The sequence below is a fragment of the Eucalyptus grandis genome, chromosome 4, assembly GCF_016545825.1.
Source record: "Eucalyptus grandis isolate ANBG69807.140 chromosome 4, ASM1654582v1, whole genome shotgun sequence".
Lineage (NCBI taxonomy): Eukaryota > Viridiplantae > Streptophyta > Magnoliopsida > Myrtales > Myrtaceae > Eucalyptus > Eucalyptus grandis.
Window position 1 is genome coordinate 30,020,075 of NC_052615.1, and position 63,488 is coordinate 30,083,562.

The following is a 63,488-nucleotide window of genomic DNA, read 5'->3' on the forward strand; positions in this document are numbered from 1 at the left end:
TGCGATTTCAAGAAAATTATCGAAAGCAGTCTTCATTTTTCACAGCTGTATCAATTTTCATTCTTAGATTTTGAAATATATAATTCAAAAGGGAGCGTGGAGATGTAGTCACCATGCACTGACCTGCGCATGTGTCGATGCTAACTAGGGGTAGTCCGTGATGGTGGCGTGCTATGACTATAATGGTAACATGCAGCAACAATGGTGGAGTCACAAGGGTAGTTTCAAAAATAAAATGATAATATAGAAATTAAATGAATGGCATGAATGAACTATAAATGTAATATGTTGTGTAGAAGTAAAATTTACAATGAAAATTGTTGATCTTGAAAGTTGAGGACATGAACTAATATATGTGCACAATTTGACGATGGTTTTTGAATTTTATCAAATTTGATATAAAACTCTTATATATCGCCTCTCGAGTTAAGTATTGCAAATTCCTCTTATCTTGCCCTTCTAAACTAGGCTTTCACATCACCACCGCCATTGCAAACAAGGGTTCTTACACCTGAGTGAATTTGCTTTCACAATCTCGATAGAGACAAATTACATGAACATCGAGATCACAAGATTCGAAGGAAAAGCTTACCCTATCGTGGCCTCACCACGAAATTTTATCATAATTGAAACGTGAGACCGATCTCATTCTTTAGACACATAGTTCCAAAATGCTTTGTTAACCGAAATCACGAAAGTTCGAGGCTGGATAAAAGAGCAAACATAGCGTAAATGCTAAATCCTCTCATTAAAATCTATAACTCAAGCGTTTAGCTACCAAATTGCGCGTATATATCGCACATCACTCGGTCAAATATTAAACATAAACTTGTCGAGTCGCTTGACAAATGATCATCAGAGAGCGCCTTAGCGTCCTCGTGCGGAAGTTTTTTTTTTCGTCGTCATCGATCGATCCGAGGAATTCGCATGATGATTAGTGCGGTAATTGGAAAATCGCGATCGCGTGCACGTCGTCCCAAAAGTCCTCTCAGCAGAATCGAAGTTGGATTCATCAACTCCGCCGGCGCTCGCCTGTGACGGCTGATCAGACAAAGTAAAAGAAGATTCATCGCCCTTTCTCCTCCTCCTCCTCCTCCTCCTCTTCCTCCTTTTCCTTTTCGGGTGTGGTTTATAGTGAGTTGGCTCATATATGATGTCGGGCGCAGCAGCCACTAAAGTCCAAACGATGGTGTCATGTCGCGAAATAATGTCACCGCATCAATCATTTCATCCTCTTCTTTGTTTACCCCACGGAACAGTATCCATTCCCTGGTTAGCCAAAAGTCCACATTCCGACATCTTTCCTGATGCAATCCGTCCCTCGCGAGAGGACAGGACAAAGAAAGTGAGGACGTCTTGATAACTCGCGAGAGCGCTTTCGTAAGCCTAATGCTCTAGACGATGGTCGTACCTCACTACAATTCAAGAGCCCAAGCTCCGTTGTGGACCGTCTCGCCTGCCAAATAATTTTGGTGGGGAAATAGGACTATATTTCTTATTTTTACGTTTGGATACCCGTACACCCCGACTCTCAACCCCCTAATTGGGGAGGATATCTTTTTTCTCCCCCTTCCTAAAGAATATCTTCGAATTTTACACACCAAAATTCAAACGGAGCAATTTAAGAACATGCTAAAATCCAAATCTTATGGGGAGGTCCTCAGCCTCTATATTTTTCTATGAGTGGGAGCTACCTGAACCTTGGAAGTTTAAGGTCACCGGGGCACCCCAAACAAGGTCTGGCCTCACAACTTGGCTGGAACACCCAACCATAGGGTGTTCCCCTTCATTGTTGCGGGAGCTTTTTAAGGATATACTTTGGTCATCCATTTTCTTGTTAGCCAAAAAAAAACATATATTGACATCTTTACCGATGTAATCCATTACTCACAAGAGGATAAGACTAAGGCTGCAATGTCTTGATAACTCACGAGAGTGTGGTTCACAAGTCCGGTACTCCGAGATGATTAACTGCTTTAATTAGTAGATGGTCGATATGGGATAAGGTAGCCATTGTGTTGCTTTATTGACACGAACATGATTGTTGATGACTTTTAGGAGTGTTCGAATAGACATAAACCTAAAATAGGCTTACATAGGAAAAAGAATCAAGCAACAGCACGAGGAAATGTTTATATATATATTGTAATCGAGAAGAGTTGCGGAGCTTAACAATACCCATTAGGAAATAACATGCAAATTATGTTGTGGCCAAATGGGTTTTCCATGTGCAGTCATTTCGGGCTTCGATCCATCGGTTAGGTATGTTGCAAGGCACGTCTCTGTTTTCATATCTATTTTCAGCTTTATTTGGGTTTTTGCATATTTCGGCCTTCTTTTAACGGTTAACATCATTTTTGGACTTTTTCTGTGTCACTTGGGATTAGCGGGGTATTTATTCCTATCGTTTCGATGCTTCGAATAGCTTTCGAATCTTTACAGAATAATAGGAAAGAGATTTCTCTCCACAGTTAGCCTTTTGATCCAGCAAGCCTGAATGCGTGTGATGCAAGTACTTTTGAGTGTCCAAAGCCCATTTGCTCAAATATTGGGCGTTTAAGGGTTGGTCGCACTGTTCATCTTCCTCTTCATCAGATTCTTTGACGTCGGACCGGCGAGGTTGCAATGGGTCGGCGACCGGCCGGAGAGAGGCCGGCATGGTCGCGGCACCCTAGCAACCGTCGCCGACTAGTCGCGCGACCCAGATTTGGGTTGCATCGGTCACCTAGGTCGCGGCAAGGTCAGTTGGCGTGACCTCCTGCGACCCATGACCTCGCCGTGACCTAGATCTGGGTCGCAGAGATCACCTAGGTCGTGGCGAGGTCAGTTGCCGCGACCTCCGACGACCCACGACCTCGCCACGACCTAGATTTGGTTCGCAAAGGTCGCCTGGGATGGCGAGGCGGGTCGCGCGACGGCACGGCGAGGGTCATCGTGTCCTCCGCACGGTGACCCTAGCCAGATGCTGCCCTTCGACGCACTGCCTCCCCCTCGCCGGACCACCTACCCTTCGCCAACAGCGAAGCCCTTGGTCAGCAGTAACCGGCGAAACCCTTGGCCGGCCAACTCTCCTTTTTTTTTCTTTTTTTTTTAATAACAATTTTTTTTTGTAAATTTGATTTACCCAAACACTATTTTGCACAAAAATACTTCATAATGGACTTTCACAAATAGATTTACCAAACACACTTTGCATTTTGAAAAAGTCATTTCACTCAAAGGCTTTACATTTTCTCAATGACTTTTTCTAAAAGTGTTCCTAGACGCACCCATCATCACTTGGGAACCCATTGGGCTCTACATAAGAAAAAGGACAGACTTAAGTTTACTTTATAGCTCGTGTTCACAAGGATAAATGGGAACCGGATACCACGGTCATGTTCGCCACCCAAAAATTGACAAAAATCACATGTTTCGTTCCTTAATTTCGGTTGAGGTTATGCCTAATTTCATCAAAACCGAAAAGGGTCTCGTTTTCTAGCAATGATAATACCTACGACATGAGATTAAAGGTCTTATAAGACTTTATACAATCGAAATTGAATATTTATGACTAAATTAATCTGGTTTATAACTCACATTTGACCCTTCACAATATATTTTGGACTTCTCTAGAAAAGCCGTGATGATTGAAAACAATTAATGCAAGCTAAAGTTTAGCTATATTTCACCCAGAGCCATTGTTTAATATCATTATTTGATTAGCGTAAGAACATTAGGAGTGGCAAAACTTTTGTAAAGGGCATACTTGAGTGCCGAATTATTTTTTTCAATCATTTTATTACTATATTGAAGTAAAATTAATCACTTGAGTGCCAATTCTGACAAATTATCCTATATGGAATTTTTATTCATTTTTTTTTTGTTTTTTTTCTTTAGGGGTCACGAGGGTCATCAGCGACCCTCACCGACTACAAAACTCTTGTCCAGATTGGGCGAGGGCTACTTTGTCTTGGGCCATGAAAACCCTAGGTGAGGCCATTGGGGCAGTGCCAATCACTGACAAGGTTGTAAGGGCCCTTTACATACCAAACGACAACAAATGTTTTTAAATTTTTTTTAGATTTTAGGCAAACTAAAAATATATTGATGTTTTCCTGGAAAATTACTTTTTGAAAAATATTTTTCAAGGAAAAACAAAGAATAGTTTGGTTCATCTGAGATTGCTATTGCAGATCAGAGAATCCTCGATGGAGCAATAAAAATCCACTTGGGATAGGAAAACACATAGTTTATGAATCAAATTGGTAAAAGTAGTACAAGGATAGGATTGAACGAATAGAAAATGTTGTTATCTTTTATCTATAAATCTCAGTAAAATCATAAAAGATATGAAATCAACCATCAAAGTGCACGAGCCATAAATGTCATGCCGTGTTCAAGTGAATACATATGAGGTTCGCCTCTTTGATGAAATTTATGGGTATTGAGTAAACTTATCGATAATTGAAAGTTGAGATTTGAAAATTTGAGGAAAAAAGTTCAAAACCGAGAAAAAGATCCAAGATAAAGTTCGAATTGGTCCGGACTGGACTGAGAAATTTCGGTTCGAGCCTCCTTTTTGTTTTTCCGGGCCGCACTAAAGACTAGGCCGAGATAAATCAGGTCCGGTCTGTTCGGGCCGGGCCAAGAAAGCCCTCTTTGCTCGTCCAGCCGGGTGGGTCAGAATGGGCCGGAGACATGACCGAGCAGGTCCTTTGGGTCGGGTCCTAAACGGGTTTGATGACCCATTTCCTCGACCCGAACAGGTCCTTCAGCTCGGGCGCTATTATCGATCCAATCTTAGTTAATCCGAGTCCATACAACCTTAAATTTTCCACAAATTAATATCTTGTTATCATATCCACGTCGATTATGCGTGTCATTGCGTTTCCCTGTGGTTACAAAGCATTTATCAAAATAGATGAAGACGACCGTGTAAATTCATGTAAATTCATAAAGGCTCCTTCACACATGCCTTATCCTGCCGGGTGGAGTTTAGGTCCAAGTCATGTTTTCTTGTCCTCTCAAGAATTTGTCATTCTTAATAAGAAGAGACCATCGGTGTCGGAGGGAAGCTAAAAAGATTCTTGGGCGTGAAGAACCAGCTTTGATGAGATATACCAAGATCGGGATTTCGAGTTTCTCTCTCTTGTATACTATGGTTAATTCGACCTGACTTAGCCTCCAACCTCTATGGATGAACGCAAATTTACGTCTGCACGCATTGAAATTACTCTTACACATTAGAGACGTCTGTGAGTGCTAGCCGTCTGTGAGTGCTAGACGACTATGATGCAGAACCAACGTAGCTGAGACTTGCTCGGTAAAGGCCACATCACAGAGACGAATCAATTCGAACTCAGAATTTAAGCAAGGTCTCTGTGAGGTAGAGAAGATGGTCGATGGTGATTAATGTGCAATTTGTTATTGGTTTTGGTTTGAGAAGTCTGTAAAATCCAGAGAAGGGACGATCTAAAGCAACAAGCTAAAGGGCATGATTTCTTTCTCTCTTTTTTGCCTGGAAATATGACTGCATTGATTAGCTGGTGGAGTAGCGCAGGAGGAAGAGATGGTGCTGGAATGAGAAATGCTATTCTACTTGCAGAAGGAAAAAAATAAGAGTTAACTCCTTGAAATAGCCATTCTCATGGGAAGTTCCTTCCAAATTTCTGAGTGATCAGTGAAGTCATGAACTGAACGTTGGAATAGTTTCTCCAGCATAAGGAGAAGACAATAGAATAATTAGCTTCTCGATTTGTTGCATGTACGTTATATCAGGAACAAATAAACCCTACCAATTGCAAGATGCTCTGCGAAATCAAAGCAAGTCATAATAGGTCGAACCATCCAAAGTGCCAACTTCTGTCGTGAGGAGTTCACATGTTCTTGAATCAGAGCAGGTGGGTGACAAGTAGTTTAGTTTCAAATAGCTACAGAGCATTGTACATATAATAATCACAGTATAGTACATGATAACATGAAAAGTCAGTCCAATGCAGACCCCTTCTCTTTTCGATTTTCTTCCCCCTTCTTATACATGGGCTATCATGGGATTGCCATCATCAAGAATCAGAAACGTAATATATATATTTATATGTAGATTATGACTGTACATTCAATTGATGTTTACCAGAAATTATCATCGACGGTGGCCAGGGATGACTTATCTGGTTCGCTTTCTACCTCTTCCTCCATCTCCAGCTCCAGCTCCCCCGAACCGAACTCGGACATCTCAGTATCAGCAAGGTTCTTCAGATCAACCACCGAGAGCTCGTCCAAGTGCCTGACCACCAGATCTGCAGCCCCAAGTTCATACACAGGATGCTTGCTAGCAACAGCCACACACTTCATCCGTGCATCATGGGCAGCCTCGACCGACTGATTAGAGTTGCCGAACAGGATGCAGCGCTCGGGTATGAACTGAAGAAGCTGCGCCGCGTACATGAACATCTCGGGATCGGGCTTCCCCCTGTAAACGTCCTCGGCAGCTACGATGGCATTGAAATACCCTTCAATACCAATGTCTCCAATGGCATTTTCGACAACCTTTTTGGGGCGGGTGGAGACCAGTGCCATCGGTATCTTGTAATGCATCAGAACATTGACAAACTCTCTTGACCCATCTCGTAACCTGTAAACTCCTCCCTGTAAGGCCTGGTAAATCTCCTCCTTTCTTGAGGCCATTCTCCTCAGCTCAGCCGGATCTCTCGACCAGCAAAGAACTTCGGAGATAGCTTGCTCATTCTTCATGCCTTCTATCCGCCGGAGGATAAAAGCAGGAGGATGGGACTTCCCTTCTTCTTGGGAAAGAGCCAGCCAAGCTTGCTTCTCGAGATCTGGATTGTCTTCGACTAAAACACCCTCCCATTCAAAAATGGCTCCCAACCAACCACAACCCATCCGCTCCTGTCGAAGCAGTGGGTTATGCAGTGACGAATCGTCAGCCCTATTCTCGGGCGGCCACAAACCAGGCTTCCTGTCAACATCCAAGCCACTCTCATAATTCAAGTTCTGTTGAATTCTCTCTGCTTCCCTGTATGAATACGCCTCTTTCGTCAACTCCATGGCGAGGGCCTTAATTGAAGAAACTGATGCTGCATCGACTCTCACCCTGGGCAAGACAGAATTGACCATCCTTCTTCCTAAGAATGTGATTGAAGGAAACCGACACATATCAGGGGATCTCCTCCTGCAAGAGGCATCCTTGACAGGAATTCTGCCATACAATACCCGGTGCCCGAGAAGAGAAGTGGTAGCAACCGATTCCGCCATCCTAACTCGACGAAAGTCGCTAGACACAACGCAAATCCTGGTCTCTTTAACTTAAATTTCTCTCTAGCCACAAGACGATACCGCAGTCCTGTTCGAGCTGAGCAAGGGACACCAAAACAGGATCGAACTCCACACCTATCAACCCTTCCCCACAGTCGTCCCCAAATCCACAGAACCCAAGCGGATGCTCACTCAGAATCCAGCAACGCCACCCGTGTTCAACAACGAACCAATCGAAGACCCCTTACTATTATTAAAAGTCCGAACAAACCCAAAAGAGGCAAAGAACAACCCAACCTCCACACCAGGAAAAAGTCCCAACTTTACAGTCAAAGAACCATCTTTTGCCCTCCCCTCCAAGCCAAATTCAACCACAAATATACCCCCGAACGCTAAACGATCGAAAAGCCAAAACCCAGAAGTCCCGACAGCAAGAAAAGCCAAACCAACACGCAAACCTAACAACACCCCCCCGCACAGCTCCGAGGGCCTCGAATTGGCGAACCAGCCGCACTCGCGAGCAGCCAATCGGACACCGAAACTACCAGGAAACGGACAATTTACAAAAGAGATTGGGATTGCTTTCTGTACACTGTATATACACGCGGCAAGCCCGGAAGGCGAGAACAGGAAGAAGAAGAGGGAAGAAAGAGGGCGCGGAACCTGGTGAAGGGGGGGAGAGGGAGGCTAGATATGCTTCACCGGGGATGCAGGAACTCAGGGGGGGCCCGAAGAGAATGCGTGGCGGAGAGATTCCTCTTCGGATAGGAGAGGAGGAGGGTGGAACGGGTAAGGAAAAAGGATGAATCTTTCGCGTTTTCTGGTGCAGGGACAGGGGAAGGGGCAACGGGGAGTGACGCAGCTTGTGGTTTATAATAACGCGACGAGACAGCGCCGGCGGAGGAAAACGGACACGTGTCGGTGGGGGCCGGTAGAGGTCGGCCTTGTCGGTTTCCCTTCGTCTCTCGACTCTCCGGTAAAGGATGTGGCCGACGGACGGACGGACGGTCGGACGGACGGACGACGGCCAAAAAAAAAGATAATTTTTCATAATTTAGTCCTGCCCCTCCTGAATCTTCAATTCCGTGCAATCGAGTACTTTCGATCCACAAATCACGTGAAATTAAATTCTTTTGCTGCTATGCGTGCGTTGTGCAAGATAATGTTTCTAAATGGAGAAATCAAAGAACTGTAGAGCAATAGACCTTTTATTTTCATTGGATTTCTTTGGCTTTTTTGAAATTGGCTTTGTACTATGGGGTTTTTATGGTGTTCAATTCTTACCACGATATTGTGATGCCATCTACATGATTAATTACTTAAAGCGCGATTACATTTTTCAAGGTTATCTATATCGGTTGTGAAAAATCATGATTTGATTTTATGATACGGAGTATTTACACCTTTTTAGTGACTTTATCTAAAACTCCGGTTTATTGATCTTGCTTGTGTTTTAAGTTTTTCCTCGTCGCCTCAAATAATAAATAGAGGAGAAATAAGAAGGTGAGAAACGTGCAAGTCTCCTGCCAGGGGAAGGTCCACATGGGGTTCGAGATATGTGGAGTATTTCTCGAGATCTCAGCAACCTACGCCGAGTAGGAATGCTTAATTAATTTAAATAGGCAGAGATATTTTCGGTATTTATTTTCCTCCCTTTGCTTATCGTTTATTCCAAAAAAACAAAAAAAGAATGAAAGAAAAAGTCTGAATTGCAGTATCCGGTGAGATAAGGACTTCATCCAAAGGAAATACGATAACTTACATGGATTATTTTATAGTAAATCTAGATATGTTGAAACGAGTCATGGAAGGACTAAATTGTCATATGGATAGTTATATTCTATAAACTAATCATAAATTGATTTAAAATGACAAAACCCAAAATGATATAGGTGTTAAGTGGATTCTCAACTTATTTAAATTCATCCCACCTTTATAGCTTTCTCTAACCTTTATTCGATCTCCGTACGCTTAAATTAGTTTGGGTATAAATTTCCCACTTGCTCGCATTAGTTTGGGTATAAATTTCCTTAGATGGAGTTAAGTATGGAAGCTTTTTATCAATATGGGTTGCTAAATTTATATTACATAAAAATAAGTCAAAAATGGTTAAGTGGTTTGCATTAGCCTAAATCATTTTCCACCCGACCTACTCATTTGACAACTCTAAGGGCGCGCATGATAAAATTTATACTTCTATATTTCTATGTTTTTCATAACATGTTTGGAATAGAAATCCATTTGGTAATACAATTTAATTTTTCCCTTTTTTGAACAAATTTTTATTCCATAAATAGATTTGAAGAATAAATCAGAAGCTAAAATTTTTAATTTCTTAATTTCTGGCTATAAATCAATTTCTGTTTTAGAAATTTTGTCACACACACTCTAAGTAAATCTAACGAATACTTTGATCTTCTCTAATTGTGGTTGGTGTGGGGACTATATTTCGCATAAGCCCATTAATATCCATACAGATAAGTGCTAATACTATGGCTAATGACCTATATAATAATCCTCAGCAGCTTCTGAGATTCTTCCAACAGAAGGCACTACGAAAAAGTCAACGGACCGACCAATTCCCCGTTTCCACTCTGGTTGCCTAACAAGGGCAAAAAAACTAGAAGGTCGAGCAATGGTTGAAGTTTCCAAATTTGACTCCTAATATGGCAGTTCGAGACCTCTTTATCGTCGCATCTGCTACTTGAAAAGGAAATCAACTAGTTAGCAGCTTCAATATAGATTCTCTTCTTCTTCTTCTTCCTTTTTATTTTTATTTTGGATACTACCGAGGAAAGATGACATGGTCCTAAAGGTCTTAAACGGCTGCTAATTTTGGTTAGAAATCGGTGGATGTGGAACCATGCTGTCTAGATGGCTGACATTGATTGAGCTACAAAAATAGTGATATTTTGTCAAAATATTATGAGCGGGAGATATTGTGATTCGCATATGGGATCCATCGTGTCCAATAAATATTTAACTATTCGATCAATTTGCGGCGAATTAACTTAATTTTATTCTTTGTTAGGCAAGCCTTAGATTAATTTTTTTTTTTAAGTTCCACGCTATTCATACACAACACTCACTCTCAGACTTTTGCCCTATTTCCTGTAGGGCGTGGGAGTCGAAATCCATTCCTGAAACTTACACGTCCCCATCCTATCCTAAAAAGATGGGAATTTGAAACCTCACCTCCCTCTTTCATATTGGAAGAGTGGTCACTGGGGCGAATCCTAGTAGTTAGCCTTAGATGAAATTGAAAACCATTAAAGTTTTATATTCGACCTTCGCGAGTCATTTGCACAATAAAAGGCATGTGTTTGTTTTGCATATCAATGTCTAGTTGAAAATGAAAACATTTGGTCATGAATGTTTTATCCAAGCAACGCCATTTCTTACATTGCTTTTAGCACATTTTCATGCGCACCTCAACTCTTCCCCATTGGAAGTTGAAAGGTTAAAGGCACGAATATGTTAATTTGCTATGTATTTTTTTAATTTCCTTTTCTTTTGATACGGTGATATTCGAATCGCCAGTCACTTCGCAGGAATTAGATTAATATTTTTTCAATCATAATTTCGCAAAAGCACTTATTTCTTCCGCCATTTACGCCCACAACCCCAATCCTTTAGGGGATCCAATTTCTCGTCCTTCTACGACACAATTTCATTTTAATCTTCCTCCCAATTTATTAATTTTGCGGTCGATGCAGGGAACGGGGACAAGCAATGACAACCCGAAGATTCCATTCCGCACGCTGCAAATTAGCAGACAAAACACGAGTGGACCCGATCGAGAATCGTGGACGGTTCTTCCGCTACGGGCGTGCTCCGGAAGCGACGACCGCTACTTTTTTTAGGTGTTTCGGATCGTGACGCGACTTTTCAATCGCGAAAAAATTGTGTTCTACTAGAGAACAAATTTTAGAAATATTGAATCACGTTGTTCTCCAGAAAAAAAAAAACTAAACTTTTTTTGAACCCGCCTCTCTAATCACTGCGCGTTTCGTGCAATAAGGTTTTGTCCTTTTCTTTTTCTCCTTCGAATCTTGCGATTCATGCGTCTTAACTTTTTTTCACCCGAAATAGTCAAGACCTTTTGGAACGAATTAAAGGCGTCGAAAACAATGCGCATGCTTTTACTGTAATTTTTTAAAATTCAAATAATGCTTTTAATTTAAGATTAATGTTACAAAATTGTACGTAATTAAATTGTACTATTAAATTGCTGAGTTGAATGACACATCACAATTAACGCTGCATCAATTTTGGAATTTTGCCTTCCGGTTGCTATAAATTTATGTTATTAATCAAATGACAAGGGGTAAATTAGTCATAGTTGTTTTGAGTTAAATTTATTATAAATGTATTAATTTGAAACTTTTTTTGGTCAAAAAATTACTTTGGAGGTAACCTTGAGTTTTTCATGACATCAATTTTTCTAGCTTATTACGGAGAAGTTGATTAGTAACTTCCAGAAAAAATCTACATATAAAAGGGCACAAGAGTGTACGAAATAATGTGCAACGAACCAAACTCTTCTACAGGAATCCAATATCCAAGATTGCGTCCGATCGACATGAATATGGGCAGATTCGATTTCGGCCACACGATCTAAATTTACGGCGCGGGTCCGAATTTGGAATGCGAACTCGCCCTTGGACTTTCCATGGTGGGGAGCACGCCAGGCGCCAATCCGGGTCATACGGGTTTGGGTCACACGTTTGGGCCGGTTCAGTCATTTGGTGGGCCTAATTGGGCCCGTCTACAAATCTTTGTTGGACTTCCATGGAACGGGACTCGCATTCTCGAAGTTCAAAGCCCTGGCTACTTTAACTCAATCGAGTAATAAAACGTCCCTTCCGAATCCGACTCGGCTATGAAGTTGAGATCTTTGATCTTGACTCGACTCTAGTTCAACTCGGTTGTAATCAAATTATGAATAAACTAAAGCTTTAACTCGGGGTCAATTTATTTTTTGGTCAGAAAATGAAATACATTGTTCATTAAGAAAAGCGATAAATGGGCATCAATATAAAAGCGTTTCTAAAGTGCTCTGAGAGGAAATAATACCCAATTTAAATGTGGGAAATATCTCTTGTGGGCTTCGGTAATCCAATTTGTTACGAAGTTGATCTCTCTAAAATGATTAGCAATCTGGATATTAGAGAATGACAAATGAAATATCTTTTTGCGTTCAAGATTGTCCTAAGAAAAAAAAAGGATGTGTGCGTGAACTTCCCAGCTAAGCTGATCTTGACTTTACACTGAGTCCAAACTATCAAACTCAAGTACAAGGATTTCGTGTCTTTTGGGAAAGAAATGACTTAGGAGCTTCTAATGGACCAAGAGACTCGGTCATTAGCGCAAATGACGTTGCCATCGAGTTGCTTTGCCTCGTAACTTCTTGGCGGAATCATGACAAACGCAAGATAGCAAATCTGTCGAGCTAAACTATTGACAAGCTTTTTTGAACTGTAAATTGACTCATCAAGATACTTGAGTGACTTGAACTCAAATTTAGGTTGCATTTGATTATTTTTATTTTTTTGAAAATGATCAATTATATCAATTATAAAAATGAATTTTAAATTGTTATCGATATTTATATTTCGTGAAATAAAGAAAATCACGACTACAAAAATCAGGCAAGTCAACTTTCGAACAAACCATCGATTTGGGAGTTATTTCAGTGGGCCACCATTCCAAGTGGAAGACTCTTCAACAATAATTAAAAAAAAAAACTCTCGAGTAATCATCCAGCCGAACCCAAGCTCGGCATGCATGAACGATGATGATCAGAAACGACCACGACCTTAGATATTCTTCCACGTGGCAAGTCAACCGCAAACTCTTGAGTCACGGCACGCGCCCGCCTCCCTCGACTCGCGCACGCGCACGCGCCGCACAATCCGATCCCTCCCGTCCAATTCACCTCCCCTACCTTCCTCCCTCCCAGATCCTACGGCCACGCCGCCGCACGTGTTCCGGACCGTACGCGCGCGCAATCCCCAGACCTCTAACCCCGGCGCCTTTTTTTTAGAGGCCGAGCGAGGGCGGCGAGGAGAGAAGCCCCCATCCTGCAATTTCGGCGTTCGCGGAGCCCTCGACTGCAAAGATATCAGGAAACGACTTCTCCCCTACGCCCGGCGCTGCGAGGATTAAAGCCCCATTCTGCAATTTCGGAGGTCGCGGAGCCCTCGACTGCAAATGTTTCGTTAAATCCTCTCCTTCAATCGAACGATCCCCGCCGCCCGAAATTCACTCAGTGCAACAAACTGCGTCCCCCTTCTCCATCGCGAAAGCCAGGGAGGCTCTGCTTTTCATGCTCTCCTCGGGCGAAAAGGTAACGCTCGAAACCCTAGAAAAATCGCGTCGTTCCGGTTCGATTCCGCCCTCCGATCGCTTCCCGAATCGAATTCGCCGGCGGTGCGCGCCGCCGTTAGGGCTATCGGTTTCGGGCGGTGCATGTTGTCCGTTGTGGTAGTAGCCGTTGATGAGCGAGCGTCGGTGGCGGTGGTGGTGGTGTTGAATGGGGAAAGGGAGGCCCAGGGCGGTGGAGAAGGGGGTGTTGCGGCAGAGCCCCGGCGCGTCGCCGTCGCCGAATGTGCAGCCCGGGCCGGTCTTCTGCCCGACCGAGGAGGAGTTCAGGAATCCGTTGGAGTATATAGATAAGATTAGGCCCGAGGCGGAGCCCTATGGGGTTTGTAAGATCGTGCCGCCCGCGAGCTGGAAGCCGCCCTTCGCGCTGGACCTGGCTGGGTTCACGTTCCCGACGAAGACCCAGGCCATCCACCAGCTGCAGGCTCGGCCGGCCGCGTGTGACTTGGAGACGTTCGAGCTGGAGTATGGTAGGTTCGTGGAGGGGCATTGCGGGAGGAAGTTGAAGAAGAGGGCGAAGGTGGTTTTCGAAGGGGCGGATTTGGACCTGTGTCGGCTATTCAATGCGGTGAAGCGGTTCGGTGGGTATGATAAGGTCGTGAAGGATAAGAAATGGGGCGACGTCTTCTGGTTTGTGAGGCCGGTGGGAAAGGTCTCTGAGTGCGCGAAGCATGTGTTGTGCCAGTTGTATCGTGAGCATTTATACGAATATGAGGGTTATTGCTTAAATAGGAAGAAAGCCAAGATTTGTAAGAGGAGATTCCAGCCAGAGGGAAAGACTGAAATTGGGGTAGAGTGCTCGAGTTCAAAAAGGAGGCGGAGGAATGATGGTGCTGGGAAGGTTCAGCTTCGTCAGGTGAAGGATGAGGTGGTGGAGGAAGAACGTTATGATCAGATTTGTGAACTGTGCAAAAGTGGTCTGCATGGAGAAGTGATGCTTTTATGCGATAGATGCAATAAGGGTTGGCATATTTACTGTCTTTCCCCGCCCTTGAAGCAGGTTCCATCAGGGAACTGGTATTGCTTGGAATGCTTGAATTCTAATGAAGATAATTTTGGTTTTGTTCCGGGGAAGGAATTTTCTATGGAAGATTTCAAGCGCATTGCTGATCGGGCCAAGAAGAAGTGGTTTGGGTCTGGCTCTGTGTCAAGGGTTCAAGTGGAGAAGAAGTTCTGGGAAATTGTAGAGGGATCAGTGGGTAAGGTGGAGGTGATGTACGGTAGTGATTTGGACACTTCCGTATATGGGAGTGGCTTCCCACGGGTAAATGATGAGAGACCTGATTCAGTTGAGTCTAAGGTATGGGATGAATATCGTGCTAGCCCATGGAATCTTAATAACTTGCCCAAGTTGAAAGGCTCTATGCTTCATGCTGTTCATAATAGCATTGCTGGTGTAATGGTGCCCTGGCTGTATGTTGGCATGCTGTTCTCATCCTTTTGCTGGCATTTTGAAGATCACTGCTTTTACTCAATGAACTATCACCATTGGTATGCGTCTTGTCTTGGTGAAGCAATATCTTTTAATTATGTTGTTTTGTTGGCTGCCTCCAACCCTTCTCTTGACAGACACACGTGCTTGTCTATTCTGTCGAGAAGAGGCACAATACATTGTTGATGTTGATTTTTGTTGGATTAGTAACCTCTGTTGGTGTTCATGAATCCTCTTTTCTGTTTCTGGATGAGTCTTGGTACTCACGATTTAAAACAAAAATTGACTTTAAATACATATATGATCAGCATAAGCAAGAATTGTTATTTAGGTGTGTGTTTCTTCTGTAAATGCGATAGTGTTTTTTCATGTTTTATTAACATAGAAGAGATTTCAGGTCCCTTTAATATGTTCTATTGATTTATGATCAGATTAACTACTCTGCATTTTAGCTCCATGGACTTAGGAGAATTAAGAGTATGAATTGACTGGGCTTGAAATGGAAAAGGAAAAGACTAAAACCTTTGAGCAGACCAGGAAGTTTCATATCATATCCTGCTCCACTTGGTGAAATGATTTTTTTTGGAAAGGAATCTATCTAGTTCAATGTCCAACTTTACATCCCATGTGATGAGAATGGGAAGAATAATTTAGTTTCCACTTTCTCTCGAGGTTGTTGGAGCATGGATTGTGATTTAACTACACAATTGAGTATGTGGCATTGGATCTGTAGCACTAGAATCTTTATCAGAGTTATTTTAATTTGGACTGCTGGTTAGAGGTGTTAAAGAAAGCTAAGAGTCTGGAAACTTGAACTTGGCCCAGCTGTACCTGCTTAATGCTTTTTTGGAATGAACTTGAATATTTCTGCCTTTGGGGCTTGGTGAATTTTTTCATGCCGCTTTAGTCTTTGGGTTCTGTGCTTGACATGCTGTGCTGTAGATGATGGAGTGGCCCTTTGCACTTCGATTCTGGCAGTATTTGGTAGGTATAGCCCTAATACTTATGGAATTGGTCTACAATAGCCCTTTGTCTATTTTAGCGTCCATATTCTGTTAAAATCATTATTTACCAGATTGTCACTCCATATTTTGGCCTAAAATAGCACAATAGCTTGAACTGACTTAAATGGTATAATGGAGGTCTAAACAGGAGAGAGTGATTGGTAAAATAATAACTAAAAGTTATTTTAATGGTTATAGTGAAAACTCTGCTGGGAATTTGATAATCAAATTTAGGTAAAAGCTTCTAGGTTACCCTTGCCTACCCTTTATCATGTTAAGGCAGCACGGCCAACTCACGCTCTCTCTCCTCCATGTGTCTTAGTGTGTGTGGGGTTGGGTTTTTATTATTTCCTTTTTTTTTTTTTTGGGGGGAGGGGGTCGGTTTGGGTCCATTGTGCTCAACATTCTTCTTCCACCCTCAAGGCCACAGTGGCCAGTGAATTCTTCTTTTTGGGCCCTTTGGCTACTGTTGGCTGGTGGGCCCATAAATTTTGCAAAAAACTGAAAAAGAGTTTTCGGTCGGGCTGGCCCATTAGGGTCCATGGACTGGGCCAGCCAGCCCAGGACAGGCAGCATGCTGTGGCGGGCCCTGGTGAGGATACACACAGCCCTTCTCCCCCCTCTCAACTGGGTTGCAGGGCGGGGAGGGGATGGTCAGTCTGTGATCAAGATTTGTTTGACTTAGTGAATTTCTAAATAGAGATAGTCCTTTGAAAGTCTGTGGAAGATGAGTTCAGTCGCTCTCTTAAAGCAAAGTCCTAAGATATAATGCAACGGAAAAAGCCTTTGTAACTGGATTATTCTTGTGTTTTTCAGCATTGGTTTGGCTTAACTATCTATATATATTAGTACTGTCTGTTATGTATTATGCTCTTACCATGCAGCCCTCCTTTAGAGGGTTTACCCTCTGATTCTTCTTAATTCAAGTTGGCTAGGAGAGAATTGCCTGTCTTTTAAAAGACAATTAGTGATGCGATACTGAAATATATGTTTTTTATGTTGTGTATCGAACCTAATTTCAGAAATTAGTGGAGCTTTCATTTGGTATTCTCAGTTTATTGTCCTGCACAGCAATAAATAAATTGGTCAGTTAAAACTTTGTGAATATTAGAATGAGTTTGGTATTGACAATAATTTCCATGTGATTATATGACATCTTTTCTTTATGTTATTGGTGAGTATTAATCGAAAATAGGAAATTAGGGTTGACATATATGGATCCACCAAAACATTTATCTATCTGGGACCCGTGGGATAGCATTATGACACGTTCTGACTGAGAACTTTTTGAGCAACTTCTAGTGGCCTTAGTTTGCATCTATGATATCAATGAAGTAAGTAAACCTCACGTGTTGTAACCCATGCACATTAGATTCAAACTTTGATGTGTGTTTTACTAACAGGCTTTGAGGTTAGGGGTTGGAAAAGTCTGGACTACCTCCACTTGGTGATTCTTTCTTCACTATTAGTTGTGCTCTATTGAACTGCATAGTTAGAGAAATCTGTCTATCAAGAAACGAAGGTTCCCCTGGAAATATATGACGCTGGTAGAAGTAGCAGCTGTCAAAAGGAGAGCACCTTTCCAAATTTGGAAGTATTGCTAACGTAGTTCTGGAGTCAAGTTTTTCTGCTGATTTTGTTAATATGAGTTGTCTCTGCCATTAGTTCTTTACATGGAGAGCGACCATTGATAAAATCCAATTAGATTAAGATGCCAAAGATGGATATTTGATATCTAATTGATTAGCTTTATGCTGTTCAATGTAAAAATGTTTTTCTTGGGTAGTCTGAAGCGTTTCAAAATGGCATATCTCTTTAAGCAATTAGATGAGGTTTTCGTTTTCCGAAGCTTTTGAAGATTTGGAGGCTGTTTGAATTCCATGTCCCGATTTAGACTTATTTTGCACATTCTTTTCTTTAATGTTTTGGATACGCACAATTTTTGTCCCACATTACTTGAATCTTTGAGAACATTCTACTTGTTTACTGTCATAATATTATGTACTAGGATTGGGTTCAGACATGTTTTGGGGAGTTTGTGAAATTTTACTTGTCCAGTGGTGCATAGCTTAGTCAGATAATTAATTTTTGTCAATTGTTGCCAAATGTGTGTTAACACTTCTCTTTGTGTCTTAAGGGGAGAACCAAAATGTTGGTACAGCGTTCCTGGTAGTGAATCCAGTGCTTTTGAGAAGGTAACCTTCTCATTAACAAACTTCAGATGAAAACAAATTATAAACTTTTTCTCCATCAGCCCTTGTAGATGCTTTTCGGTCTTTTCCAGCCTTGATCATTCTGTATCATGATCTAGTTCTACTACTAACTTGCGATGCATATACCTCTATCCGCCTTCATTTCTTATATAATTTTAAGGGAACTCTTCTTCTACAACAGGTGATGAGAGAGACTCTTCCTGACCTCTTTGATGCTCAACCTGACCTTCTCTTTCAACTTGTTACAATGCTGAATCCCTCCGTGCTGCAAAAAAATGGTGTTCCAGTCTACAGCATTCTCCAGGTACGATTTTCTGAGACAAAAGCTCTTTGTGTTTCTGTCCTTCTCAAGTATTTAACATGTGCATTCTTATTCCAATTGAAGAGCACACAAAGCAAATCTGGAAAAAAAAGAATCAGCTAGTAAAAGGGTGACTTCATGGGTTGTTACCATGTGATACTGGATGAATGCTCAAACTTTTAAAAGGGTGACTTCATGGGTTTAGTGAGCATCTTGAAAGTGGCACCAGAGCATTTCCATCGATAAGCTGTCAAGCACATGTGCTTTTATATGTGGCTTAAATATGATAGTTTTTTTGAAAAGATTCTGCTTTACTTCTGTTTTGGTCTCTTATGTCTGCTGAACTCATGCTGTGATAAGAAAGAAAATGCATATTGAACTTGCGCTTTCTTTTTTGGTTCAGGAGCCTGGCAACTTTGTAATCACCTTCCCTAGATCATTCCATGGTGGTTTCAATTTTGGTATGGTACCTTTGTGATGACTAGATGAATGCTGAACAAGTGCAACGTGTATGCATGTGCAGGATAATATTATTCATTTATACTTTCAGGTCTAAATTGTGCTGAGGCTGTAAATTTTGCTCCTGCTGACTGGATTCCGCATGGTAAATACAGTTCTGAGCTGTATCGACTCTATCGGAAACCTGCTGTCTTATCTCATGAGGAGCTTCTTTGTGTTGTTGCCAAGGTATTTAAACTTGCGTGCTTTTTCATGAGCCATCTGTCACACGAGTAACTTTAAAATTTCCCTTGAGGATGCTCTTTAAGATATCCTCCACCCGTCAGTTTCCTGAGAGAAGCCTGAAAAATGGACTTTCCTCAAGCTGGTTGCGATATTTCCTTTGAGTGCCCAAGTTGTCCTGTAAACTTCATGCTACGTTTCTGTCCTAAAGGAATGCCTGTCAGTTACATTTTATGGCAGATCTAATGGACAAGAATATGTCATGCTGACATTGCATTTTTATGTTATTCTTTTTGGTGTGTACGTGACTCTTTTGCAAAAGACGTGAGATAAATGGAGTCAGCCAGTCAGTAGTATACCCAATTGGAAATTCTTTGTGCTTGCTATTGAACAAATTATGAATGTATCTCTCTTACTTCTCTGTAGTTGTAACTGCCACCATACATTTGTGGGAGGCAATGGTGATGCCTAACACCTCATACTTTATGATTCTGTGGACGAACCAGTTGTGTGGAGGGATTGCACTTTGTTTTGAATAAGAATCTTATCTTGATATTGGGTGATGATGATAGCACTTCCACCTCTGGAATTGCTCCTGTGCAAAGATGAAGGGGATGTCTAATAGTTGAATGATAATTCTTCTCTTTGACTATTTGGCATACGGCAATAGGACCACATGATTGATGCCTGAAAGGAATTCCATCTTTGCTTCTCCTTCTTTGTACGGCAGCTCTGTTTCAACACTCTTAGTTTACAGATTTCATGTAAATTGTGAACATAACTCCATATAGTTTAAAGCATTTGGGCTCGATGGGTCTATTTGTTGGCTCATCCTCAATGGACCTCATTTTAGTTAGAAAACAAGAGGAGAGTTGTCTTTCCGCAGAGTTGCTAAATAGTGAGGATGTTGAGCTCCAGCAGCCTGTGCTCGGCCACCATTTCCCTTCCTCCCTCCCTCCTCTCTCTCTCTCTCTCTCTCTCTCTCTGTTGTTGTCACTAAGTCTCTTGTTCCTTTTATGCCCAGCCTTAGTAAAGGTGAGTACCGGCACTGGGTGGACAGGCTATCCACCCTTAAGTGGTATTGCCAGCCATTCTGGAGGAGCAGTTGATTCAGCATTTTCTAGTCTTTAGGAGTGATGTGTAGCTTGAGCAAAGATTGGATTAGTCTACATTGCGATATGTCTAGGCTTTAGCAAAGTACTTGCCCATTTGATCTTTCAATATAAATGTCAATACCCACGTGTGCTTCTGGAGTATCTGCGATGGAATTATTGGGCGTAGTTTGTAGTTGTCATTTATATATTTATGGTGGTTGCTTGTAGGCCATTTCTTCATGGTTCCATGGATTCTGGATTATAACTACAAGTATCAAAATTGTGGGTTATTCTATTGAGAACTCATGGCTCAATGCTCTTGCCTGTTGTGCATTTGACTATCTTTACCTGGGACTATTTTCTTTGGTTTTTGGTATTTTGTGATGGACTCATGATCATCGTCAACATAGTTTCCGTGTTTGCCTCTTTCGTTAGTTTGATGGGAAGGATTAATAATTGCTATTTCCTTTTGATAACAGTTGTTTTGCTAAAGTTAAGTTTTGCTTACTAGGAGGTCTTTCCATATTACAGAAATGTCCCTAATTGCCTTCTTGTGCAATATGCAGAGTAATTATGATAGAAAAGCATCACCTTTTCTGGCGAAAGAATTACTTAGAATTTATACAAAGGAGAAAAGTTGGAGGGAGCGACTCTGGAAAAATGGCATTGTAAAATCATCTCCAATGCCACCACGGACATCTCCTGAATGCGTGGGGACTGAGGAGGTACTCAACCTGTCATTTTTAACTCTTGCTTTCTGATTAGTTTGTCAATATGATGCTAGTTGATGAATTTGTTTTGGTTTTTTTGTAGGATCCTAAGTGCATTATATGTCAGCAATATCTTTATCTCTCTGCAGTTGTATGTGATTGTAGGCCATCTGCTTTTGTTTGTCTTGAGGTATGTGGAAACTGTGTTCTGGTTTATTATCCTGTCAAATTAGTAGATTGGTAGTGCAAATACAAGCCTAGTACATGTGCCATACTGCAATGTCAAAAACATTTGCCCCTGAAGGGGGATCTTGAACTCATGGAACTTGGATTATTCCACTTAGCCAGGCACAATGAGTGAAAGCATTCATGACAAGGGCCTCTGTCATAATGAAATACATCCTTAAAGTCATAATGTTAAAAAGTGTATGATGCGATTGAATTTTCAAGGAAAAATTTGATTACATCAACGGTTCTGGTTCTAATTTTGCTTTGTCACATTATTGCTGGTGACATATACTTTCCTGTCTTTGATCTGACATGGCACCATAAATAACATCTTCTTTGGTTGGGTTCATATTCAAAGAAATGGATCACCCAATCATATGGAGTGTTTCTTATTCATCATCATTTTTGGGGCTTAAGCCAGAATTGGTAATTCTCGATCTCATCATCAGACCCCTTTTGTGCAGCACTGGCAACACATCTGTGAATGCAAGCCCAGCAAACATTGCCTCCTTTACCGTCATACATTAGCAGAGTTAAGTGACTTGCTGCTCACTGTTGATAACTACAATGGTGAGGAGACTCAAAGGAGTAAGGTGCTCCAGCAAAGATCTCTCTCCAGCGAAATGAGTTCTTCAGTGAAAAAGGTATTGTCAGATACAAGACTTGCTAAGTCAATTAACAAAGAGACTGGATGAGGTATCAAACAAAGCATGTAGAAAACAAATTGCAGCAATTAAACCAACTTCAGCCTTGGCGTTCATTCTATAAATTTATGACTGGATGAGGTGTCAATCTTAACCAAGGTGGATCTTCTCATTTTTTTACTTACTAGGTATTATATGATCTTTGTTTCTTGAAAGAATCTAGCTGAAGTTGGTTTTATTGCTTTGGTCTTAGTTGCCAATGTTTTTTACTGGTCGACTGGCAAACTATGTACATTCTTGGAAATTCTTTATACCAAGGTCACTGCATAATTGTTTGGCTTTGGAATAAATGTCAATGAAGAACAAAGTGAAATTTAGTGGTATTTAGTGAGGATTGGAATCTGTGCTAATCTCCTCTTGTTCTTTAATATTGTGCTGGAGTTGATTGTCCTTGTCAAGATTGTTATTTTAGTTTGCCTTTTGTTCTTCAGTAAGAGAGAATGTTCTTCAGGATTATATGTTCTTGTAGGTAAAAAGTGGCCATGCTACTTTGGCTCATCTTGCTGATCAATGGCTGTTGCGGTCGACCGATGCTCTTAAAAATCCTTTCTCTAAGGATATTTATCAAGAACTGTTGAAAGAAGCTGAACAATTTCTTTGGGCTGGTTCTGACATGGATCCTGTTAGTTCAAAGCCTTTTAGCTACATGAAATTCTTCTCAGATTATATGCATATGATTCGACTATGTATGAATGTGTACTTCAATCACATGCAGGTACGTACCATGGCAAAGAAGTTAATCAATGCGCAGAGGTGGGCAGAAGGTGTAAGAAGTTGCCTCACAAAAATTGAAAATCATTCTTTGGGCTCTAGTAATGCTTTGGAGAGGGCAGATTTAGAATATGTGACTGAATTGTTGAGTTGTGATACCATGCCGTGTAATGAGCCTGGACATCTTAAATTGAAGGTTCTGAAGAAGATTGTGAAGTTGTGGCATTTGATATACCTGCACTCTGTCTAGTCGAGTGACTTACAGTAATTTGCTTTAAATCTGTACAGGAGTATGCTGAAGAGGCAAAGAAGTTGGCCGGAGATATAGAATCTACTCTTTCGTCATCTTCAAAAGTATATGACATGAATTTATTTGACCTTTTGATTAAGATAAGAGTTCATTTTGTCCACTTCTCTTTGCGTAATTTATATTGTCATTATTTATGTATTTTTGTTCCAGATATTGGAGTTAAAAAACCTTTATGATAGAAGCTGTCGCTTAGGAATCCTTGTCAAAGGAAGCGAGAAACTGGCACAGAAAATTTCTTCGATGGAGGTAATTGTCTATCAGGATTGATTTTGTGGGTCAAGATACATTAAGCCATATCCCTACAGTTACCTAAATTGTCTCTTTTACGTGGTGAGAAAAATGTCATAGGTTTGGTCTCTACTCATCTAGAAGACCTATTTGCTTCTTGTTCTACAGTTTAGTGTTACCCTTGCTGGTTTGTCTAGATTAAAAAGCCATTTCTCTTAATCTGGTTTCTGCATGGTTCTCCAATTAACAACTGTTAAATTTTATTCTCTTTTTTCCACCCAAATGGTTGAAGTTGAATTGGGTTTTGTCAATGTTTGTAAGTGTGCACTCTGCAGTGTGATGCCCATGACTGAGTGAAATTGCTCTACATGGTACACTTGATTTATCAGGTCCAGTGGATGGTCACATGGACTTCTATCATTATATTAATGACGGTGATTAACTGAGGACATTTTGTTTTTTGTCTGGTGCATATCTGGCTTTTCTGGCTGACACTTTCAGTTTGGCATACATTGATTGAAAATATGGCTTCGTTGAATTTTCAAATTTATTCAGGACTATTCCTTCTTAATTTCATGGGATTATTCTTATATCTCCAGTTATTTGATAAAGAAAATTACCACAATCACACCAATAAGGATTAAATGAGATTTTCTATTTTAGTGCATGCTGTGTTCTGTATCCGGCACGCCTTCTTTGCCGCAGAAAGTTATCATAAGTTGGTTGGATCTTCCAATTCCTGACTTACCCGTTTAAGAAAAATTTATTTCTTTAGGAGTGGCTCAATCATGTTCGAATCTGCCTCTCGGAGAAACGCGCTGCTGCAGTTGAGATTGACTCCCTATATAAGCTGAAATCAGAGGTTAATTTTCACTCTTCTTAGTTCATAAATTGTAAGTACATTTCTGGCCCCTTTGACTCGCACTTTGACCATGTTCTTTTGGATAGATTATGGAACTTCAAGATTTGCTGCCGGAGACTGAAATGCTACTGGAGCTACTACAAAAAACTGAAATGTACCGAGATCGTTGTGCTGAAATTCTAAAAGGTCCCATATTTTTAGAGGTTAGCTCAGCAGTTCTCTAATATTTAATTGTCTTATGTTTCTCTGTGCTGAATGAATGGGACTATCTATTTATCTGGATCTCTTAATTTTGGAAAATCCTGACCCCAACAGAGTATTGAGATGATTTTTCAAGAAATGGACAGTTTCACTGTCAATTTCCCAGAGTTCAAGCTTCTGAGGGAATATCATATGCAAGCTAGTACTTGGATATCCCGCTTCAACAGTTTGCGGGTGAACATTGGTGAAAGAGTGGATCAAGACAATGTTGTAGAGGAGTTGACCAACATACTAAAAGATGCAGTGTCTCTGAAAATTCAAGGTCTGAATTTCCTTGGAATTTTGCTTGTTTGGGGGGAGAGGAAAGTTATCATTACTGCTGTTGTCATGGCAATATGCTTAATACATCATGTTCCTTAGTGTTTGTTTCCATTTTCAGTTAGTGAATTGCCTCTTGTTGAGCTTGAGCTGAAGAAGGCTTGTTGCAGGGCAAAGGCTCTACAGGTAATGTAATGAACTCTGCCGCTTCGCCAAATGTCGTGCTTCTCTGTGTTCTTCTGTTCTATCCTCCAGTATTTTCTACTATAGCTGATAGTATTTAATCCTCAATGGGACTTTTTGAGGTCTGTGCTTTATCAATTCTTTGAATGCTGAATGTCCTTAATCCTGAACATATTTCAGGCCCGTTCAGATAAAAGGACCTTGAACTTCCTTCAGCAACTATTGATTGAAGCTGTCGGGTAAATGTATTTTCAGTTGTGGTTCTCAAATTTTATTGTCAAAACTAGTTGATATACACTACTTCTACCCCTTTTAAAGTTCAGTTGGACTCTATGTTGCCAGACTACAGATTGAAGGTGAAAACTTGTTTGTCTATATTTCTGGGCTTGTTGGTGCTGCTACACGTTGGGAAGAAAGTGCAGTGCAGATTCTAGCTCGTGAGGCTCAACTGCCTGAATATGAGGAAGTTCTGAGGTCTCTCTCTCTCTCTCTCTCCCCCCCCTCTCTCCCTCTCTCTCTCTCTCTTGCTCGCTCGCTCCTCGCTGTTATGCGTGTGTCATGTGGACCCGTTTGTGAGACCTGGTGGTGGGAATGGATGCAGGCTATTAAATATTAATATAAATGCATATAAGGTGCTAGCAATAACTTTTCTTGAAAGTGATTTTTGACTTTTTATATGCCAGGAGTTCGGAGGACATTCATGTGATCTTGCCTTCTTTACCTCATATCATCTCGACAATCAAAATGTCTAAGTCTTGGTTGAAGAATTCGGAACCATTTTTGGGGTCTGCTCACACGAATAGGGGTTCACCAAGTTCGTTGCTTGAAGTCGATAAATTAAAGGTTCTTGCTAACACCTAAATCTCTAGTCTTACCTCCGTACATGTTTTTTGTGCACACTGTTTCTGTCGAACTGAGGACATGACCTCCATCCTGCAGGAGTTAGTTTCAGAATCCAAGCTACTCAAGGTATCCCTGGAAGAAAAAATAACACTTGAAACAATGTTGGAGAATTGCTTCCGATGGAAGCAGGAAGCTTGCTCTTTGCTGCAAAATGCAGAATGCCTGTATGATTCTAGAATTGTTGATGATGGACTGCGGGATGGTTTAACATCACAAATTGAAGGCCTACTGCTTTCACTGGATGCCATGATCAAAGATGGGCTTTCTCTTGGTTTTGACTTTAGTGAAATTCAGAAACTTCAAAATGCGCACTCGGCATTGCAGTGGTGCATTAAGGTCCTCCAGTTCGGCTCCATATCCCCATCTATTGAGGTGATTAGTCTCTATTTTTAGTTAAATCCATTCACTCAATCAGACCGAGTGATTTTACCAATTTCAGTTATGGCAACCTTTTTATATCCTGCTATTAAATTGGCCACAGGTTTTCTTGACCAATGACAACTTATATTTCATGAATTCAGGAATAGTAAGCTGCACTTTATCAGATTCACTCACCTATATTTGGTTCCATGAGTTCAATAGCTTTTATTCTTATATCAGGTTGCTTTTATTTTATGAAGTTGGGAATGTTTAGCTGTCTTAAATTGGATTTATCAGCCTGTTTCAGCAATCATTTCAGTCCTTCTGGTAGTCTAATGTTAAGATATTAAGATGCATAAGTTATTTAAACCTGACCAACAGCCAGTATAACTGAAGCCCTGGAGTGCAAAAAGCCGTGTCTGGGTCCCAGAGTTTTTTGGAGATCTGGACAATTAATAGAAGGGTCTATTTACAGTCTCAATGTCCCTTTTGCAGAGAAAACAACCACTACCAGCACTTAATCTATTTTGCTGGTCTACCAGTAGTTAGAAGAACATTTTTTGGCAGAAAAATCCACTCATGCTCGTTGCTTAAGATTTTTGACAGATTTTCCAAGGGGGTGAAAGCACCCAGACTTTTGGCTATTGATGTGGGCCCCTAGTAGCAAGATCTGCAGAAAAATCTCCATCTCTTGTTTGACGGGATGCAGCCTTTTCATTGTTCTCAAGGAATAATTCAAACTTTTAGAGCAAAACATGGAAGTCATCGAAGTATTGCAATTCCAACTCTTCCGCATATCTGTAGAATTCCTTCTGAATCCTGAAAACTTTCTTTCACAAGAAATATATTTATTTTGTGCCAAATGAAACATGCCGGGTAAAATCGTCCTAAGGGATTAATTGACCCATTGCTTGTCTTTTCAGTAGGCCCATTCCCATGTTCTAGCCTTGTGCGAACCAACTTGAGGGCTAGTTCAAATACCTAATCTTCCTCTAAGAGTTGTCCAAACATTCTGATAGGTGCTAAATTTTGCTGCTATTGTTGATCTCTGGTCTTTATCCCATTCTAAAGTGAGCTACTGTTCTCTTAGTGAGGAGGCCTTTCTTGAGAAGTTTTAGAGATCTCACACCCAGCTTCTCCCTATTTCTGGTCGCACATTCCCTCATTAAATGATGATAGTGTCACTCCCTCATTAAATAATGATAGTGTCACCTTTTATACGACCACATAAAAATTGCGATCGGATGCGTTGTATTCTTCTCGCTGGAGCTTGGCATACGGAAAGAGACATGATGCGGAGAATGGAGTGTGCTTTGCTTGTTATGATCTTTGCTTGCGTGCTATTTGATTTTATGCTAAATTTTTTATGGCAATGCGGGATGACTTGCCATGATAATTATTTAGGACATCGAGAGATTGTTGGAGTTCAAGGAACAAATTTATGTTACATGTCCATCGAGTGATTTATTGGGCATGCTAATTGATGTGGTGAAGTGGATGAAGAAAGCATCAACGATGATTCAGGCTCCATCCAACTATGAAAAGTGCAGTTTAAGTGATGCTGAAGAAACTCTTGCTGAGTGTCAGGTATATTGTGGTTATCAGTGCGCTTGCTTCTGATTTAAAGATCACAAACATAAGTATATGAATACTATATATGTAAAATCTGTTTGCAGATGATCCCTCTTTCATTTCCGGCATTGGCTGGTCAGCTTGCACAAACAATTGAAAATCATAGGTGAGTCTTCTTATTCCATGTTATAGGAATGAAGGAACAGAATGACTTGCATATACACAACCCATGGTGCACATTAACATAAGTGTGACCTCATGTACACAGGCAATAGCATGTATAGACACCAGTGACTTCGCAGATACAAGCAGTAGCGCGTGTTACATTAGCTATTGCACAGATACAAGCAATGGCACGCTGCACATTTACATTAGTAATTCTTGTTGTGCCAGGTGGCAGTTTATCACTAGCATGCCTAGGGATTCAAAATTCCAGCTAAAGATGCGAAACTGGAAATTGTAATAATGATTAAGCTAATGAAGGTTGCACTGTAAGTTTCAAGTTCATCAAATGCAGTGCTTGAATCTTAATGCAACATGGGTCGAGAAAATTGAAGTAAGCAGGCTGTTGTTTCTGCATTGACCTATTTCTATTAGTGTTCATTGATTTTAGTCAAAGTTAAAGCTAGAATTGTTAGAAAGTCTAACCCAAAAGCTTAAGCTAATCGGTAGAGGGATATCACAAGTGTGTGTGGGTGTGTGTGTGTGTGTGTGTGTAAAGAGCATTTAGAACCCGTTGTCAATCGATGTGGGATGATATTTCAAGACCCCTCATGTGCAAATTGGATTACGAGCTCTACGTGGAATTTTGACTATGCACATTCATGTGGAATTTTTTACCATGCACCTTTGCGTGAGGGATAATTGGCTTTGATACCATGTTAGAAAATCCAATTCAAAAGCTTAAACTAATAGGTGGAGGGAGATCACATAAATATAAAGAGCATTTAGGACCTGTTGTCAATCGACATGGGATAATATTTCAACAAGAAATGGTTTTAACAAGGAAACAGTAGAAAAATCATTATCCTTGCTTTTCATTTTTCATTCTGTCATCAACACTGAGATAACAAGCTAAGTATAATTCCTTTTGGCCGAAGAGATTCGTTGGTCAGATTCTTGAGGGCCACATGGTTGCAGGGAGGTACCTCATAGCAACCTTTAGAATGGTTTTAGAGGGTTATTGAAAAAATTTATGGAAAGTACGTGGTGCCGAATGGGACTAGTTCTGTGCTAAACACAGTGCAAAAGTTCGCGTATGGGAGTTAATGCCAGTGGAGACGAGCTTCAAAGGCCTTTTGTATTCTTTTCCATTTTTTTCTCATGGTGTGACCAGTTATCTAAGTGTAGCTTCAGTTTAATGATTCATGTAACGTGTGATCATGGGGGCAAAGATCCTGGATTATAGTATATATCTGGATACAGACTTGCAATTAATTTCTTGAAATTCTGAGAATTGAATTTAACTGACATAATTCTTAGAGCATAGAACCCAGCTATCCTTTCTGACTCACAAAACATATGGGAGTTATGTTGGGCAAATGATGTTTCCACAACCAAAATGTCTACTTCCACAACTATTTCGTACTATAATCTAATTGGACGAATTTGCTGTTAACAACTATTCACAATCTAAGTGCAAATTCTTCAGAAGTGGGAAGACAAGGATAACTATTGTCAAATGGAGTAAATGAAGAAACAAGTTTGAACTTAACTTTCTTTTTTTCCTTTGGGTGGCAAAAGAACTAGATTTACTTTCATTTTCCATTATTACTGAAAAATTATTTCCTCAAAGTATAGTTTAAGGGATTAAGTGAATAAGACAAAGACATTCACCTATTCTTGGAGACAACAAAATTCTTTGTAAAAAAATTCTAGATAGATTCATCCTATTTCGTATAATTTTTAATGTTTATAGTTTATTTTCGTTTTCACAGTTTAAATTAGATTAAAGAGTATAGCATTCTTTCTTACGCAAGATCACAACATCAACATAAATAAATGCTTTAACTTTGAGATTGAAAAATAAAATTAGTTTTTGTTAAATATGATTTATTTGTTTCACGTGGCTTTTCTTTTTCTTTTGAAGTTTTTATCTTATAAGAAATTGTGAAGTTTTTAAATGCATAGTATATTTGTACTTTACTTAATCTTATTCTGCTTTGGAAATTTCACTTGTTATTTAGAAGATTCATTTGATTGAGATTAATAATGAGAATAGTTCTATTAAGCCATCCACCTAAGTCATTTTCTTTAAGAAAATTGATAAGCAAGTCCATGAGTTTAACTTGTTAAATTATCATTCAAAATTTTCCTTTTAGCTCAACTTTTTAATCTAAATCTAACAATGAACAAAACGAGATGACCTTCTTGACCTTTAAAAAAGATTGAACAACAAATAAAATGAACGATAGAAGACAAAAGTTCTAATAACAAATAGAAAGAGTTGAAGGAAGAGGAAAAGAAGGTTTATAACAAAAAGGTTAAGTCCAGTTTCTTTGATTATGTACTCTCCTTGGATGATTTTTAGTCTTCTATTTTTCAAGAATCTTAATGAGCTTTGGAGGATAACTTTGTCCATTCAAGTGGTTCGATTTGAAACGGTCGTGGAAGAAGTCTTTTTAGTTATGAAAATATCATTTCCCTTATTCTATATACAAGTTTGCATTAATAATCGTGCCTTATTATGAGTTAATGGAATACTTTTGTCTGGTAACAGCTATATGTTGACGATTCATTTGCATTTGTATACTTATGTTCATTGTGATGATATGCTTCATATGTTTATTCTTAAGAAAAATTGTGGAATTCAAAATGTAGGTTGTGGCAGGAAAAAGTACAACAGTTTCTAAGTTTGGAAATTGGTCAACGTTCATGGTCTCAACTATTGCAGCTTAAGGTATGTTTACTTTTGTGTTCAGGGATCCATCCGTGCCATAAAATAATGTTTCCATTATGGTCCAAGAGCAATTAATCATTGATGGTTAGTTGGGTTCATGTGAGTGCAACCTGGAAGTTAAAAGATATTTGCGAAATTCAAGAAAGTCATAGTGGTAAACCAGCTGTTGCCAGGACGATGAAAATACGTGGGTGGAAGGCTAACTATCCTTTACTACACCTTTAAAATTGGCAAACTATGATGTTAGGCCAAAGGGGAAAAAAGGGCACATCATGCAAGTAATCCATTCCATGAAGTTGTGAAAACTTCTGTCCATTCTTTAGAAGGAGCTCAAATAGGGTAGCCTGTTGATTAAGTTTGATCAGAAGGAAGAGAACAAAGGAGATAATTATTTTTTTCATCCACTAGTTGTACTTGTATGTCATTAATTATGGACAACTTTGTTTCTTTTTTCCTTTTGTTTTTGTTTTTTTGGTTTTTTTTCGGGGGGGTTGAGTGGGTTTGGGCTATTTATGTTTGAATTCTGTTGGTTTTGGCCACATTATGGAACCAGTTTGAAGTACTCTGTTACCGACATGGCTATTTTTGGAACCAGTTTGGACTTTGAGTTGGCCTGGGCTATTTTTCGTTTTGGGAATATGGGTTCAAACTCTGGTGGTGTGGGTATGACCTCTCCGCAAGCATTTTTTGACCAACATGGCTAATTGTATTTGTTGTATAATTATGGAAGCATGGGTAAATGCAGGGGTACTATAATTTTTCCTTGAGCTGAGAATATGATGGCATATGGGATGTAATCTGTACAGTAGCACCTACCATACAATTGCACACCGTTGACTTTGAACTTCGCTTCCTTTTGGTTGCCACATTTACTTTTATTCTTCTAGGAAATGTTTATTGAAAGTCCTAAACCTTATTTACAGAAAGCACTGAGTGCTGAGCTATTTAATTGATGCAATCAGATTATGAAGGTGCAATTAAGTCCTTGGAAAATTCTATTTGGCAACATGCCTGCACAACTATGAAAATTACATATCTGGTGGTCTTAGAGGTTGTCCTGTGGGAGAAATCGGAGAATTAAACAACTGAAGTACTTGATTGCCTTTTCAAAAAAGGTTGAGGACTATATTGCTCTGATAGAAAGGTTAAGAACTCAATTTCATGTACACAAGGTTTTGGACCTTATTTTACTGCTAGCGTAGGATTAAAAGACACACCTCATTATGTGACCTTAGCTGTGGCTTCGCATGCTGGAAAATTTGTTTGTCTTGTCATACAGACACCAGATATGACCTTAGCAAGATTTTGAAAGATGCTGCCAGAAAGAAACATAAAATGCAGTAAAGGATTTGTTGTATGTAGGATTTCTGTTTGTATCCACATCAAATTTTCATGCTATAATGGCGTATGACATGCATGTTTTAAGCTGATGGAAATGTATGGTAAGCTATAGGTTGACCCAACAAAAGGAGCGAAGTACAGAGTGTGAGAGAGTAGCTGCACACTGCCATACATCTTTGTTGAACTTATTAATGTGATTTTTGTCAGGAGATGGCAATGGCAGCTGCCTTCAACTGTTCTGAAAGGGATATTGTCTTGTTAGAGGTTGAAAAAGTTAACAATTGGAAACAACGCTTCAAGGAGGCTGTAGGGATATCAATTGGAGATTCAAGTTCCCTTGTTGAGGCCATAATGAAGGTTCTAGCTTTTCTCCACTTTTCTGCAAATTAACTTCCTTTTCATGTGAGATCTTTGTTCTCTTCATAATGGATGGTAAATAATCGCTACCTACTTTGTGTTTAAATGTTTCCAGATCAAAAGTACTCTAGATAGATCTTTGCATTTATATGACCAATCAAGAGGCTGCAGAATGGAAAATCTATGCATGTGCTGCTCTGGTGATTTGGAGGGTCATGAATTCCGGACTTGTTTAACATGCAAGGACTGGTAAGGTATTTGCATTGATGAACAAGTACATTCCTATGATCATATAGAAACAAGTTTGTGCTGTCCTTTTTTTAAGAAGATCGGTTGTCATGGTTGATAATTTGTTTCCTCCTGATATAGCATTAGATGCAGTTTGGTACCGTTTTAACTTATCTGATTTTCTTCCACTTTTAAATGTATTTTTTATAAATGGAACAGAGAATATCACCTTTTATTACGAAGTCCGCAACATTCTCTACTAGAGCCATCACAACTTAGAGGTACACAGATGAACTGTGTAGATGATACATGAACTAAATGATGCCAGATTATGGTTAAGTAATTTTAGCATTTTATTGGGTAAATCATTGATCTAGCTTCCTTTGCTTCTTGTGCATTAAGATCTTTGATAGGGGTCTTATGGCCACACAGAAGAACTATCCTAGCTTATTTCTATTTTCCGATATTTCTTTACAAAGTCTGATTTCTGTGGACAGCTATCATCTGCATTGCCTTGGACCGGCAGTTTTGGAAAGTATTCGTCAGACGTTCAAATGCAATTTTTGCCAATTTGTAGAGAGGGGTTTAGATTTTAAAAATAGACAGTCTCATTTGGTAAGTTTTCAATGGCTTGTGTTCATTTGATTGAAGTTTGTTCGCTTCTCAAGTCTTATTTACCTTCTTACAGAGGTGTCCAGGAGAACGTCCCCAGTTAGATATACTGAGCAAACTTTTCACAGATGCTGAAGATCTTCGTGTGTGGTAATAATCTGCTTGATTATTCAATACAGACTTCCTGGTTTAATCGAATATTTTATCCCAATTGGACCTTTTTAGACTTCTACCTTTGTCATGTTTGGCTGAAAGATGAATTTTAAGTTGCATGCTCAAATACTGGTTGATTTGTGGAATAGTTCATGCATGAATGAATATTTGTGTTGTTGCATGTGCCCTTTGGAGATACTTATGTATCTGAATCACAATTTTTCTCTTAAATTATGTTACACTTGCACCGTATCAAATACTGTTATGGGTTGACAATTTAACCGATTTTCATCAGGATTGAAGAAAGAGATCCATTACAAAAACTTCTAGAGTGTGCTCTTGCATGCAAAGTTTGTTTGATGGAAATTATAAATTCTGTGTCTTCTCCTTTGGGTGAAGATCTCAGCATTGTTGCTGGAAAACTGGCCACTGCTATGAAGGTACTAGTTCTATCATCATCTTCTACTACCGAAATTTCATATTTTCTCAAAAAGTAATACTCTATTCTTGGTCGGTCTGGTTCTCTTGCTTTTTCTCTGGTGTATAGTGATGCCGTATATTATGCTAGCTGTTCTTGAGATGATATTGTTTATCAGAACATATTGTTTTGACAGGCCATGGAAGTCGCTGGTCTACATGATCGTGAAGGTAATTGCAGCCTGGAGCTTGCATTGGCAAGACATTTATGGAGAGTTCAGGCCAGAAACTTATTTCAGGGTTTTGAGAAGCCAACAGTCCAGCAGATACAGAACTTACTGAAAGAGGTACATTTTGCTTTCCTGAGGAGTTAACTTTTTTAAGTGGCTATTATATTTCAAGTGATAGCAATGACAAGTGTAATATAAGTGGATAGCATTATGTCTTTGAAGGGTGGCTTGGTAATTTATATTCTGTTGAAACATGAGTTTATTTGATTGAAAGCAATCGTGACTGAGTTCAGGCTTTTCTCCTTGAAATGACCACTGGGCAGAGAGTGAAAATACCTTAATGTGGGGTATCTGACAATTATATGGGAGGAAAAGTATTTATGATCTACCTGTACGGCCTTTTGGCAGTGACACCATGTATATAGATGCTTCTTTAGTGTAATAATCTCTTGGAAAGGCTTTTTCTTTGATGAACCAGAAAGTTAGCATATAAAGTACAAGCGTTCCTGCCTTCTCTTTTCTTGTCAATAAGTTTTGAATGTAATCTTATTTTTTTGACAAGAAGTCTTTTGCATCAATATAATATAACTTAATAGAAAATTAAATCGCATGGCAGGGACTTGCTGAAAACATACCAATTGAGGACTACTATGTGCGGAAACTTACAGAAATGAAGGACACTGGCTTACAATGGGCTAAGACTGCGAAGAAGGTCCACATCCTGGCAAAGGAAATAATATTTTCAAATCAGTGAGCTTGCTACAGCCGTTTGATTTTAAATTGTTGTTTTTGGTAGGTTGCTGCTGATTCTGGGGATCTTGGCTTGGATAAGGTTTTTGAACTCATCATGCAGGGAGAAAACTTGCCTGTCTATTTTGAGAAGGAACTAAAGGTAAATGTTCTGAATATACATCTTCTTATCTGCTTCAATCTTTATCTGATTTCTCTTCTGCATGGTGATGCAGCTCTTAAGATCTCGCAGTATGCTTTACTGCATATGTCGAAAGCCCTATGGTCGAAGGCCAATGATTGCCTGTGATCAATGTGATGAGAGGTACCACTTCGACTGTGTTAAATTGTGTTCTTCATCAAAGTTCTACATCTGCCCTGCTTGTGAGCCTCAGACGGAGAAGTTCTTAGAAACAAAGCCCTTGCATCATGAAACGTAAGTGACCTTGATATTGCCATAAATCCTTACTTTTGGCATATGCGATGCATTCCCCGCTTGTGTTCACTTCTGGATTCTAGATGCAAAAGTCAAAATTTCATGGTAACTGACTGTGTCTTTTGCCATAGTGTGAAAACGTGTTAATGTCAAGAGTAATAAGTTTGAAATCCATGGTGACTCTTTCCTTGAAGTTGTGCGATTAGGGTTTCCTGATGTAATGATTCTACTTGTCTTTTTCCATGTACAGAGTCCTTGAACGTTTTCCGTCCTTTTTTCTGCTTTTTTCAATGACCTGGTCATGGTTTCTTGTTTATCGACATCGCCCCAAGGAAGCCTACATCTATGGCTTAGTCGTACCTTTTGATCTTTAGTGCTTTCATTCGTATGCGTTTATATTTGATAATGATGGTCTTTTGTGACAGATTGACAAGCACCAGAGTAGTGGAGCCTAAAACGCCCTCCCCCCGGCAGGCGTTGTCGATAGAGAAACAGAAAAACTGTGAATCCAGTGTGGCAAAGAAGCTTTCGTCCCTTAAAAACACGAAAGAATCTGGGGGTACCTATGGGATTGAACAGTTGCGGTGGCATAGTCGGAAGCCTTTCCGAAGAACAGCTAGAAAACGCGTTAATCTGGACGCACTCTGCTCTTATTTTAACCCGCAGCGGTAACATGACACTAGATAGTCATCAAGCATTTGATTCATTGGTTGATTCTTATGACTCCGGCTCTGCATCTTTTATCATTGGGCTCGAGAGGAACAATAATGGGGTAAAGCAAAGCAATTTCTGCTATACGATTTTATTCTCTTTTACGTCTCTCTCTCTCTCTCTCTCTCTCTCTCTCTAAAACATCGATGTCGTCGTGCTAGACGTGTACGTCCTTTCTTTTTCCATTTTTTTCGGTCAAACGGGCATGATGTTTCTTGCTCCTCCTTGCTTCGGATATTATCTAAGCCTCGCGTGCATTAACATAGATCTCGTACCTAAGTGGGCGAAGCAACTAAGGACCTTGTCTTCCGACATAAATTTGCTTCTTCCACTCCCGCCACGTCATTTCACCAAATCTTCGAGGGTCGAGCTGCCTCCAGTCATGGATTCGGCACGATGAAGTCTGATTTTACTGACGATTAGTGGAATGATACCAACTGATTAGATATTTACCAACCTAAATCAAGGGGGTGGTTAATACTGTAGGCCGCTAGAGACGAGCGCTATTTGAGCAATTGGAAAGTTAATACTACATCAAAGTAGCACTGCAACTGAACCGGAAATGTACAAAAAAAATGTCTTAAATATATTATATTAGTATCAATTCTGTGATAAATATTTTCAAATCGATATCAATTTAATCTATCTCGTCAATTTATGCTGTAAATTATTGACATGAATTCTAATTGTTTTACGTTATATGATCAATGTGAAAATAGACAGTTTTATAAATTTATAATAATTTTTTTTTCCTTTTGAATTCTTTTCTTTTTGGTTGACGGAGTGAGGGTGAGCGTCGGAGAGGCCCTCTCACCAAATTTGGTAAGGCCAATCCTTGCCTAGTATAAAGGCCATGGTCCCCTAATGGTTAGCCTCTCTCTCAAGCCAACGATCCAAAGGATTCACCCTCCATTGTCGTGCTTCGGTGCCACAGAGCGGTTTGTGCAGCAAAAGGATCAACTTTAGTTGGGCACATTGTGCCATGTCGGGAGGTGCAAGGAGAGAAGTTGTCACTGGTTTTGTTTGTGTAAGTCCCCTCACCAAGGCCAAGGCGAAACTAGCGGGACATGACCCTCACCTAGGTGAGGCACGACAAGGCTACTCTAGCTCGAGGAAGGGTTAGCCTTGCTAAATCTAGCGAGGGGGGCCTTGTTAGTGCTTGCCCTTGCCCAGGTGTAGATTGGCGAGACCCTCCACTAGTGGCGGTCATAGGCCAAAAAGAAAAGGGGAAGGAAAAAAAAATAAAAAAATGATTAAAAATTATAAAAAATGTCAAGGTCTATGTCAGTCGTATTATATAAGGTGGTCAGCATTCACGTTAGCGATTTTCAATCTAAATTAATCAAATGAACTTAATTAATACTAATGTGAATATGATTAGAACTACATTGCCCTAATTAAAAGGTTTATAATTGAATTGATACAACCACAATAGATTTATTACTTTTTTTTTTGTACTTTTCCCCAACTGAATGCATTTTAATGACGTACTAGATAAGCATAGACATTTGCCAATCTTGACCTTCACAGGTACGTAACAAAATTACTATGAGGAACGAAAACCTATTAACTAAGACAGTTTGATCCCAATCTAAACTGGTAAGTTTCTTTTATCAATCCGTATTGGTAAATTTCTTTCACCCGGATGAAAAGGGGTTACGTAACAACGACTTAGTAACTACATATATGGTTTTTCACACGTAATTGAAAATAATCAGTAATAACTTCTCCGAAGATTGGTATGTTCACTATTGCGATGATAATCTACTGAAGTCTACCGAATTTGTTTGCAGAGGTTGATAGTATGATCGCATTGGTCCTGGTAGTTCTTTGCAAATAATGGTACCTTGGGTCCTCCAAATGACTGCGATGGGACTTTTGGAGATGAAATAGACATTCGTAAGTTACCTAAAGGCAGTCCGTTTAACCATTAGTCATTACCCTCACCTAAACGGGATGATTACCAAAAAAGTCTTAAACCTATTGTAATTGTGCCAATTCAGTCCTAATTTTTTTTAGCCAATTTAGTCCTAAATCTTTTATAATTGTACTAGTTTACTCCATCCGGTCAAAATTGGCCGGCTGGTGCTGACTTGGACACTTTGGCTGTCCTGAAAGTGACATGGCAAATTATTTATTTTTTTTTTTAAAAATTTTTTTGAATTTTGAATTTTTTTTCAGCTTCTCCTTCTCTCGGGCCGGCAGGTGAGGGTCGGCGAGGCCGACCTTGTCGGCCAATGGTGAGGCCCCTCCAGATCCGGCGTGAGGCCGGCCTCCCCAGCCCATGGCGAGGGCCGAGCTCGCCAAGATCGGTGAGATCGACCCTCGCCATGGCTGGGCGGGGCTGAGCCTCGCTAGATCCAAGGCGAGGGTCGGCCTCGCCTAGCCAAGGCGATGGTCCTGCCCGCTGCTACGTGTTTTCAGCGGCTCCGGCTTCCACGGTTCGTTGCTGCGGAAGCCGAGTTAGGTCATTGTCTTCTCCAATCCACCCTCTGCAAAACGAGCCGAAAAACCCTCGGAGTCCTCGGCAAGCTTCAACAATGGAGGCGGTGAACAAGGTTGGCCGCGCTCATGAAAGTTGCTGGCGAGGCCGGCCTCACCATCGCTGGGCGAGCCAGATCTAGCGAGACTTGGCCTCACCTAGCCATGGTGAGGGCCGAGCTCGCCGGCACTGGCGAGATCAACCCTCGCCATGGCTAGGCAGGGCCGAGCCTCTCCAGATCCAAGGCGAAGGTCGGCCTCGCCCACCAAGGCGATGGTCGACCTCGTCCCGGCCCGGGTCGGCCGAGAGGAAGGAGAAGCTAAAAAAAAAAAAAAAAAAAAGAATTAAAAAATTCAAAAAAATATTTAAAAATTTGAAAAAAATGAAAAAATAAAAAATTTGCCATGTCGCTTCGCCGGGCCGGTGTCCACACGCGCCGACGCCCAATTTTGGCCGGATGGACTAAACTGGCACAATTGTAAATGTTTATAATTAAATTGACTAAAAAAAAGTTTAGGACTGAATTGGCACAATTGCAATAGGTTTAGGACTTTTTTGGTAATTCTCCCCATGTAAACTGATCCAAAGGGGTGCGGTGGTCCTGGTTCATTCAATAGATAACCACAGTCATTAACACCTAATTAATTTCAAGGTTCATTTATTTGAAAAAAAGAACTATTTCCAAAATCTCTTTTTTTTTTTTTTTTTTTTCGATTTTTCAATATTTGAATGATGGAAAACTAATGGTTTATGGAAAACGTGATTCCATTGATTGAAAACAATGAGCTTAGATTTAAGAAAATGATTCCCCTCGACAAGAAGGAAATCATTTTATTTAAACCATCATAAAAGTGAAAACGAATTATTTTCCTTAAAAATAATTTTCATAAAAAATAATTTTTTTATAATAAAGTTTTCAGTGAATGGTTCTTTTGCTAAAATAGGAAGTTGTTTTCCTCCTTTCCTTTTTTCTTTGGTCAAAGTTTTCCTCCGTTCTAGGCTTGTTGGTTTTGGCCAATGGAAAATGCTTTCAGTAAATTGAGTAGTGTTAAAAAAAAAAAACACTGAAAAATAGGAAAACAATTTCTAGGGAATAGTTTTCCTTCAAACAAATTGATACCATTGGTTTGGTAGAACTCATATCTATGGGATAGGCACACATGTTCCCTCTTACTCTTCCATATCATTTTTGGGGATTTGGAGACATTCGAAAATAATATGAAGGGAAGGGAATATTCATTGAAAATTTTCAAATTAGTAAATCCGTATTTTCAACATACTTTTGTTAAAAAGGCCAAAAATTTTCAAGGCGTTGAAGGTCTGAAGAAAAGCTTCTCTACCTTCACTCATCACATTGAAAAAAACATAAAATTGCAATTAATGTTTTAACACAGACTAGAAAAATCCAAACTTGGAAGATCTGAGTAAATTGCCATTGAATAGATTATCCTCGCAGCGATTATAAAATGACTTCCTCGAGTTTGAGTGTGTCATCCCTTGCCGATTTTAAGTTTATTAAAAGTCTCGACCCCCCCTTTTGTTGGTGGACATCTGCTCAAAATCTATCTCGACTTTAATATTGTTGCACAGCAACTACCGAATTTAGAAAAAAAAAAATCAAAGATTACTCTATTGGGCTCAGCACCTAACTTTGAAAAGTTACAAATTTACCCCCATGAATTTTGATTTTTTTATTACATTCTCAAATTTATTATTGTTAGCGGTACATTATGGACTTGTAAAGAAATTAAAGATAAATATGCTGAAAGTTTTAAAACTTATCATAAAAGTATAATTAAGTTATAAAACTTACTGAAAATCTTAACACTTATCACGGAAATATAATTGAATCCTAAAACTTACAAAAATTGTAATAAAATCTTAAAACTTGTCAAATTAGTGTAATTAAGTCATTTAGTTAATTCCGTCCAACTTGACTAACGACAAAATCTTGATGTGACCTTTTAAATATTCTCTCTTTTATTGGGGAAAACATGGCTAAAATATGAAATATAAGGCCAAAACATTATCGGCGTGGTTTAAATCTGATTTTTAAAATATGTTTTATTTAAATTAAATTAAAAATAAGTTAAATTAAAAAAGAGGGCGAGAATCAAGCGGCGAGGGCTAGCAGTCCTCTCTCTTTTTAAATTTAAAAACTATGGTCGTAAAACCCATTTGCAATTAGAGCTATTGCACAAAGAATCCTGATTTGCATCTTCAAGCCGAAAGACCATTGACCATTATTCTTTACTTGGAGCGACCTCTCACAAGAAAGGAAAATTATTAAGTGCATTGCAAGGACACACGCCTAATACATCTGAAGTGTCATGTCCAGTGACCTCACATGCGATCTCATAATGCCTGACGATTCAAACTACATTGGACCTAGTCCAATAACTTCTCCAACCAGAGCGCAGCAGCATCTTCCGCGAAAACCCTCCTCAGGATTCGAGCTTCCCACCTCCCACCTCCCCACTTCCTCCCACCCTCCCCTCCTGCCCATGAGAAACCGAGGCCGAGGTGGGTCAGGGGGTTCTTGAATTCATTCATTGTTCCGGTGGAAAACGGACGCAAATTCAAACCCTAGGAAAGAAAAAAAGAAGAGAGAGAGAGAGAGCCCATGAATTTTTTTTATCAAGAAACGGCCAGACGTGATAAGGACATGTAAAATGGGACATGGGGGGTACTTTGGTGGGGCCTCGGACTGTGCCCGAATACGAGAAGAAGAGAGAGAGAGAGAGGAGAGAGAGGGAAGGTGGGCTCTCTCTTCTGATGGAAGTAGTCCGGTACAGCACGCTCTTCTGAGTCTGACTTCTACTTCCCCCACCCTACACACTCTCTCTCTCTCTCTCTATGCGCTACAACCAAAACCAAAACCAAAACCAAAACCAAATCGCCAAATAAAGAAATCAAGAAAAAGAGAGGGGGGAAAAAAATAAAGGGGAAACCCAAGGCAAGGCCTAGGCCAAGGCAAGGAGAGAAAGAAAGAGAGAAGGGGTCTTCACTCTCTCTTCACTTCACTCTCTCTCTCTTCTCTTCTCTCTCTCCTTTTTTCTCCTTCTCTCTGCTTGGGGCTGAGCTCCCCACACCTTGCACGCCTTTACGCTCACATATTCAATTCAATCCGCCCCCAAAGTCCTCGCCTTTACTCCTTTTTCTCCCTTTTGCCCTTTTCTTGGTCGCTCCCCCTCTCCCTTCACCGCCCTCCCCCCCAGCATTTTTTCTTTTCCTTCACACCTCCCCCCTTGTCTCGCTTTTAGATTTGAGAAATCTAGGGTTTCGGTTTTTAGATGGTATCTGCGGGCTCCGCGAGGAGTCGGGGTGCTCTGGCTTGTTGCTCGCTCGCGTGTTGGCACATTTCGTCTCGAAAAGGTTCCGCCTTTGTGTCTCTGGCGGCGGAAAGATGGAGTTTTTCTGCTAAATCTGTTGTTTAGGTTTCGTGGGTCGAGGTTGGATTCTCGTTTTGAGCTGGAAATCGCGCATTGCATCGTTAGGGCTGCCGTTAGACCTTGTGTTGCTGGGTTTTGTTTTTGGGAGATTGCTGATAGAGCTTGGATTTTCTCGGTCTCTGGTTGTCAATTTCTCTCTTTTCACCGGTGAGGTTCTTGTACTTAAATTTTTTTTCTAAGCTTTTGCTGGTCAGAGATTCACTGTCTTGTAGAACCCTTGAACGTGTGATCTTGACTTGAGCTTAGTGAAATTAGGTGTCGATTTGTGCGCATTCTGCTGTCGTTCCTAGTTTGCTTCTTTTTAAGTTGATAGGAGGTGAAGACACTAGCTTTAGATATTGTAAATGCATGGATGGGAGAGAAGCCATGGCTATGTCTGGTGGGTCAGCTCAATATTTCATACACAGAGGAGTGGCATTAAGTGGAGCAGAAGGCAGTGGGTTGAATGCCCCACCGGTTTTTAGACAATTGGCGAATCCTCATGTTCAGGCTCAGTCCAATGTCCGGTCCAGCTTAGGCGGACCGGTATATTCAGCCGAACAATCCAATGCCAATTTCTCTCATGGCATTAATATGGGGATGTCCTCCGCAATGCCATCGAGTGAGCCGGTAAAGAAAAAGAGAGGGAGGCCCCGGAAATACGGGCCTGACGGGAAGGTTCCTTTGGGGCTTTTGCCTCTGTCTGCTACGCCTTCGAATGCTTCTTCTGGGTCAAATACGGATTCTCAGAAACGGGCCCGGGGAAGGCCGCCTGGAAGTGGGCGAAAGCAACGCTTAGCAGCAACTGGTAAGGTCTTTAAACTCATTCTGTTATGAGTTCTTTGTGCGTTCTTGTTTTTATTTTTCATATGGTTGGTTTTTGTATGGTTAATGCAGCTATTCTAGCTGCTTATAGGAAGATTCAATGTTCATTGATTTTAAAGAGAATTTATAATTGCAATATGCAACGATGATGACTAGGTAGGTTTCATTGTTGTAGTGGGCTTGAATTAATTAGAAAGATGTAGGTTGATCTTGTTATTGGGTAGAAAGAAGTCACTGGTGCCTGATAGTTAATCTGAGCAATGCATTGTTGGCGTGCTAAATTTGGTAGTGCCAACAAAATAACATTTTGGCGTGGATTCTTATTTGTCATTTTGACATTTCACCAACTTAAAGCTCATGATTCCTTTGACTTATGTCTTGTTCATGGCTGAATAGATCAACAAACGTGCTAGAATAGCTACCGACATGCAGTAGTCTGATCAAGTTAAAGTTGGTAATTCTTCGATTGATGATTTGTCACTTGTATGTCATGTGTAATGATGCGGCTTGTCGCTTTGACAACATCTTGGTCAACTTGTACATATTTCTTCTCCGTTGTACACATTGTAATTGAATTATGGGGTCATTTAAGCACATTAAAATGGTAAAATTGTTCTTTGCTAGGTGAATGGATGAACAGTTCAGCTGGAATTGCTTTTGCCCCACATGTGATCACCGTAGGACCAGGGGAGGTATGTTCCATTTTTCTTAATTCATGAGAGGTAATTTGGTGTGAAAAGCACATGAATAAATCAGTTTGCTATGTGAGAATTTTGGAGTTTCAGATGCATGCCATTTTTTCGCTTGGTTATTCACAAAAGCTATTACAATAAAAAGATATTGAAGAGCGTAACATACTAAATGATGAGAATCACTTTCTTGTGGCTAAGTTAATTGAGGTTTGAAATTAACCAGTTGAGTATTAATGTTAGATCTGTTTCAGCCGTGATGAAATAGTTGAGGTTGTCGGATGCAGGGATTGTTATATGGTCAGTGTGATTGGGAAATTGGTTTAAATGGATGAGCATTTCAGTTTTTCTCAGAATTTCATGTGCTTGTGTGGTCTATTTGCAAGAAGAAACTTGAATGCATACAATAATGCACTGGTTCGATAAACTTGTGCTTGTCCATGTATAGTGTGGTCTGCGGTTTTCGTTTTACTCTCATTGGTAGGGAAAGAATACTTATTCACCACTTGGTTGTACTTCTAGGGGTCTTTTCATGTTCGCACATAGGAACTTCAGTCCTCTTTCCTATTAAAATGGGTATATCATTGGTGGAGCTTTGTGGTGATGGGCCAGATCTTATTATGGCCCGCTAATGCATACTGTGCTTGCAGTTTTCTGTTATAATGGTTATTGTTGTATATGACAATGTAGGATGTTGCTGCTAAGGTATTAACTTTCGCCCAGCAAAGGCCAAGAGCTGTATGCGTATTATCAGGGAGTGGTACAGTTTCAGCTGTAACTCTACGGCTGCCTGCGTCTTCTGGTGAAACTATCACATTTGAGGTTGAAGCATTCTTTAAGTCTTTCTATGTCATTTTTTTGGACTTTTAAAGTTACTTTTGCTGTAAGGGAATACCAAGGGTGGCTTGTCTTAAACTCAGCCAGACTCAATTATGACTTCACTTGGTCTTGAAACTTGATATAAACACTGGTCCATCAATCTGTTTCTTTGATTCTTTATCAGGCTATGCTGTTTCTTCCAATCGGTACAGAAATATGTGGTGCAGTATGTATTTTCTTGAGTTCAATGAACATTAAGCATCAATTATATCGCTATAAAACTATCGACTTTTTAAGTAAAGCTATAATACAACTAATGGTGTGATGTTAGTAGGTGTAAAGAAAGACAAGTAAATTTTGCTGGCAAGATTCAATGGGAATTTCCATTAAGAAGGAAAAATTATTATGGTTGTGACTTGTGGTTGGTGTAAATATAAAATTCGATGTGGCATATGACTGGTTGTTATAAGTGCAATAGAAGCGAAACCAATGAATATGCAATTCGTGTTGAAGTGGAGCAAGCAATGGACAAAGAGATATGTCATGAGGATCAAAGTGATATACAATTTTCCTCAGGTGTGCAAGTGATATTGTTAGGCTGTAGCTTGTTGGCAATCATGAGGACATTCCTTAGTATAATAGGGGAATGATGGGCTTTTATTTATAAGGAGCAGTGTTACTGGTTTCTTTGTTGGTGCAATTTGGAGTATATTTGTTGATATGTTGTAGTTCTACTGCTGATGCACTAATAAAGTTTCTAGAAAGAGGTGAGTAAGGGGCTTGCTTTGCTTTTCTCGTGGAGCTTGCTGCCTTCCATACCTCTGCTTTGTGTTCCACTTGCGATCCTGGATGCAGCAAATGGTTTGATACATGCGTCCAAGTAGGCTGCATCATGGCATTATTGATGAGCTATTGCTAGACTTTACCCATTTACTGGAAGACCTACTGAGGTTGTTGTGAGCTTCCTTGTTCATCGACAGTGGCTAATATGTGGATGTCAATTGAGGTTGATTTTCACTTGCCTGGAAGTCTAGTTCTTGTCATGTGGTTGCTTCTCGATGAGTTTAATTTAAGAGGAACATTTTGCCAATTAAGGTATACTGGTTGGAAGCAGTACTTTTTAATTAACTGTTTTTGGGTTGAGAATGATCTCTCTGCTCCGGAGATGACTAAAACTTACGTCAAACTTTATGATTGCAAGTGCTTATCTTTATCAATTATACATTTTGGCTTACTAGGAGGTTGCTAAGGATTGATATGTTTTCATTCTCTGAAATATCTTTTTCTTCTATATCAGGCATTCTATCCTTCTTCTAATCTACTGTAATCTGTCTCTTCGATACAAATTCTCATCCTTTTTAGATCATGTTACAAGCTTGGTGTCATTCCTGTTACAATCCTTGAAGGAAGGTGAAAAAGACTTACTTGTTTAAATTTGCTTGTTTAGGGTCGCTTTGAGATATTATGTTTGTCGGGATCTTATTTAGTTGCTGAAGATGGTGGTCCTCGCAACCGCACTGGTGGAGTAAGTGTTTCACTTTCAAGTCCTGATGGGCATGTTGTTGGTGGCAGTGTTGCGATGCTTGTTGCGGCAAGCCTGGTTCAGGTACTTAACATATATCGCAGCTTTTTTTATACTTAGGAGAACTTGTGAGCTATGTAACTGCAGTTTTCTTTATCATAAAATGTTGTCCCATGGTGCCGAAAAAAGTATAATGCCGCACTTTAGCTGCTGACAGCTGTCTTTAGTAAGGTTTTTTGATATTTGAAATTTTTTTTCTTGGATTTCATGTGAACTATCTGATAACCTCTGCATTTTCTAGCTTCTGCCTGGCTTTTTTTTTTTTTTTTTTTTTTTTTTTGGAATACTGATCTGGATCAGACATTCAGAACCTTCAGACGCCTCTCTTGATTCTTTCTAGGATCCTGTTTTTAACAACTTTGGTGCACAGTTAGCAATTTCTTAAAATGAATGTTTGATTGAAAGGTCTCCCCACTCTAATTTCTGGATAGCTGGGCAAAAGATCCACTTCTGTGGCGTAATGAATGGAAATAGTGTATTCTCATGCTGTTGAATTCTTCCACAATTTTCTTACAATTAATGAGGAGCTCTAGCTCTTAAGAATAAATTTTTCTATTTTTTGTGCCTCAAAATGACGAGAAGCTCTAGCTCTTGAATATAAAGAATCAAGATCTTCTATTTTTCGTGCCTCGGTATGATCAGAAGTATATCTCTTGGATATAAAGAATATTCTTTGTGCTGGATTGTGGGTTGTGTTTATCTGGCAATCATTGAAATTGAGTATTGCAATAAGTCAGGTAGCTAAGGGTGCGTTTGGTAACCATTTTGTACTCGGGAATAATTTCTGTTCATAAATGGTTTTTTTTTATTCTGTATCCTGGACGATTTCCGGAATAGATATGTGTTTGGTATAACTCTCAAATATTTTTGTGATTTAGAATTTCTTTTAATTCTTTAATAATTTTATTTCAGTTTTCTCTCGTTCTCTTTTTTCTTTTTCCTTCCTTCTTCTTCTTTTTCTTCTTATTCTTCTTCTAGCCAGTTGCCAGCCACGGCGAAGGTCGGTGACGTTGTTGACCTTGGGGGAGCCTCACCTAGATTTGGTGAGGTCGACCCTTGCCGAGGGCCGTGCCGAGGGCCGACGACTGGCTAGAGGAAGAAGAAGAGGAAGAGAAAAAGAAATAAAAGAAAAAGAAGAAAAGAAAATAGAGGAAAAAAAAAGAAAAGAAAATGGCTTAGGCTTGATTATGGAGTTGTTCCCAGAAACAAAGAAGCAACTTTTATTTACTTTTTGATTCTAATTCAAATCTATTCTCAGGAACAAATTTGTTCCTGGGAAAAAAACCTTTACCAAACGGATTTCTATTCTTTTTTCGTTCTGGGTACTTATTGTTTGGCTGGTTACCAAACAAGCTCTAATTCATGTCTATTAACTTTTCAAGTGGTGACGATCCCATTTTTATGGGTCCCCCATTCATGATCAATGTTTGACATGTCATATTTCTATCTGTTACCAGTGTAAAACTTGTTGAATCACAGTTAATCCATCTAATTGTTTTACGTTGTTTTGGTACTTCTAGACACCTCCTCAGGCATGGATTAATGGTCCGCCAGTCTGTTTTCTAAAGCACTCATAGAAACTGCTTCACACGACTGTCTCCCTCTTCAAATACATGTATTTGTCCATAAGCTTTTTGCGGCCTGATATTTTGCCATTTTCAATGCAGTGTTTTCAATATAAAAAGTGGAAGGAGTTCATATTTGCATGCATGAATTGCTTCTTCGAGACCCTAGACTTTATACAAGTCCAAAAACTTATGGACATTACTTGGTGCAGGTTGTGGTGTGCAGTTTTGTATACGGTAATACTAAGCCAAAGAACAAAGAGGTGGCTGCTCATGCAGTTGATGAGGACACTAAACCCAAGGTTGCTGATAATAAAGCTATTGTCCCAAGCAATGCTCCTTCACAAAGCTACACTCCATCCCCAGTAGGCATTTGGCCCGGATCACGACAGCTTGATTTGAAGAGCCTCCAAACCGGTATTGACTTGACCCGTGGTTGACGAATTGACTCTTTGCTGCAACAGACACATATCAGGTTTTGTATATATGTGTTGTTGTATATTGAACCAAAATTTCTAGAGCATAGGATGTAGAATTTGCCTTGATATTAAGTTGGAGGCTGATGGATTATTGCTAACTTATTCTAGTGACGAGGTCCATTTTCATGTCAAGGAGCTATGTTGTGTCTTTGAGCGTAGAGTTTTTCTTGTTTAAAATGCTAATCCGCATCAATGTTTCTTTTGGTAAACTCTTCCCATGAGTCTCTCTCTTTTGCTTCTCTCTTTATGGTTGAATCTGCGGAAAAGATAGTCTGGTCTATGCCCCTTTGTCTGAAGATTATCTGCAAATTCCTCCTAAGATCTGATTGCTTATCGTAGATCGTGACCAGTTGCATTATGAATTGCAATAGCATATTTATCGTGATTTTTGAAACTGCGGAGAAGCATTTTTCAAATCGTGCATTAGCATGGTTGAGAAGCTTAGTCAGTGACCGCATTCTCAAGTTTTCTGGATGATGGTTGTCTTCATATATGTGCAAGAGCGTGGCACATAGCAACACTCCATCACAGGCTTCTACTTTGCACAACTCGTGTTTGGTGGAAGAAGTGTGTTTGGGACGTAACTTTGTAGCGTATCAATGCCTTCTCCACTATATTTGAAGTTGTCCATGGCGAGATTTTAACTGACCAGGCTTAAAACCTTGAAGTTTATATTTTGTCCTAGACATTGATATCGAAGATAGTTGTTTGGCTTCTGACTAGTGCCGCTCATGGATTGGGTAAAATCTCAGCCATCGATGTAATGATCTCTACGTAAACTCCATGTCATTTGACCATTGCATAGTTAACAATGAGTCCGGTCCTCACCCAAAATTAGTAGTATGGATCCAGTCCACATGGACTAATAGAAACACAAGATGTTGGGATGTCGTAAACGAGAACTAGAATCCACGGTTGAGATTCACAATTTGGCTGGCCAGTCGCCATTTGAGATTCCAAGCCTTGCGTCGATGAGGTCAAGGCATGATCTTCCCTGATTCCAGCTGCTCATCCTCTCAAATGCTGTGTTTCAGACAGGATTCAGGATTCAGGGCCGTACAGATATTCCTCGCTGAATCTTCCAAGGAAGGCCGAAGGGGAAACTCCTTCAACTAGAAAAAAGAATTCGCCGATCAATGAATCTGTCATCTACCAATTGCCAATAAAACCCACCGTCTGGTCATGCCTAGGAATTTTATACGCATGGACAACTGGATTCTCTCTCTTTACTTTAAGCAGAACAAAGGAAAAAAAAAAACAATTCTTTCATTCATCTATCATGGCAAAGTTGTCTTTTTAGACATTTCGTAGATTCAGCTCCAAAGTTATGTCCTTTTATGTCACAAGTTCCCTATGAATGTATCCCCTCAATGTAGACTTCAACACACCAAGGGAACTGAGAACTCAATACGTCAATAAATGAAGCTTCTCCATTCGAATCTCTCATGTATTGATCTTCGTCCTTGCCGTCGTGGCCGCTTCGGCAATTGCCAAGGCTCAGGTATGCCGCCGGCCTAGCGGCAAACTCTGAGGGAACGCACCAAGTGCAACACTGATTTAGGTGCTGATTACTGCAATACAAATGCTCGCCCCCCGTGACGGAATGCACCAAGGCGACATTGACCATAAACAGCTTCGAGAAGGGTGGGGATGGGGGCGCGCCTTCTGAGTGCGACAACCAGTACCATTCCGACGACATGCCCGTCGTGGCATTATCAACTGGGTAGTACAATAATGGGAAGAGATGCCACAAGGAGATAACTATCCACGGCAACGGGAGAAGCGTCAAGGTGAAGGTGGTCGAAGAGTGTGACTTGACGATGGGGTGAGACAGGGATCATGATTTAGAGCAACCGTGCCCAAACAATATTGTCGATGCGTCGAAAGCGCTGTGGAAGGCTTTGGGAGTTCCGGAGAGCGATTGGGGGGAGAAGGAGATCTTCTGGTCCGAGGACTGATGGCATTTCTGAAGATTGGTTCATGAACCAGTACCTAAGAACTCGTGAGAAGAATTAGCAAGTTCTGTCTTTCCAAATTTCCATAATAAAACTCAACTAACTAAGACTTGCCTATTTATCATCATGTAACGAATAAAATGATGTGTTTGAAGTGGGAAGGCCAATGAATTTTATGTTTATATTACCATCTCTTCTGAGTACAAGAGAAAGGAACAGTAGGAGATGTTCCTAATTCGATACGATAACTATCTGCAATTACTGCAACTCAATTAGCAACTAGCATGTAGGACATATATTAGTTCAACAGCGAGACATGGCATTAAGTGGAATTCTTATTTTAATCTTAGCTTATAGAGTAAATGAGCTCAACAGTTGGAGAAGAGATCAAACTAAAAATTCAAGGCTCAGGATTTGCTTTTCTTTCTTTTCTGTTTTTCCCTGAAGTTTGAGTTCACTCTCCTCATTGAAAGATTATTTTAACGGTAGCTTGTTAAAAAAAGAAACGAGTTTTTGAGGAAGCGGAATTTGAGCAAACTCTTACAACCGAGTACTTCGAAGCCTTCAGGCATGATGGCGTCAAATGGACCGGGTCGGTTTTATGCCACATAGGTTGGTCATCTCAGATCGCAGGAAACGTAGCCCACCAAACTCTATAAAATTCAGTCAAATGTCCAATGCACTTGCCACATTTTCGTTCTGTTTCTATAATCTTAGTCTGTAATTGCCAAAAACGTCATGGACCAAATAAAAGCAAACACAGCCATAGACAGTTGGATTTGGGAAGTCTAGCAAACTAATCCTAGGGAAAATAGAGGGAAAATAAACAGGAAAAAGCAGAGTAAACAGAATCAAGCAGCAGAAACCCAAATTGACCGCAATCCTTGGTTGGAAGAACAACTCAGTTTATCCTCTGCAAAATGAAGTGAATTACTAATAATAAAGAACATTAGAGAAGCGCATTGACTTTCACAAAGCTTTCCGTATTCACTATTCGGTTCAAACCGTGAAAAGTTTGAGCAAACAGCACTAAACGGAGCTAATAAGTACTAGATCTGGAATCCATTACAGAAGTCACCCTGAGGCCGGTATCACATTGTTAAAAAGCGGTTCATTTTGGGAAAGTCCTAGAGCAGCATGCTTAGGAATGAAGTATGCTTAACAGAGAAGGAAAGAGAAGGCAGTAACAATTTGTCTTAAGTCGGCAACAGTGTACGTGGGAAGGAAGAAAAGTCAGCTGGAAGGTGGCTGAATTAGTCAAAAAGAGTGGCTGGTTGTGAGACTTTGTGAGCAAGAGATGACGGTCAATATTTGCAGAGAAAATCTTGAAGAGTAAAGAAATGTCTAGTGTTATCTAGCTGTCTAAGTCGGTCAAGAAAGGGGCGGTGACCTACGCCTATAAATAGGACTCGGTGGACGTATACTCTTAACTAGTAGAAAACCAGAAAAACTCTTCTTCCTTTGTAATCCCAACTGAGATAATAGAAGTCTTTCCTTTGTCACCCTGTGCTCCCTTGCCCTTACAGGCCACTCATATATACATCGCTGTTGGTTCCTTGCCATATTTCACGTACACTTGTACACGCACTTCCGCAAAACCAACACACACAAATCATACACATGTTAGCACAATCTGCATAAATATTTCAGAAGTCTCAATAAAGCATGAGAATCGACTGTGCACACCAACCTTTTCTGTTACCTTCATGAAATTCCCAACAGCTTCTTATGTCCTGCAGCATTTCGTGAACATTGTTCCATTAGTTCATTAAATGGACATTAATGTTTTCTCATGATTCAAGCATATCTAGGAGACTGTCTTGTGAATTATTATTATTATAAACGACATGATCCTTGAACATCTGATGGAAATGAACTCGATCCTTTAGCAGCTATACGGTACCTCAATGGTAAGATGAGATGTTGTGGGGGTAATAACGATCTATAATCACCCTATTCTTATCTACCAGGAACCTGGCAAGGTTCCTCTGAATTTCATCCTTGAAGATTCCCCATTTTCCTGATTTCGGGAACTTATATAGTGGCGCTGCCTTTTCCTCGTTCACTTCAATCTAACAGAAAGAAAAAAGGAAGTCGAGTGCCAATTCCACGTTGCTGAAACAGCCCTCAGACCACAAATGTAGAATTTGGAAAAAGGAAGCAACTGTTCAAGAAGCTTGGTGATGATAATTATGAGACCAAAAAGAAAAGAAGTGTTTAAGCTGCATCGGAATATATCTTTGGCTCACAAAATTACCTCCTAATGTCAAAACTATGATTCGGCTACCAGCTACCTCCAACACTGTCGGCCAGTGGTCCATTGTATTTATGAGATGGTGTTCTGAATTGTCCGGAGTGCAATGGTTTTGATTTATGAGAAACTTCTTTAAAATGACAGATCTCGGCTAAAATGGATGTTTCTTTGAGCTTGTCGACATGTGACATTTTGAAACAGCTACTCATCAGCTGTTTCGGGAGTGGTGGATCTTGCAAAATTTTGCTTAGGTGTTGCCGGATTGCTCAATGAACTGTTTGAATTCATTTGATGGATGATTACTGTCATCTACATGAAAATGGACAGCCTTCTTGTTGATGTAAGTCTCTTCATCTTTAGAGTGAAGGGCTCTTTGATAATTGATGCCTCTACATATGAATCCATTCATCTATCCGAGTTGTCTTCTTTAAACTTAAGCTCCTATTGCAAAATTAGACAGAGAAGAGATTTCTCAATAGGCCATGCCACACATGACAAGATTTGTCATCAAATTGTATTTTTATGACTAAGAATATTGGGAAAAAGACATACCCAATACCATAATTTTTGTACAGTACTCACTTTAGTGCCAAAACTTTTTTTAAATTTCTTGAATGCTACTTTTTAGTAAAAAGACCAATACTTCAATGCCAGCACATCTTGCCGAAAAAACCAACATGAGAATAATTTATTATAAGACTTATTATATAAGATTTGACGCGGCTTGCAGGCAAAATGAAACTAGCAACATTTGTGGGTAGAATTTCTTTTATTTTTCTAATAATTTTATTTTTTACTTTTCCTTCTCTTATTCATCTTCCTCTAGTTGGTCACTGGCCTTGGACGAGGGTTGACCCTAGCCTAGATTTGGCGAGGTTGACCTCGTTGAGGGCTGGTGTCTAGCCGGTCATTGGCCATCATCGTGGCAAATGACTGGCTAGAGGAAGAAAAAGAAGAGCAATAGAAAAAGAAAGAAAATAAAAAAGAAGAAAAGAAAAGAGAAAATAAAAAGAAAATGGTTTGGGCTTGATTCTGAATATGTTCATGAGAACAAAGAAGCGACTTATTGCAAATCTATTCTCGGGAATAAATTTATTTCTGAGAACTAAAACTTGACCAAATGAGTTTTTGTTATTTTTTTCTCTTGAAATAAAAGAAAAAAGATAGTTACTATTTGACCGGTTACCAAATAGTCGATAATTCATGTCAATTAACTTTTCAAGCGGTGACGATCTTTTTTTGTATGGGCCCCCATCCATGATCAATGTTGGACATGTCATATTTCTAGCTGTTACCAGTGTAAAAATTGTTGAATCACAGCTAATCCATCTAAGAGTTTTACGCTGTTATGGTACTTTTACACACCTCCTCATGCATGGATTAACGGTTCGCCAGTCTGTTTTCTAAAGCACTCATGCAAAGTGTTTCACAGGAGTGTCTCCCTCCTCAAATACATGTATTTTTGTCCATGAGCATTTTGCGGCATGATGTTTTGCCATTTCGATGCAGTGTTTTTAATATGAAAGGTGGAAGGAGTTCATACTTGCTTCCGTGAATTGCTTCTTCGAGACCCTAGACTTTATACAAGTCCAAAAACTTATGGACATTACTTGGTGCAGCTTGTGGTGGCACTTTTGTATGCGGTAATACTAAGCCAAAGAGCAAAGAGGTGGCTGCTCATGCAGTTGATGAGGACACTAAACCTAAGGTTGCTGATAATAAATCTATTGTACCGAGCAATGCTCCTTCACAAAGCTACACTTGTTGATGTATCAAGACTGCACGTGCTGGTTTTTTCTCTTTTTTGTTTTGTTTAGTTGTTGGTGTCCTGTTTTTTAGGAGTTGGTTAGTCAATCTTATCTCCTAGGAGCAGTTAGCTGCACATATCTTAGATATTCTGATCTGTTGCTGATTTTGTGGATCAAGCAAGCCGTTAGTTGGCAACGTGGGTTTGTGGTTACGTTCTAGTATGTATTTTGAACATGTTTTTCAGTTTTTTTTTTTTTTCTGAACACGACACTCTGCTTCTGCTGTAAACTTGTTCTCTGCTTCTGCTGTAAAGTCCTTTTCTATTTTTGCTGTCTACGTGTTCTCTGTTCTTTTCAAGAAAAGAAAACAACAATGGTATCAGAGCCTTCTTGATCTTAAGGGGCTGTGAGTGACTTGTGAGATTGACTGAGAGGTGTGTTTGCATCCATAGAAGTTAAAAGCAAGAAGGAGGCATGATCGAGTGGTTTTTCAGCAATGGCTCCACCAGCGTTTGATGGAGAAAATTATCAAGCCTGGGCAGTGAGAATGCGAGCCTATCTAGAGGGTTGTGATTTTTGGGAAGCTGTGGAACAAGATTATGAAGTTGCTTCCCTTCCTGACAATCCAACCATCAATCAAATCAAGTTTCACAAGGAGAGGACGACAAGGAAAGCAAAGGCAAAGTCTTGTTTATATGCTGCTGTCTCACCTGCCATTTTTAGCAGAATTATGGCTTGTGAATCAGCCAAAGCTATCTGGAACTTCCTCAAAAATGAGTATCAAGGAGATGAGAGGATCAGAAGCATGAAGGGGCTAAATCTGATCACAGAATTCGAGAGATTGCAAATGAAGGAGTCTGAGACAATTAAGGAGTATTCTAGTAAGTTGATAAGTATTGCAAATCAGGCAAGAGTTCTAGGCACTGACCTCTCTGATAATAGGCTAGTGCAGAAGATTCTTGTCTCCTTGCCCGAAAGGTTTGAGGCAACCATTGCCTCTTTGGAGAATACCAAGGATTTGTCTCAGATCAAGTTGGTAGAATTGCTAAGTGCTTTGCAAGCACAAGAGCAGAGGAGGTTAATGAGGGTGGATGGAAGTACAGAAGGAGCTTTGCTGGCCAAAGAACAGCGGAATGTAGGAGGAAAAGTTAACAAGTGGAAAGGGAAGAAAGGAAATGGCAGTAGTGGTTCAAAAGCTGCTGCAGGAGAGAATAGTGCGAGCAACTCCAAGAACAATTGGGGAAGATATTTCTCATGTCAGCACTGTGGAAAAAAGAATCATCCACATTTTAGGTGTTGGAAGAGACCAGATGTAAGGTGCAGAAAGTGTCATAAGCTTGGACACATTGAGAAGTTCTGCAAAGAGAAGAGAGATCAGTAGCAGGGTGAGGCACATGCTGCAGTTCAGCAAGAGGTAGATCAACTGTTTGTTGCCTCTTGTTTCTCCTCTAGTACTCCATGTGACAGTTGGCTTGTTGATAGTGGTTGCACAAACCATATGACAAGTGATGAAACGCTGTTTATAAACCTTGACAAGTCGTTGAAGTCAAGAGTGAGGATTGGGAATGGGGAGTACTTAGAAGTAAAAGGTAAATGGACTGTAGAAATGGAGAGTTGTGTTGGAACTAAGCTGATTTCTGATGTGATGTATGTGCCTAAAATTGATCAGAATTTGCTGAGTGTGGGGCAGTTGATAGAAAAGGGATTTAAGGTGATATTTGAAGAGGAGAAGTGTTTGATCTTTGACTCCAATGGTTAGGAGTTATTCAAGATAAAAATGCAACATAAAAGTTTTTCTTTGAATCCTCTTGAGAAGGAGCATATGGCATTCAAGTGTCAGGCTAATGATTTAGAATTATGGCATAAGAGGTTGGGGCACTTTCATCATAAAGGCGTGCTGTTCATGCAGATGAATGAAATGGCAACCGGGTTACCAAGCCTGGAGGAGCAGATCACAAGGTGCAAAGCTTGTTTGCTAGGCAAGCGAGACAAGACTTCCTTCAAGAAATCCACTTGGAGAGCGACAGAGAAGCTGCAGCTGATTCATACGGATCTATGTGGTCCACAAGTGATTCCTTCACTAAATGGCAGCAGGTATTTCATTATTTTCATTGATGATTATACTAGAATGTGCTGGATTTACTTTATGAAGCAAAAGTCAGAAGTTGCTGAGGTATTTCTGAAGTTTAAGAAATGGGTTGAGAACCAAAGTGGCTGCAAGATTCAGGTCATTAGATCTGATAATGGAACAGAATACACATCACAGAGGTTTAAATCTTTTTGTGAAGAGGCTGGAATTGAACATCAGTTTACTGCTCCTTACTCTCCACAGCAAAATGGAGTTAGTGAGAGGAAGAATAGAACCATTATGGAGATGACTAGGTGTTTGCTTTATGAGAAGAGTCTACCAAAAGAGTTTTGGGCGAAGCGGCAAGCATAGCAGTTTTTCTACCGAATAGATTACCTACGAGGGTATTGGAGATGAAGACACCCTTTGAAGCCTGGTTTGATGTCAAGCCAATTCTAAGAAATTTGAAGGTGTTTGGCTGTTTGTGTTTTTCTCATATTTCACATGTCAAGAGAGATAAGTTGGGAGAGAAAGCTGAACCTGGGATCTTTGTTGGCTACAGTTTAGTATCAAAAGCTTACAGGATCTATCAACCACAGACAGGGAAAGTGATCACTAGCAGGGATGTTCAGTTCCTAGAAGATGAGAAATGGGATTGGACAAATGAGCCACAAGGCAAGCACAAAGAGGTCTCATTGGAACCTGACGAGCTGGTGGATGATGTTCCAGTTAGAGGTACCAGATCTTTGACCGATATATATCAAAGGTGTAGTGTGGCTGTTTTGGAACTTGCAGGTTATGAGGAAGCTAAAAGCGATCAGAGGTGGATGAATGCAATGAAGGAAGAGTTGGCTATGATAGAAAAGAACCAGACATGGGAGCTAGTGGAGAGGCCTCAAGATAGGAAGGTGATTGGAGTAAAATGGGTTTTCAAGACCAAATTTAATCTTGATGGCTCAGTGAATAAGCATAAGGCCAGGTTGGTGGTGAAGGGATATGCACAGATTTGGGGAGTTGATTTCTCAGAAACTTTTGCTCCTGTGGCAAGACTTGATACAATTAGAATGATTCTTGCTTTGGCAACTCAACAAGGATGGAAGGTATATCAGTTAGATGTGAAATCTGCATTTTTGAATGGAGTGTTGCAGGAGGAGATTTATGTTGAGTAGCCAGAAGGCTTTGTCACACCAGGCTAGGAGGAGAAAGTTTATTTGTTGAGAAAAGCTCTTTATGGCTTGAGGCAAGCTCCTAGAGCATGGTATAGTAAGATGGATGAGCACTTGTTGAGTCTAGGTTTCAAGAAAAGCCTCAGTGAATCCACTCTATATGTCAAGAAGTTAGTATCTGACTTAGTGGTGGTGTCTCTTTATGTGGATGATATGTTGGTGACAGGGAGTAATAGTGCTCAGATTACTGTATTTAAGCAAGAGATGATGAAGATGTTCGAAATGACTGATCTTGGTGAGATGTCATATTTTCTAGGAATGGAAGTTAGGCAGACTCATAATGAAGTTTTTATTTGTCAAAAGAAGTATTTGAAGGAGATCCTAAGGAGATTCAACATGGAGGAGTGCAAGAGTGTGAGTACTCCAATGGGTCATAAGGAAAAGCTTCAAAAGGAGGATGGATCAACACCTACAGATGAGAGAGTTTATAGAAGTTTGATTGGCTGTCTTATGTATCTCACTGCAACTAGGCCAGACATCATGTTTCCTGTAAGTGTCTTATCTAGATTTCTCAATTGTGCAATGAGTTGCATATGGTAGCTGCAAAGAGGGTATTGAGGTACTTGAGAGGTACTCTTTCATATGGGATTAAATTTTGTAGAGTTCAGGAGTTTAAGTTGCAGGGGTATTCTGATAGTGACTGGGCAGGATCAATGGATGATATGAGGAGCACTTTAGGTTATTGCTTTACATTTGGGTCGGCATGTTTTTCTTGGTGTTCAAAGAAGCAGGAAATAATGGCTGAATCAACTGCAGAAGCTGAGTTCATTGCAGCTACTGCAGCTGTGAATCAAGCATTATGGTTAAAGAAGCTGATGGATGATTTGCATATGCAGCAAGAAGAAGACATAGAAGTGTTTGTGGATAATCAAGCTACTCTAGCCATTTCACAAAATTCGGTATTTCACGGAAGAACAAAGCATTTTAAGGTCAAGTTTTACTTCTTGAGAGAAGTGCAAAAGGCTGAAGAGGTGAAACTGGTATACTGCAATTCAGAAAACCAGATTGCAGATATATTCACGAAGTCATTTCATGTTGATTGATTTGAACTTCTCAGGGCAAAGCTAGGAGTGTGCAGTACTTGATCCAGGAGGAGAGTGTTGATGTATCAAGACTGCACGTGCTGTTTTTTTCTCTTTTTTGTTTTGTTTAGTTGTTGGTGTCCTGTTTTTTAGGAGTTGGTTAGTCAATCTTATCTCCTAGGAGCAGTTAGCTGCACATATCTTAGATATTCTGATCTGTTGCTGATTTTGTGGATCAAGCAAGCCATTAGTTGGCAACGTGGGTTTGTGGTTACGTTCTAGTATGTATTTTGAACATGTTTTTCAGTTTTTTTTTTCTGAACACGACGCTCTGCTTCTGCTGTAAACTTGTTCTCTGCTTCTGCTGTAAAGTCCTTTTCTGTTTTTGCTGTCTACGTGTTCTCTGTTCTTTTCAAGAAAAGAAAACAACAACACTCCATCCCCAGGCATTTGGCCCGGATCACGACAGCTTGATTTGAAGAGCCTCCAAACCGGTATTGACTTGACCCGTGGTTGATGAGTTGACTATTTGCTGCAACAGACACATCAGGTTTTGTATAAATGTGTTGTTGTATATTTAACTTGATGCGTTTTTTTATTTGATGGAGCAAGTCAAGCCTATCCGCTCATATTGGGCCAAACTCAGCTCATAAGAGAAGGGCCTATAAGAAGAATGTGGCGGTTATTTTCATAGTGAAAATAACTGCAATATATAAACAAAAAAATGGAAGAACATTAACTGTAGCGGTTTAGAGAAAGTATTTTGTTTTCTCTCATTTGGAAACGGTATACTCTATCTTGAAGAACGGAACTACAGAGCTTCAAACGATTCCTCTAAAACTGCAATGGTATTTAATTTGTGGTAAATAAGATATGTTCGTCTTTGTGATATATCTTTGAATTGGTGTTACATGTTTCCCGACCACGTTTCAGCATTCGTTTTTCAATATTCGATCATTCGAGTATCGGTTCAATTTTTTTAGAAATCTGTTTACTTCATTGGTATCAGAGCCAAGTTATTCATGTTTCTCGATCATTGTTGACATTTGTAATTTTTTTTTGGCTGAAATTTTGAGAAACATCACCATCGGATGCTCAGGGATGAAAATCCTGACACCTACTACTGTTCGCCCATTCCTTTTGATTTTCCGTAAATCGAAATTTATTCTTGATAGTGCAAGGTCGTAATTCTTATTGAGACGAGAAAAATGACGAGTGGCTTGCTGCAGGGGCTGTTAGAAGTAGGGGTGAGCAGTTCCAGGTTCCGGTTCGGTTCCGTCCGGAACCTGGAACCTACCCTCGGGTACAGGTTCCTCAAAATGAGGAACCTGGAACCTACCCGTGGGAACCGAGAACCTGGAACCTACCCCGTCACGGGTTCCGTGGTCGGTTCCAGTTCCAACAGGTTCTTTTTTATTTTTATTTTTATTTTTAGATTTGAACTATAACATATGCGCACGTTACCCAAAAAAACTATAACGTATGCGCACGTTACCCAAAAAAACTATAACGTATGCGCACGTTACCAAAAAAAAACTATAACGTGCACTCACGTTACTAAAAAAAAATATAGCATATGCGCACGTTACCAAAAAAAACTATAATGTACGTGTATACTACACGGTAACTTCCCATTGACATGTTATCTTGATACATTAACTTCGCACTGCACAAAAATAATAGAATATAATTAGAAATTTCAAAACAAATAGCAAACTAGAAAGTAGAAATAAAACACTACTAGAACAAGAATGTCTAGAGGTACAAGTTTTGAAAACAATTTCGATTAAACCCTTAAATGAACTCAGAAAATTCTCAAATTTGGACACATTGTATTTAAGACCTAGAGGTACAAGTTTCATGAAGAAATCGTAGTCCAATTCGTTCTGGATTAAAAGATAAAATCGATTTACTTTTCCTATTCTCTACTTGCACAGTTTTTGAAACATTTTTGGTTAAATAGGCAAATGAACTACAAAAATTACGAAATTTAAATATGTTGTAGGGAAGACATGAAGAGAGATATTTCATGCAGAACATATTTCCAAAAGAACCTCATACAAAATGATATAGTCCACGCATTGCAACTTACAAGATCCGAACACATCAGATTGCACAGTTTTAGAAACATTTCCGATTAAATACCCAAATGACCTTAAAAAATTATGAAATTCGACTATGTGATAGAAAATACCATAAGGTAGATACTTCATGAAAACATCAAAGTCAAATTCGTCCTAGATAATTAAATATGGACGGTTAAAATCCCTGTTCGTAGAACCGTAATTCCAGATCTAACCATCTCCAAAGGACCACGATTTCACCTACCTATTCTTGTTTTTTTCTCTAAATTTTTGATATGTTGTACCTCAGGATGTCCTTTACAACTTTTGTTAAGAAACCGAAGTGAAATTTCGACAAAAAGGTTGCCTTACAGTCCATGCATTCATCAAGGGTCGGTCCCAAAATCTCCAGATCCAGTCTTTCCAAAGAATAACGATTTCACCCACTTATACTTGTTTTTTTGTCCCAAATTTGAGTATATTATACTCCAAGAAGTCCTTTACAACTTTCATTTAGAGGCTGAAGCCAAACTTCAACTAGAACATCACATACAAGTCACTAGAACATCCAAGGTCGAGCTTTTTCTGCCTAAGTAACCGGTTCCGGTTCCTAGAAAAAAGGAACCGGAACCGGAACCGGTCCCCCTTGGAACCGGGAACCGAACCGGACCCTCCTCCGGTTCGGTTCCGGTTCCCGGGTGACCCGGGAACCGCGCTTAGCCCTAGTTAGAAGGACCAATGCACGTGCTGAGGCGGTTTTGGATGCGTGCATGTCACACACGCGCATAGTAAACTACAGGTGTGTGCGTTGTGTGCGCTTGCATGTTTTTACGCTTCTACCCCTGTTTTGTCTATAATATTATGTTTTTACCCATATTTGTTATTTTTACGATTATACCCTTATTGTTTGATGTTATAACCATTTTGCCCCTAATTGACCAGTTGACCCAACCTAGTTATCTATTGACCGTTGACCAGAGTTTACCATCATTGATGGGACGTTGACCGCATTGACCGGAGTTGACTGGTGTTGACCGACAAAAAAAAAATGGTAAATGTGTTTTTCAATTTTGCTTGTTGTGGATTGTATGTAGTCCCTTTTGTTCTGCATTTGTTGTAAGAAAAATAATGCGTTTTGTATGCATGGCTATATTTCCAAGACCAAAGGAACAAAATGTGAGACTTAAAGGGTTAAAAGCAAAATTATCTAATTATTGATGGAATGATGGTGATGTAGTGTCATACATGGTCATGGTCAATAAGATGATACAATAAATAATCTAGAATGGTTATCTTATATCGGACTTTCAGGTGTCAGCTCTAATAAACACTCTTTCATTAGAATGTTAAACAGTGTTAGATCGCCTATGGAAGATCAATGTGGTGTCTAATTATAGAAGGCTTGTAGTAGTTTTTGTAAGAGAATACTATAGAATTAAGACAACGAAGACTTCAACCCTCGGTCTGAGTGTCATTTGGCGTAGAATGAATGTGCCTTGGAGAAGCCATAATGGCTCTATGAAGGTCTTTCTATGGTTGACCAATTTGCTTTCAGAATTCTTAGAGGAATTTACTAGGAGATTAGAAGAGACTTTCCCAATTAGAGATAGATGAGTATTTTTGAGTTTATTTATTATTTTTCTTAGATTGGTTTGAGATGTTTTAGGTGTAAATATTTCTTTCTATGTCGATATGTTTCCTCTGAATATATTACTTCATGTAAATGACATGTTTAGTTGATGAAAGTTCAATGTTATTTACTATTGTAAATTAATATGTTAATTTATAATTATTTGTGGGAAGTTCGAGAAGGTTTTAGTGACTTTGGTGAGCTTATTTTTGCATAAATGATTATATTAATGATAATTTTAAATTATGATTTTTGCATGATATTTGAAAACATTGTGACCTTTTGTTTTAAAAATTAATTAAAATTATTCATTAATATGATGAATTTATGCAAAATGGATGCATAAATGATATGCATTAATAATTCGTGCAGATATGTCCGATATGTTTAGATCCAATGGTTTCATCAACTAAGAGCATGGTCGTTGAGTTGAACAAAGAAGAGAAATTGAATGACGATAATTGTGAGTATTGAATATGAAAATTCAAAATGTGCTAGAAAAGCAATAAATAGTAAAAACTCATAACCAAGTTATGGAAGAACTTGAAGATGCTATATGTTATCTTGAGCTAGAAGATGACCGACTTATGGTGTTTGAGTGGGAAACAGATATTTATTGTGCTGGTTCTAGCTTGAAAGGGGCTTCGAGCTCCAAACGCAAACGGATTGATTGGTTTAAAATGTGGAAATGCAAAGAATCAAATCATTCAAGCAAAAAATGAAGAGTTGACCAATATAAGAGAGAAAAACGCCATCGAGTGAAGAGAATTTCAAGGGAGATATGTTATAATTGTGACCAGAAAGGTCACTATGCTCATGACTGTCGTGAACCAAAGAAGGTAAATACCCCTTATATTCTTGGGAATTTTGCGGATGTATCAAGTTTTGTGTTCTTAATTGAATTTAACTTTTTGTGGAGGTAGATTTATGAGCAACAAACCATGTAGCGAATGATAGAGAATTATCCATGAAATTCCGATGACTATCAACTGAAACTAAATGGATCTATGTAAGGAAATAACTCTAGAGCTGATATAAAAAGGAATTGGCACATACTAATTAAATATGCATGGTGGACGCATTTTGTTTCTACCTGATATATTATATATTTTGGAGGTTCGTTAGAATTTAGTGTATGTATTAGTGTTGGTTAAACTTGGTTTTAGTTTGAACTTTCATAATAATGGTGTTGATTTGTATTTGAGATAAACTATTATTGTTGTGGTTATTTTCTGGATGGTTTTATTGTATTAGATGTTGACTATGGTAATGTCAATGGTTGTTATTCTCTCATCACGTCTTCCAATTAATATAATAATAATATGAACATGTAGCATGCTAGACTTGGTCATATTGATCAACAATGTATGAATAAACTAGCCAAAGATGGTTTGTTGGTTATAGTAGCTAGTGTGGATCTTGAGTTACATCAAATGGATGTAAAGACTGCTTTCCTCAATGGAGAATTAGAAGAAGAAATTTATATGGAACAACCCGTTGGTTTCATTTTGAAAGGCCGAAAACAAAAGGCGTGTAGATTTTTGAGATTGATATATGACTTTAAACAGTCATTGTATATATGTCAAGAGATCAAAAGATCAATTTGTGATCATATCATTATATGTTGATGATATATTGATTGCCGGAAGTAATATGGAGTTTGTTAATATTGTTAAGAGTTGATTATCTTCCAACTTTGTGATGAAAAATATGGATAATGTTGCATACATTCTTAGAGTTATAATTTCAAAAGATCATTTGAAGAGATCATTGTTTCTTTCATAAGAAACATATAAAAACAAGATTCTTGAACGATTTTGTATGCAAGAAATAAATCCATAGATACTTCTATTGCAAAAAGTGAATGATTGAGTTGTAGTTTTG

At 39.6% G+C, this 63,488-nt stretch overlaps 3 protein-coding genes and 1 pseudogene across 5 annotated transcripts; 3 read left to right on the plus strand and 1 right to left on the minus strand.

Moving 5' to 3' along the window:
* Positions 1–5,850: 5,850 nt before the first annotated feature.
* On the minus strand, positions 5,851–8,092 carry LOC104441750 (5-amino-6-(5-phospho-D-ribitylamino)uracil phosphatase, chloroplastic). Its single transcript, XM_010054961.3, has one exon. It carries the CDS (start codon positions 7,252–7,254, stop codon positions 6,109–6,111), a length of 1,146 nt encoding a protein of 381 aa, XP_010053263.2. The 5' UTR covers positions 7,255–8,092; the 3' UTR covers positions 5,851–6,108.
* A 5,294-nt stretch (positions 8,093–13,386) lies between these two features.
* LOC104441751 (lysine-specific demethylase rbr-2) lies at positions 13,387–35,873 on the plus strand. 3 transcript variants are annotated; one of them, XM_039311643.1, is made up of 33 exons: positions 13,387–15,129; positions 18,212–18,269; positions 18,469–18,591; positions 18,992–19,049; positions 19,139–19,275; positions 20,930–21,088; positions 21,177–21,263; positions 21,766–21,945; positions 22,475–22,627; positions 22,721–22,912; positions 23,005–23,070; positions 23,177–23,272; positions 24,030–24,116; positions 24,203–24,319; positions 24,432–24,639; positions 24,757–24,821; positions 24,999–25,057; positions 25,161–25,292; positions 25,502–25,661; positions 25,758–26,093; positions 27,486–27,668; positions 27,758–27,819; positions 30,474–30,552; positions 32,104–32,250; positions 32,366–32,499; positions 32,976–33,093; positions 33,167–33,240; positions 33,539–33,683; positions 33,858–34,007; positions 34,507–34,602; positions 34,687–34,782; positions 34,856–35,055; positions 35,481–35,873. In XM_039311643.1, the coding sequence occupies exons 1-33, from the start codon at positions 13,790–13,792 to the stop codon at positions 35,725–35,727; spliced, it is 5,544 nt and encodes a 1,847-aa protein (XP_039167577.1). In that variant the 5' UTR covers positions 13,387–13,789; the 3' UTR covers positions 35,728–35,873. The 3 variants fall into 3 exon arrangements, with proteins under 3 accessions (XP_039167577.1, XP_010053266.2, XP_018727800.2); XM_010054964.3 differs by having other exon boundaries at positions 13,388–15,129; positions 32,101–32,250; XM_018872255.2 differs by having other exon boundaries at positions 14,765–14,938; positions 32,101–32,250.
* A 5,318-nt stretch (positions 35,874–41,191) lies between these two features.
* LOC104441752 (AT-hook motif nuclear-localized protein 5) lies at positions 41,192–47,856 on the plus strand. Its single transcript, XM_010054966.3, has 5 exons — positions 41,192–42,487; positions 43,129–43,196; positions 43,884–44,015; positions 45,460–45,618; positions 47,372–47,856. The coding sequence occupies exons 1-5, from the start codon at positions 42,049–42,051 to the stop codon at positions 47,597–47,599; spliced, it is 1,026 nt and encodes a 341-aa protein (XP_010053268.1). The 5' UTR covers positions 41,192–42,048; the 3' UTR covers positions 47,600–47,856.
* Positions 47,857–48,609: 753 nt separating this feature from the next.
* Positions 48,610–49,596, plus strand: LOC104443122 (annotated as a pseudogene).
* Positions 49,597–63,488: the final 13,892 nt, after the last annotated feature.

Coding starts and splice junctions, on each gene's coding strand:
- LOC104441752 (XM_010054966.3), top strand. CDS start 42,049: ATGGATGGGAGAGAAGCCATGGCTATGTCTGGTGGGTCAGCTCAATAT. Junction 43,197..43,883: donor TCACCGTAGGACCAGGGGAG/GTATGTTCCATT, acceptor ATGACAATGTAG/GATGTTGCTGCTAAGGTATT. Junction 45,619..47,371: donor TTGCGGCAAGCCTGGTTCAG/GTACTTAACATA, acceptor TACTTGGTGCAG/GTTGTGGTGTGCAGTTTTGT.
- LOC104441750 (XM_010054961.3), bottom strand. CDS start 7,254: ATGGCGGAATCGGTTGCTACCACTTCTCTTCTCGGGCACCGGGTATTG.
- LOC104441751 (XM_010054964.3), top strand. CDS start 13,790: ATGGGGAAAGGGAGGCCCAGGGCGGTGGAGAAGGGGGTGTTGCGGCAG. Junction 18,592..18,991: donor CAGTCTACAGCATTCTCCAG/GTACGATTTTCT, acceptor TTTTTGGTTCAG/GAGCCTGGCAACTTTGTAAT. Junction 34,603..34,686: donor GGGCTAAGACTGCGAAGAAG/GTCCACATCCTG, acceptor TGTTTTTGGTAG/GTTGCTGCTGATTCTGGGGA.